Here is a 72,089-nt window from a genome sequence, read left to right as displayed (position 1 = left end):
GGAAGTAACTGGGTTGATCTTGGTTATAGTGTGGGTCTTGTAATATTAATGCTTCTCATGTAACTTTAGATTAATAATTAATGAATCAATAAAGGCATATATGAATAAATATAAAAAACAAACCTATAAATATATAAACAGAATGCAGCAGCCCTTTTTAAAAACGAAATTTGAACACCTATGTTTCTCACTGAAGTATTGACAAAAGCCAAGCTTAACGTCCATCAGTAAATGAGATATAGAATATTATTTAGCCATATGAAGAAAACAACTCTTACCATTTACAGCAACATGCATGGAACTTGTGGGTATTGTTCTCAGTGAAATAAGCCACGAAGAGAAAGTCATATAGCATTTGATGTCACTCAACTGTGGAGAATTATAAAAAAAGAAAAATAGTTAAGGACCAAAACAGTAGCAGCTTCCATGAACTGAAGAGAGGACTAACGGTTACCAAAGGGAAAGTGACACAGGGGAATTGCTTGGAAGGAATGAAAGAGAGGTAAAATGGGGCATTACGTGTAGCACACATGTGTGCTCAGGGTGTGGGCAAGAGGAAGGTGGTAGAACAACAAAGAAGAGTTGTGCTTCTACAGTGCATTACGTGGCTCATGGACAGTGACACTTATGCTGTATATGGTGTGGATTTCATAATGTGGGTAGTCTAATTAAAATAATGTTGCTTAGGTAACTGGTATTGATGCCAAAATAAAAAGAAACACGCAGTATCTTGGAACTCATTTCCATTTCCTCTGATGCTTTCAAGGTGGTCAGCACAAACCTTACCATAATTACACCCCATGTAGGATAGCAGGCTCTGAAGTGGGAAACAAATTATCTGAGCAAACATATTCTGTCTACATGAAAGAAGCCCACTGTGACATCATGGAATCTCCAGACAACAGTGCTGTTCCTGCAAACCCCACTAGCAGATGGTGGGCAGAGCTCAGCCTTGCACAGCTGCACCATCATAGCAAACATAACTATTTCTGGCCTACATGTATAGGTAAAATGACTTCATTCATCATTGCAGTATAAGAACAAAGAAAAAACTGAAGGAGAAAAACAGCAGTGTCTCAGAGGACAAGAACACATTCACAGTTACCAAAGTAAAGAGACAGAGATGGATGGTTATGAATGTAGGGGAAAGGAGGTGGGGAAGAAAGTGTGCATCTCAGTTAGCATGGATAAGGTGGGAATGGGTGCACGTGGTGTGCTGGCCAGCAGAGAAGACAATTAGCGATTCTACGGTACATTGCTATGGTGATGGAATTGACTGCAGGGGGGGATTAGGTGAAACGTAGTAAAGGGCGTCTAGTAAACACGTGACACATGTAATTGTAGATTAATTTTAAATCAACAAATCAATAATAAGCTCATCAATAAATCCATTTCAGAAGCCGAGTTTAAAAAGGCATTTACATCCACGGGTTTATCAGCACTATTCATCGTAGCCCAGGTAACTGTCCATCAGTACATTAATGTGTACATCAATTAATGTGTAAATATGTTGCGGAACATTTCGACAGTTGCATATTAATCAGTCATAAGAAGAAAAGGGAGTCCTAACATTTGCTACAAGTCGGAAGGAACTGGATTGCATTATACTCATGAAATAAGAGGTGAACAAAGACAAGTGTCAATTGATTTGAACCATCTGTAGAGATGTAGAACCACGAAAACCTGAAGGAGCAAAACATCAGCATATTCACAGAACTGAATATTGGATTAAGAGATTCCATAGGGAAAGGTTATGTTTTGGATAGAAGGAAATGGAGGCAGCGGGCGGAGTAAACATAGAGTGCTCTATGATTTCCAAGAAAAGCGTGGGTGGGCATTCCGGGGATTGCTGTACAAAACAGGGAACAGAGGTAGGGATTCTACAGTATCTTACTGTGCTCACGGAGTGTGACTGTAATTGCGAATCCTGGGGTTCTTTGTGATGGGCGGGTTCTAGCACACATAATTTTATTAATGTAATTGTACATTAATGAGATACTATTAAATGAACAAATGCAATAAAATGAATACAGAGTAACAGAATACAGCAGCACAGTTTAAACAAGACATGTGCTCACGTATGTTTATAACCACAGCATTAATAGCAGCAAAGTTCAGTAACCACCAGAAGATGAGGAGAGGGATATTATTCAGCCGTATGAGGAAAACAAGTCCTACGATTTACAACAACATGGATGTAGATAGCAGAGAATTATGATCAGGGAAATAAGAGATGGAGTGTCAGAAACATGGTAAATGATTTCACTCACTAGCAGAGTAATAAAAAATAGAAAAAAGTGAAATAACCAAACTGAACAAGCCACGCTGAAGAGAAGAATTTACTAGTGGTTACAAAAGGAAAGAGACTGGGCCGGTTGTGCTATAGTGGAGTGATAAGAAGGACAGGGTGTTAAAAACGGTGCAATTGAATGAGAGTACATAGTGTTGGGTTGGGTTACGTGGAGGACTGTACGTCACAGAGAAGACTAGTGATTCTACGTTATTTTACTGCACTGGAGGATAGTGAATGCAATGGGATATCTGGGGATATATTGGTGATGGAAGTTCTAGTAAACAGTGTTACTCATGTAATTGTGTAATTATGAGAAATAAGAAATACTCATAGATGGGTTCAGAGATTTCAGTTGAAGATAGATGATAGATGATAGAGATAGATGATGACTATGATAGATGTGAGATAGCAAGAAGATAGATTGTCAGATGATAGATACATAGAGAAAAACAAAGTTGTATAGATAAGTAGATAGAATGCAGTAGACAAATTTTAAAAAGGTATGTGCACCCCCTAGTTTATCGCAGCACAATTCACAGTAGCCGATGCATCTCCATCAGAAGATGAATGGATAAAGAAGAAGTGGTATATATAAACAATTAATTGCATTTCACCCATAAGAAGAAAACAAATCCTCCCATTTGCAACAACATGGATAAAAAATGGGGTTTTATTTTCAAAGAGTTAAGACAGGAGGACAAGTATCAAATGATATGACCAATCTGTGTAATTAGAGAAGCAGGAAAGAACTGAAGGAGCAAAATTGTGGCAGACAAACAGAGGCCAAGTATGAACTACCAGTTACCAAACGGAAAACGACTAATGTGGACATGGGAGAATGGAGGGATAACAGTGGGGAGAGAAAGGATGCATTATGATAAGCACATATATTGTTTATGTGGGTGCACGGTGAGGGCTGAACCAAACAGTGAACACAGGCAGTGAATCGACAGTACATTGCTCTGTTGATGGAAGTGACTGCAGTGGGGCATTGGGAAGAATTTCGAGACAGTTGGAGTCTAGAAAATCTCATGTTATACTTTTACGTATAGATTAATAATAATTAAATAAAGAATAAATTAATTAAAGAATCCAATAAAACCAATGAATCTGCCCAGCTAATAAAGATATATATATCCCTATGTTAATCAGCGTACTATTCAAAGAAACCGAGCTTAATGGACATCAATAGATTAATGGGTATAGAAGATGTTGTACATATACAGAAAGGAATATTACTCAGCCATCACAAGAAAACAAATCCTAGCATTTGCTGCAACATGGATGGCGCTAGAGCATATTATGCTCAGTGAAATAAGTGATGAAGAGAAAATAAGTATCAAATGATTTAACACATGCGTGGAGACGAAGCGCCAAGATAAAACTGAAGGAGCAAAACAGCAGCAGATTCACAGAATACAAGTTTGGAGTAACAGTTACCAAGAGGAAGAGAGTGGCGTTGTTGTATATGAAAGCAAGGAGAAGGTAGCCATAACGATTGGCATTATTAAAGTGGATTGGGGGAGATGGTATATACAGTATCTTTCTAAGCTCATTGAGAGTGACTTCAGGGAAGTAACTGGGTTGATCTTGGTTATAGTGTGGGTCTTGTAATATTAATGCTTCTCATGTAACTTTAGATTAATAATTAATGAATCAATAAAGGCATATATGAATAAATATAAAAAACAAACCTATAAATATATAAACAGAATGCAGCAGCCCTTTTTAAAAACGAAATTTGAACACCTATGTTTCTCACTGAAGTATTGACAAAAGCCAAGCTTAACGTCCATCAGTAAATGAGACATAGAATATTATTTAGCCATATGAAGAAAACAACTCTTACCATTTACAGCAACATGCATGGAACTTGTGGGTATTGTTCTCAGTGAAATAAGCCACGAACAGAAAGTCATATAGCAATTGATGTCACTCAACTGTGGAGAATTATAAAAAAAGAAAAATAGTTAAGGACCAAAACAGTAGCAGCTTCCATGAACTGAAGAGAGGACTAACGGTTACCAAAGGGAAAGTGACACAGGGGAATAGCTTGGAAGGAATGAAAGAGAGGTAAAATGGGGCATTACGTTTAGCACACATGTGTGCTCAGGGTGTGGGCAAGAGGAAGGTGGGAGAACAACAAAGAAGAGTAGTGCTTCTACAGTGCATTACGTGGATCATGGACAGTGACACTTATGCTGTATATGGTGTGGATTTCATAATGTGGGTAGTCTAATTAAAATAATGTTGCTTAGGTAACTGGTATTGATGCCAAAATAAAAAGAAACACGCAGTATCTTGGAACTCATTTCCATTTCCTCTGATGCTTTCAAGGTGGTCAGCACAAACCTTACCATAATTACACCCCATGTAGGATAGCAGGCTCTGAAGTGGGAAACAAATTATCTGAGCAAACATATTCTGTCTACATGAAAGAAGCCCACTGTGACATCATGGAATCTCCAGACAGCAGTGCTGTTTCTGCAAACCCCACTAGCAGATGGTGGGCAGAGCTCAGCCTTGCACAGCAGCACCATCATAGCAAACATAACTATTTCTGGCCTACATGTATAGGTAAAATGACCTCATCCATCATTGGAGTATAAGAACAAAGAAAAAACTGAAGGAGAAAAACAGCAGTGTCTCAGAGGAAAAGAACACATTCACAGTTACCAAAGTAAAGAGACAGAGATGTTTGGTTATGAATGGAGGGGAAAGGAGGTGGGGAAGAAAGTGTGCATCTCAGTTAGCATGGATAAGGAGGCAATGGGTGCACGTGGTGTGCTAGCCAGCAGAGAAGACAATTAGCGATTCTACGGTACATTGCTATGGTGATGGAATTGACTGCAGGGGGGGATTGGGTGAAACGTAGTAAAGGGCGTCTAGTAAACACGTGACACATGTAATTGTAGATTAATGGTAAATCAACAAATCAATAATAAGCTCATCAATAAATCCATTTCAGAAGCCGAGTTTAAAAAGGCATTTACATCCACGGGTTTATCAGCACTATTCATCGTAGCCCAGGTAACTGTCCATCAGTACATTAATGTGTAAACATGTTGTGGTACATTTAGACAGTTGCATATTAATCAGTCATAAGAAGAAAAGGGAGTCCTAACATTTGCTACAAGTCGGAAGGAACTGGATTGCATTATACTCATGAAATAAGAGGTGAACAAAGACAAGTGTCAATTGATTTGAACCATCTGTAGAGATGTAGAACCAAGAAAACCTGAAGGAGCAAAACATCAGCATATTCACAGAACTGAATATTGGATTAAGAGATTCCATAGGGAAAGGTTATGTTTTGGATAGAAGGAAATGGAGGCAGCGGGCGGAGTAAACATAGAGTGCTCTATGATTTCCAAGAAAAGCCTGGGTGGGCATTCCGGGGATTGCTGTACAAAACAGGGAACAGAGGTAGGGATTCTACAGTATCTTACTGTGCTCACGGAGTGTGACTGTAATTGCGAATCCTGGGGTTCTTTGTGATGGGCGGGTTCTAGCACACATAATTTTATTAATGTAATTGTACATTAATGAGATACTATTAAATGAACAAATGCAATAAAATGAATACAGAGTAACAGAATACAGCAGCACAGTTTAAACAAGACATGTGCTCACCTATGTTTATAACCACAGCATTAATAGCAGCAAAGTTCAGTAACCACCAGAAGATGAGGAGAGGGATATTATTCAGACATATGAGGTAAACAAGTCCTACGATTTACAACAACATGGATGTAGATAGCAGAGAATTATGATCAGGGAAATAAGAGACGGAGTGTCAGAAACATGGTAAATGATTTCACTCACTAGCAGAGTAATAAAAAATAGAAAAAAGTGAAATAACCAAACTGAACAAGCCACGCTTAAGAGAAGAATTTACTAGTGGTTACAAAAGGAAAGAGACTGGGCCGGTTGTGCTATAGTGGAGTGATAAGTAGGACAGGGTGTTAAAAACGGTGCAATTGAATGAGAGTACATAGTGTTGGGTTGGGTTACGTGGAGGACTGTACGTCACAGAGAAGACTAGTGATTCTACGTTATTTTACTGCACTGGAGGATAGTGAATGCAATGGGATATCTGGGGATATATTGGTGATGGAAGTTCTAGTAAACAGTGTTACTCATGTAATTGTGTAATTATGAGAAATAAGAAATACTCATAGATGGGTTCAGAGATTTCAGTTGAAGATAGATGATAGATGATAGAGATAGATGATGACTATGATAGATGTGAGATAGCAAGAAGATAGATTGTCAGATGATAGATACATAGAGGAAAACAAAGTTGTATAGATAAGTAGATAGAATGCAGTAGCCAAATTTTAAAAAAGGTATGTGCACCCACTAGTTTATCGCAGCACAATTCACAGTAGCCGATGCATCTCCATCAGAAGATGAATGGATAAAGAAGAAGTGGTATATATAAACAATTAATTGCATTTCACCCATAAGAAGAAAACAAATCCTCCCATTTGCGACTACATGGATAAAAAATGGGGTTTTATTTTCAAAGAGTTAAGACAGGAGGACAGGTATCAAATGATATGACCAATCTGTGGAATTAGAGAAGCAGGAAAGAACTGAAGGAGCAAAATTGTGGCAGACAAACAGAGGCCAAGAATGAACTTCCAGTTACCAAACGGAAAACGACTAATGTGGACATGGGAGAATGGAGGGATAACAGTGGGGAGAGAAAGGATGCATTATGATTAGCACATATATTTTTTATGTGGGTGCACGCTGAGGGCTGAACCAAACAGTGAACACAGGCAGTGAATCGACAGTACATTGCTCTGTTGATGGAAGTGACTGCAGTGGGGCATTGGGAAGAATTTCGAGACAGTTGGAGTCTAGAAAATCTCATGTTATACTTTTACGTATAGATTAATAATAATTAAATAAAGAATAAATTAATTAAAGAATCCAATAAAACCAATGAATCTGCCCAGCTAATAAAGATATATATATCCCTATGTTAATCAGAGTACTATTCAAAGAAACCGAGCTTAATGGACATCAATATATTAATGGGTATAGAAGATGTTGTACATATACAGAAAGGAATATTACTCAGCCATCACAAGAAAACAAATCCTAGCATTTGCTGCAACATGGATGGCGCTAGAGCATATTATGCTCAGTGAAATAAGTGAGGAAGAGAAAATAAGTATCAAATGATTTAACACATGCGTGGAGACGAAGCGCCAAGATAAAACTGAAGGAGCAAAACATCAGCAGATTCACAGAATACAAGTTTGGAGGAACAGTTATAAAGAGAAAGAGAGTGTCGTTGTTATATATGAAAGCAAGGAGAAGGTAGCCATAACGATTGGCATTATTAATGTGGATTGGGGGAGATGGTATATACAGTATCTTACTAAGCTCATGGAGAGTGACTTCAGGGAAGTAACTGGGTTGATCTTGGTTATAGTGTGGGTCTTGTAATATTAATGCTTCTCATGTAACTTTAGATTAATAATTAATGAATCAATAAAGGCATATATGAATAAATATAAAAAACAAATCTATAAATATATAAACAGAATGCAGCAGCCCTTTTTAAAAACGAAATTTGAACACCTATGTTTCTCACTGAAGTATTGACAAAAGCCAAGCTTAACGTCCATCAGTAAATGAGACGTAGAATATTATTTAGCCATATGAAGAAAACAACTCTTACCATTTACAGCAACATGCATGGAACTTGTGGGTATTGTTCTCAGTGAAATAAGCCATGAAGAGAAAGTCATATAGCATTTGATGTCACTCAACTGTGGAGAATTAGAAAAAAAGAAAAATAGTTAAGGACCAAAACAGTAGCAGCTTCCATGAACTGAAGAGAGGACTAACGGTTACCAAAGGGAAAGTGACACAGGGGAATGGCTTGGAAGGGATGAAAGAGAGGTAAAATGGGGCATTACGTGTAGCACACATGTGTGCTCAGGGTGTGGGCAAGAGGAAGGTGGTAGAACAACAAAGAAGAGTAGTGCTTCTACAGTGCATTACGTGGCTCATGGACAGTGACACTTATGCTGTATATGGTGTGGATTTCATAATGTGGGTAGTCTAATTAAAATAATGTTGCTTAGGTAACTGGTATTGATGCCAAAATAAAAAGAAACACGCAGTATCTTGGAACTCATTTCCATTTCCTCTGATGCTTTCAAGGTGGTCAGCACAAACCTTACCATAATTACACCCCATGTAGGATAGCAGGCTCTGAAGTGGGAAACAAATTATCTGAGCAAACATATTCTGTCTAAATGAAAGAAGCCCACTGTGACATCATGGAATCTCCAGACAACAGTGCTGTTCCTGCAAACCCCACTAGCAGATGGTGGGCAGAGCTCAGCCTTGCACAGCTGCACCATCATAGCAAACATAACTATTTCTGGCCTACATGTATAGGTAAAATGACTTCATTCATCATTGGAGTATAAGAACAAAGAAAAAACTGAAGGAGAAAAACAGCAGTGTCTCAGAGGACAAGAACACATTCACAGTTACCAAAGTAAAGAGACAGAGATGGATGGTTATGAATGTAGGGGAAAGGAGGTGGGGAAGAAAGTGTGCATCTCAGTTAGCATGGATAAGGTGGGAATGGGTGCACGTGGTGTGCTGGCCAGCAGAGAAGACAATTAGTAATTCTACGGTACATTGCTATGGTGATGGAATTGACTGCAGGGGGGGATTGGGTGAAACGTAGTAAAGGGCGTCTAGTAAACACGTGACACATGTAATTGTAGATTAATTTTAAATCAACAAATCAATAATAAGCTCATCAATAAATCCATTTCAGAAGCCGAGTTTAAAAAGGCATTTACATCCACGGGTTTATCAGCACTATTCATCGTAGCCCAGGTAACTGTCCATCAGTACATTAATGTGTACATCAATTAATGTGTAAATATGTTGCGGAACATTTCGACAGTTGCATATTAATCAGTCATAAGAAGAAAAGGGAGTCCTAACATTTGCAACAAGTCGGAAGGAACTGGATTGCATTATACTCATGAAATAAGAGGTGAACAAAGACAAGTGTCAATTGATTTGAACCATCTGTAGAGATGTAGAACCAAGAAAACCTGAAGGAGCAAAACATCAGCATATTCACAGAACTGAATATTGGATTAAGAGATTCCATAGGGAAAGGTTATGTTTTCGATAGAAGGAAATGGAGGCAGCGGGCGGAGTAAACATAGAGTGCTCTATGATTTCCAAGAAAAGCGTGGGTGGGCATTCCGTTGATTGCTGTACAAAACAGGGAACAGAGGTAGGGATTCGACAGTATCTTACTGTGCTCACGGAGTGTGACTGTAATTGCGAATCCTGGGGTTCTTTGTGATGGGCGGGTTCTAGCACACATAATTTTATTAATGTAATTGTACATTAATGAGATACTATTAAATGAACAAATGCAATAAAATGAATACAGAGTAACAGAATACAGCAGCACAGTTTAAACAAGACATGTGCTCACCTATGTTTATAACCACAGCATTAATAGCAGCAAAGTTCAGTAACCACCAGAAGATGAGGAGAGGGATATTATTCAGCCGTATGAGGAAAACAAGTCCTACGATTTACAACAACATGGATGTAGATAGCAGAGAATTATGATCAGGGAAATAAGAGATGGAGTGTCAGAAACATGGTAAATGATTTCACTCACTAGCAGAGTAATAAAAAATAGAAAAAAGTGAAATAACCAAACTGAACAAGCCACGCTGAAGAGAAGAATTTACTAGTGGTTACAAAAGGAAAGAGACTGGGCCGGTTGTGCTATAGTGGAGTGATAAGAAGGACAGGGTGTTAAAAACGGTGCAATTGAATGAGAGTACATAGTGTTGGGTTGGGTTACGTGGAGGACTGTACGTCACAGAGAAGACTAGTGATTCTACGTTATTTTACTGCACTGGAGGATAGTGAATGCAATGGGATATCTGGGGATATATTGGTGATGGAAGTTCTAGTAAACAGTGTTACTCATGTAATTGTGTAATTATGAGAAATAAGAAATACTCATAGATGGGTTCAGAGATTTCAGTTGAAGATAGATGATAGATGATAGAGATAGATGATGACTATGATAGATGTGAGATAGCAAGAAGATAGATTGTCAGATGATAGATACATAGAGGAAAACAAAGTTGTATAGATAAGTAGATAGAATGCAGTAGACAAATTTTAAAAAGGTATGTGCACCCCCTAGTTTATCGCAGCACAATTCACAGTAGGCGATGCATCTCCATCAGAAGATGAATGGATAAAGAAGAAGTGGTATATATAAACAATTAATTGCATTTAACCCATAAGAAGAAAACAAATCCTCCCATTTGCAACAACATGGATAAAAAATGGGGTTTTATTTTCAAAGAGTTAAGACAGGAGGACAAGTATCAAATGATATGACCAATCTGTGTAATTAGAGAAGCAGGAAAGAACTGAAGGAGCAAAATTGTGGCAGACAAACAGAGGCCAAGAATGAACTACCAGTTACCAAACGGAAAACGACTAATGTGGACATGGGAGAATGGAGGGATAACAGTGGGGAGAGAAAGGATGCATTATGATTAGCACATATATTGTTTATGTGGGTGCACGGTGAGGGCTGAACCAAACAGTGAACACAGGCAGTGAATCGACAGTACATTGCTCTGTTGATGGAAGTGACTGCAGTGGGGCATTGGGAAGAATTTCGAGACAGTTGGAGTCTAGAAAATCTCATGTTATACTTTTACGTATAGATTAATAATAATTAAATAAAGAATAAATTAATTAAAGAATCCAATAAAACCAATGAATCTGCCCAGCTAATAAAGATATATATATCCCTATGTTAATCAGAGTACTATTCAAAGAAACCGAGCTTAATGGACATCAATAGATTAATGTGTATAGAAGATGTTGTACATATACAGAAAGGAATATTACTCAGCCATCACAAGAAAGCAAATCCTAGCATTTGCTGCAACATGGATGGCGCTAGAGCATATTATGCTCAGTGAAATAAGTGAGGAAGAGAAAATAAGTATCAAATGATTTAACACATGCGTGGAGACGAAGCGCCAAGATAAAACTGAAGGAGCAAAACATCAGCAGATTCACAGAATACAAGTTTGGAGTAACAGTTACCAAGAGGAAGAGAGTGTCGTTGTTATATATGAAAGCAAGGAGAAGGTAGCCATAACGATTGGCATTATTAATGTGGATTGGGGGAGAAGGTATATACAGTATCTTACTAAGCTCATGGAGAGTGACTTCAGGGAAGTAACTGGGTTGATCTTGGTTATAGTGTGGGTCTTGTAATATTAATGCTTCTCATGTAACTTTAGATTAATAATTAATGAATCAATAAAGGCATATATGAATAAATATAAAAAACAAATCCATAAATATATAAACAGAATGCAGCAGCCCTTTTTAAAAACGAAATTTGAACACCTATGTTTCTCACTGAAGTATTGACAAAAGCCAAGCTTAACGTCCATCAGTAAATGAGACGTAGAATATTATTTAGCCATATGAAGAAAACAACTCTTACCATTTACAGCAACATGCATGGAACTTGTGGGTATTGTTCTCAGTGAAATAAGCCACGAAGAGAAAGTCTTATAGCATTTGATGTCACTCAACTGTGGAGAATTAGAAAAAAAGAAAAATAGTTAAGGACCAAAACAGTAGCAGCTTCCATGAACTGAAGAGAGGACTAACGGTTACCAAAGGGAAAGTGACACAGGGGAATGGCTTGGAAGGGATGAAAGAGAGGTAAAATGGGGCATTACGTGTAGCACACGTGTGTGCTCAGGGTGTGGGCAAGAGGAAGGTGGTAGAACAACAAAGAAGAGTAGTGCTTCTACAGTGCATTACGTGGCTCATGGACAGTGACCCTTATGCTGTATATGGTGTGGATTTCATAATGTGGGTAGTCTAATTAAAATAATGTTGCTTAGTTAACTGGTATTGATGCCAAAATAAAAAGAAACACGCAGTATCTTGGAACTCATTTCCATTTCCTCTGATGCTTTCAAGGTGGTCAGCACAAACCTTACCATAATTACACCCCATGTAGGATAGCAGGCTCTGAAGTGGGAAACAAATTATCTGAGCAAACATATTCTGTCTACATGAAAGAAGCCCACTGTGACATCATGGAATCTCCAGACAACAGTGCTGTTCCTGCAAACCCCACTAGCAGACGGTGGGCAGAGCTCAGCCTTGCACAGCTGCACCATCATAGCAAACATAACTATTTCTGGCCTACATGTATAGGTAAAATGACTTCATTCATCATTGGAGTATAAGAACAAAGAAAAAACTGAAGGAGAAAAACAGCAGTGTCTCAGAGGACAAGAACACATTCACAGTTACCAGAGTAAAGAGACAGAGATGGATGGTTATGAATGGAGGGGAAAGGAGGTGGGGATGAAAGTGTGCATCTCAGTTAGCATGGATAAGGTGGGAATGGGTGCACGTGGTGTGCTGGCCAGCAGAGAAGACAATTAGCGATTCTACGGTACATTGCTATGGTGATGGAATTGACTGCAGGGGGGGATTGGGTGAAACGTAGTAAAGGGCGTCTAGTAAACACGTGACACATGTAATTGTAGATTAACGGTAAATCAACAAATCAATAATAAGCTCATCAATAAATCCATTTCAGAAGACGAGTTTAAAAAGGCATTCACATCCACGGGTTTATCAGCACTATTCATCGTAGCCCAGGTAACTGTCCATCAGTACATTAATATGTAAACATGTTGTGGTACATTTCGACAGTTGCATATTAATCAGTCATAAGAAGAAAAGGGAGTCCTAACATTTGCAACAAGTCGGAAGGAACTGGATTGCATTATACTCATGAAATAAGAGGTGAACAAAGACAAGTGTCAATTGATTTGAACCATCTGTAGAGATGTAGAACCAAGAAAACCTGAAGGAGCAAAACATCAGCATATTCACAGAACTGAATATTGGATTAAGAGATTCCATAGGGAAAGGTTATGTTTTGGATAGAAGGAAATGGAGGCAGCGGGCGGAGTAAACATAGAGTGCTCTATGATTTCCAAGAAAAGCCTGGGTGGGCATTCCGGGGATTGCTGTACAAAACAGGGAACAGAGGTAGGGATTCTACAGTATCTTACTGTGCTCACGGAGTGTGACTGTAATTGCGAATCCTGGGTTTCTTTGTGATGGGCGGGTTCTAGCACACATAATTTTATTAATGTAATTGTACATTAATGAGATACTATTAAATGAACAAATGCAATAAAATGAATACAGAGTAACAGAATACAGCAGCACAGTTTAAACAAGACATGTGCTCACCTATGTTTATAACCACAGCATTAATAGCAGCAAAGTTCAGTAACCACCAGAAGATGAGGAGATGGATATTATTCAGCCGTATGAGGAAAACAAGTCCTACGATTTACAACAACATGGATGTAGATAGCAGAGAATTATGATCAGGGAAATAAGAGACGGAGTGTCAGAAACATGGTAAATGATTTCACTCACTAGCAGAGTAATAAAAAATAGAAAAAAGTGAAATAACCAAACAGAACAAGCCACGCTGAAGAGAAGAATTTACTAGTGGTTACCAAAGGAAAGAGACTGGGCCGGTTGTGCTATAGTGGAGTGATAAGTAGGACAGGGTGTTGAAAACGGTGCAATTGAATAAGTGTACAAATTTTTGGGTTGGGTTACGTGGAGGACTGTACGTCACAGAGAAGACTAGTGATTCTACGTTATTTTACTGCACTGGAGGATAGTGAATGCAATGGGATATCTGGGGATATATTGGTGATGGAAGTTCTAGTAAACAGTGTTACTCATGTAATTGTGTAATTATGAGAAATAAGAAATACTCATAGATGGGTTCAGAGATTTCATTTGAAGATAGATGATAGATGATAGAGATAGATGATGACTATGATAGATGTAAGATAGCAAGAAGATAGATTGTCAGATGATAGATACATAGAGGAAAACAAAGTTGTATAGATAAGTAGATAGAATGCAGTAGCCAAATTTTAAAAAAGGTATGTGCACCCCCTAGTTTATCGCAGCACAATTCACAGTAGCCGATGCATCTCCATCAGAAGAAGAATGGATAAAGAAGAAGTGGTATATATAAACAATTAATTGCATTTCACCCATAAGAAGAAAACAAATCCTCCCATTTGCGACAACATGGATAAAAAATGGGGTTTTATTTTCAAAGAGTTAAGACAGGAGGACAAGTATCAAATGATATGACCAATCTGTGCAATTAGAGAAGCAGGAAAGAACTGAAGGAGCAAAATTGTGGCAGACAAACAGAGGCCAAGAATGAACTACCAGTTACCAAACGGAAAACGACTAATGTGGACATGGGAGAATGGAGGGATAAAAGTGGGGAGAGAAAGGATGCATTATGATTAGCACATATATTGTTTATGTGGGTGCACGGTGAGGGCTGAACCAAACAGTGAACACAGGCAGTGAATCGACAGTACATTGCTCTGTTGATGGAAGTGAATGCAGTGGGGCATTGGGAAGAATTTCGAGACAGTTGGAGTCTAGAAAATCTCATGTTATAATTTTACGTATAGATTAATAATAATTAAATAAAGAATAAATTAATTAAAGAATCCAATAAAACCAATGAATCTGCCCAGCTAATAAAGATATATATATCCCTATGTTAATCAGAGTACTATTCAAAGAAACCGAGCTTAATGGACATCAATAGATTAATGGGTATAGAAGATGTGGTACATATACAGAAAAGAATATTACTCAGCCATCACAAGAAAACAAATCCTAGCATTTGCTGCAACATGGATGGCGCTAGAGCATATTATGCTCAGTGAAATAAGTGAGGAAGAGAAAATAAGTATCAAATGATTTAACACATGCGTGGAGACGAAGCGCCAAGATAAAACTGAAGGAGCAAAACATCAGCAGATTCACAGAATACAAGTTTGGAGTAACAGTTACCAAGAGGAAGAGAGTGTCGTTGTTATATATGAAAGCAAGGAGAAGGTAGCCATAACGATTGGCATTATTAATGTGGATTGGGGGAGAAGGTATATACAGTATCTTACTAAGCTCATGGAGAGTGACTTCAGGGAAGTAACTGGGTTGATCTTGGTTATAGTGTGGGTCTTGTAATATTAATGTTTCTCATGTAACTTTAGATTAATAATTAATGAATCAATAAAGGCATATATGAATAAATATAAAAAACAAATCCATAAATATATAAACAGAATGCAGCAGCCCTTTTTAAAAACGAAATTTGAACACCTATGTTTCTCACTGAAGTATTGACAAAAGCCAAGCTTAACGTCCATCAGTAAATGAGACGTAGAATATTATTTAGCCATATGAAGAAAACAACTCTTACCATTTACAGCAACATGCATGGAACTTGTGGGTATTGTTCTCAGTGAAATAAGCCACGAAGAGAAAGTCATATAGCATTTGATGTCACTCAACTGTGGAGAATTAGAAAAAAAGAAAAATAGTTAAGGACCAAAACAGTAGCAGCTTCCATGAACTGAAGAGAGGACTAACGGTTACCAAAGGGAAAGTGACACAGGGGAATGGCTTGGAAGGGATGAAAGAGAGGTAAAATGGGGCATTACGTGTAGCACACGTGTGTGCTCAGGGTGTGGGCAAGAGGAAGGTGGTAGAACAACAAAGAAGAGTAGTGCTTCTACAGTGCATTACGTGGCTCATGGACAGTGACACTTATGCTGTATATGGTGTGGATTTCATAATGTGGGTAGTCTAATTAAAATAATGTTGCTTAGGTAACTTTTATTGATGCCAAAATAAAAAGAAACACGCAGTATCTTGGAACTCATTTCCATTTCCTCTGATGCTTTCAAGGTGGTCAGCACAAACCTTACCATAATTACACCCCATGTAGGATAGCAGGCTCTGAAGTGGGAAACAAATTATCTGAGCAAACATATTCTGTCTACATGAAAGAAGCCCACTGTGACATCATGGAATCTCCAGACAACAGTGCTGTTCCTGCAAACCCCACTAGCAGACGGTGGGCAGAGCTCGGCCTTGCACAGCTGCACCATCATAGCAAACATAACTATTTCTGGCCTACATGTATAGGTAAAATGATTTCATTCATCATTGGAGTATAAGAACAAAGAAAAAACTGAAGGAGAAAAACAGCAGTGTCTCAGAGGACAAGAACACATTCACAGTTACCAGAGTAAAGAGACAGAGATGGATGGTTATGAATGGAGGGGAAAGGAGGTGGGGATGAAAGTGTGCATCTCAGTTAGCATGGATAAGGTGGGAATGGGTGCACGTGGTGTGCTGGCCAGCAGAGAAGACAATTAGCGATTCTACGGTATATTGCTATGGTGATGTAATTGACTGCAGGGGGGGATTGGGTGAAACGTAGTAAAGGGCGTCTAGTAAACACGTGACACATGTAATTGTAGATTAATGGTAAATCAACAAATCAATAATAAGCTCATCAATAAATCCATTTCAGAAGCCGAGTTTAAAAAGGCATTTACATCCACGGGTTTATCAGCACTATTCATCGTAGCCCAGGTAACTGTCCATCAGTACATTAATGTGTACATCAATTAATGTGTAAATATGTTGCGGAACATTTCGACAGTTGCATATTAATCAGTCATAAGTAGAAAAGGGAGTCCTAACATTTGCTACAAGTCGGAAGGAACTGGATTGCATTATACTCATGAAATAAGAGGTGAACAAAGACAAGTGTCAATTGATTTGAACCATCTGTAGAGATGTAGAACCACGAAAACCTGAAGGAGCAAAACATCAGCATATTCACAGAACTGAATATTGGATTAAGAGATTCCATAGGGAAAGGTTATGTTTTGGATAGAAGGAAATGGAGGCAGCGGGCGGAGTAAACATAGAGTGCTCTATGATTTCCAAGAAAAGCGTGGGTGGGCATTCCGGGGATTGCTGTACAAAACAGGGAACAGAGGTAGGGATTCTACAGTATCTTACTGTGCTCACGGAGTGTGACTGTAATTGCGAATCCTGGGGTTCTTTGTGATGGGCGGGTTCTAGCACACATAATTTTATTAATGTAATTGTACATTAATGAGATACTATTAAATGAACAAATGCAATAAAATGAATACAGAGTAACAGAATACAGCAGCACAGTTTAAACAAGACATGTGCTCACGTATGTTTATAACCACAGCATTAATAGCAGCAAAGTTCAGTAACCACCAGAAGATGAGGAGAGGGATATTATTCAGCCGTATGAGGAAAACAAGTCCTACGATTTACAACAACATGGATGTAGATAGCAGAGAATTATGATCAGGGAAATAAGAGATGGAGTGTCAGAAACATGGTAAATGATTTCACTCACTAGCAGAGTAATAAAAAATAGAAAAAAGTGAAATAACCAAACTGAACAAGCCACGCTGAAGAGAAGAATTTACTAGTGGTTACAAAAGGAAAGAGACTGGGCCGGTTGTGCTATAGTGGAGTGATAAGTAGGACAGGGTGTTAAAAACGGTGCAATTGAATGAGAGTACATAGTGTTGGGTTGGGTTACGTGGAGGACTGTACGTCACAGAGAAGACTAGTGATTCTACGTTATTTTACTGCACTGGAGGATAGTGAATGCAATGGGATATCTGGGGACATATTGGTGATGGAAGTTCTAGTAACCAGTGTTATTCATGTAATTGTGTAATTATGAGAAATAAGAAATACTCATAGATGGGTTCAGAGATTTCAGTTGAAGATAGATGATAGATGATAGAGATAGATGATGACTATGATAGATGTGAGATAGCAAGAAGATAGATTGTCAGATGATAGATACATAGAGGAAAACAAAGTTGTATAGATAAGTAGATAGAATTCAGTAGCCAAATTTTTAATAAGGTATGTGCACACCCCAGTTTATCGCAGCACAATTCACAGTAGCCGATGCATCTAAATCAGAAGATGAATGGATAAAGAAGAAGTGGTATATGTAAACAATTAATTGCATTTCACCCATAAGAAGAAAGCAAATCCTCCCATTTGCGACAACATGGATAAAAAATGGGGTTTTATTTTCTAAGAGTTAAGACAGGAGGACAAGTATCAAATGATATGACCAATCTGTGGAATTAGAGAAGCAGGAAAGAACTGAAGAAGCAAAATTGTGGCAGACAAACAGAGATCAAGAATGAACTACCAGTTACCAAACGGAAAACGACTAATGTGGACATGGGAGAATGGAGGGATAACAGTGGGGAGAGAAAGGATGCATTATGATTAGCACATATATTGTTTATGTGGGTGCACGGTGAGGGCTGAACCAAACAGTGAACACAGGCAGTGAATCGACAGTACATTGCTCTGTTGATGGAAGTGACTGCAGTGGGGCATTGGGAAGAATTTCGAGACAGTTGGAGTCTAGAAAATCTCATGTTATAATTTTACGTATAGATTAATAATAATTAAATAAAGAATAAATTCACTAAAGAATCCAATAAAACCAATGAATCTGCCCAGCTAATAAAGATATATATATCCCTATGTTAATCAGAGTACTATTCAAAGAAACCGAGCTTAATGGACATCAATAGATTAATGGGTATAGAAGATGTTGTACATATACAGAAAGGAATATTACTCAGAAATCACAAGAAAACAAATCCTAGCATTTGCTGCAACATGGATGGCGCTAGAGCATATTATGCTCAGTGAAATAAGTGACGAAGAGAAAATAAGTATCATGTGATTTAACACATGCGTGGAGACGAAGCGCCAAGATAAAATTGAAGGAGCAAAACATCAGCAGATTCACAGAATACAAGTTTGGAGTAAAAGTTACCAAGAGGAAGATAGTGGCGTTGTTATATATGAAAGCAAGGAGAAGGTTGCCATAACGATTGGCATTATTAATGTGGATTGGGGGAGATGGTATATACAGTATCTTACTAAGCTCATGGAGAGTGACTTCAGGGAAGTGACTGGGTTGATCTTGGTTATAGTGTGGGTCTTGTAATATTAATGCTCCTCATGTAACTTTAGATTAATAATTAATGAATCAATAAAGGCATATATGAATAAATATAAAAAACAAATCTATAAATATATAAACAGAATGCAGCAGCCCTTTTAAAAACGAAATTTGAACACCTATGTTTCTCACTGAAGTATTGACAAAAGCCAAGCTTAACGTCCATCAGTAAATGAGACGTAGAATATTATTTAGCCATATGAAGAAAACAACTCTTACCATTTACAGCAACATGCATGGAACTTGTGGGTATTGTTCTCAGTGAAATAAGCCACGAAGAGAAAGTCATATAGCAATTGATGTCACTCAACTGTTGAGAATTAGAAAAAAAGAAAAATATTTAAGGACCAAAACAGTAGCAGCTTCCATGAACTGAAGAGAGGACTAACGGTTACCAAAGGGAAAGTGACACAGGGGAATCCCTTGGAAGGGATGAAAGAGAGGTAAAATGGGGCATTACGTGTTGCACACATGTGTGCTCAGGGTGTGGGCAAGAGGAAGGTGGTAGAACAACAAAGAAGAGTAGTGCTTCTACAGTGCATTACGTGGCTCATGGACAGTGACACTTATGCTGAATATGGTGTGGATTTCATAATGTGGGTAGTCTAATTAAAATAATGTTGCTTAGTTAACTGGTATTGATGACAAAATAAAAAGAAACATGCAGTATCTTGGAACTCATTTCCATTTAATCTGATGCTTTCAAGGTGGTCAGCACAAACCTTACCATAATTACACCCCATGTAGGATAGCAGGCTCTGAAGTGGGAAACAAATTATCTGAGCAAACATATTCTGTCTACATGAAAGAAGCCCACTGTGACATCATGGAATCTCCAGACAACAGTGCTGTTCCTGCAAACCACACTAGCAGACGGTGGGCAGAGCTCAGCCTTGCACAGCTGCACCATCATAGCAAACATAACTATTTCTGGCCTACATGTATTGGTAAAATGACGTCATTCATCATTGCAGTATAAGAACAAAGAAAAAACTGACGGAGAAAAACAGCAGTGTCACAGAGGACAAGAACACATTCACAGTTACCAGAGTAAAGAGACAGAGATGGATGGTTATGAATGGAGGGGAAAGGAGGTGGGGATGAAAGTGTGCATCTCAGTTAGCATGGATAAGGTGGGAATGGGTGCACGTGGTGTGCTGGCCAGCAGAGAAGACAATTAGCGATTCTACGGTACATTGCTATGGTGATGGAATTGACTGCAGGGGGGGATTGGGAAGAATTTCGAGACAGTTGGAGTCTAGAATATCTCATGTTATACTTTTACGTATAGATTAATAATAATTAAATAAAGAATAAATTAATTAAAGAATCCAATAAAACCAATGAATCTGCCCAGCTAATAAAGATATATATATCCCTATGTTAATCAGAGTACTATTCAAAGAAACCGAGCTTAATGGACATGAATAGATTAATTTGTATAGAAGATGTGGTACATATACAGAAAGGAATATTACTCAGCCATCACAAGAAAACAAATCCTAGCATTTGCTGCAACATGGACGGCGCTAGAGCATATTATGCTCAGTGAAATAAGTGAGGAAGAGAAAATAAGTATCAAATGATTTAACACATGCGTGGAGACGAAGCGCCAAGATAAAACTGAAGGAGCAAAACATCAGCAGATTCACAGAATACAAGTTTGGAGTAACAGTTACCAAGAGGAAGAGAGTGGCGTTGTTATATATGAAAGCAAGGAGAAGGTAGCCATAACGATTGGCATTATTAATGTGGATTGGGGGAGATGGTATATACAGTATCTTACTAAGCTCATGGAGAGTGACTTCAGGGAAGTAACTGGGTTGATCTTGGTTATAGTGTGGGTCTTGTAATATTAATGTTTCTCATGTAACTTTAGATTAATAATTAATGAATCAGTAAAGGCATATATGAATAAATATAAAAAACAAATCTATAAATATATAAACAGAATGCAGCAGCCCTTTTAAAAACGAAATTTGAACACCTATGTTTCTCACTGAAGTATTGACAAAAGCCAAGCTTAACGTCCATCAGTAAATGAGACGTAGAATATTATTTAGCCATATGAAGAAAACAACTCTTACCATTTACAGCAACATGCATGGAACTTGTGGGTATTGTTCTCAGTGAAATAAGCCACGAAGAGAAAGTCATATAGCAATTGATGTCAATCAACTGTTGAGAATTAGAAAAAAAGAAAAATATTTAAGGACCAAAACAGTAGCAGCTTCCATGAACTGAAGAGAGGACTAACGGTTACCAAAGGGAAAGTGACACAGGGGAATCCCTTGGAAGGGATGAAAGAGAGGTAAAATGGGGCATTACGTGTTGCACACATGTGTGCTCAGGGTGTGGGCAAGAGGAAGGTGGTAGAACAACAAAGAAGAGTAGTGCTTCTACAGTGCATTACGTGGCTCATGGACAGTGACACTTATGCTGTATATGGTGTGGATTTCATAATGTGGGTAGTCTAATTAAAATAATGTTGCTTAGTTAACTGGTATTGATGACAAAATAAAAAGAAACATGCAGTATCTTGGAACTCATTTCCATTTAATCTGATGCTTTCAAGGTGGTCAGCACAAACCTTACCATAATTACACCCCATGTAGGATAGCAGGCTCTGAAGTGGGAAACAAATTATCTGAGCAAACATATTCTGTCTACATGAAAGAAGCCCACTGTGACATCATGGAATCTCCAGACAACAGTGCTGTTCCTGCAAACCACACTAGCAGACGGTGGGCAGAGCTCAGCCTTGCACAGCTGCACCATCATAGCAAACATAACTATTTCTGGCCTACATGTATTGGTAAAATGACGTCATTCATCATTGCAGTATAAGAACAAAGAAAAAACTGACGGAGAAAAACAGCAGTGTCACAGAGGACAAGAACACATTCACAGTTACCAGAGTAAAGAGACAGAGATGGATGGTTATGAATGGAGGGGAAAGGAGGTGGGGATGAAAGTGTGCATCTCAGTTAGCATGGATAAGGTGGGAATGGGTGCACGTGGTGTGCTGGCCAGCAGAGAAGACAATTAGCGATTCTACGGTACATTGCTATGGTGATGGAATTGACTGCAGGGGGGGATTGGGAAGAATTTCGAGACAGTTGGAGTCTAGAATATCTCATGTTATACTTTTACGTATAGATTAATAATAATTAAATAAAGAATAAATTAATTAAAGAATCCAATAAAACCAATGAATCTGCCCAGCTAATAAAGATATATATATCCCTATGTTAATCAGAGTACTATTCAAAGAAACCGAGCTTAATGGACATCAATAGATTAATTTGTATAGAAGATGTGGTACATATACAGAAAGGAATATTACTCAGCCATCACAAGAAAACAAATCCTAGCATTTGCTGCAACATGGACGGCGCTAGAGCATATTATGCTCAGTGAAATAAGTGAGGAAGAGAAAATAAGTATCAAATGATTTAACACATGCGTGGAGACGAAGCGCCAAGATAAAACTGAAGGAGCAAAACATCAGCAGATTCACAGAATACAAGTTTGGAGTAACAGTTACCAAGAGGAAGAGAGTGGCGTTGTTATATATGAAAGCAAGGAGAAGGTAGCCATAACGATTGGCATTATTAATGTGGATTGGGGGAGATGGTATATACAGTATCTTACTAAGCTCATGGAGAGTGACTTCAGGGAAGTAACTGGGTTGATCTTGGTTATAGTGTGGGTCTTGTAATATTAATGTTTCTCATGTAACTTTAGATTAATAATTAATGAATCAGTAAAGGCATATATGAATAAATATAAAAAACAAATCTATAAGTATATAAACAGAATGCAGCAGCCCTTTTTAAAAACGAAATTTGAACACCTATGTTTCTCACTGAAGTATTGACAAAAGCCAAGCTTAACGTCCATCAGTAAATGAGACGTAGAATATTATTTAGCCATATGAAGAAAACAACTCTTACCATTTACAGCAACATGCATGGAACTTGTGGGTATTGTTATCAGTGAAATAAGCCATGAAGAGAAAGTCATATAGCATTTGATGTCACTCAACTGTGGAGAATTAGAAAAAAAGAAAAATAGTTAAGGACCAAAACAGTAGCAGCTTCCATGAACTGAAGAGAGGACTAACGGTTACCAAAGAGAAAGTGACACAGGGGAATGGCTTGGAAGGGATGAAAGAGAGGTAAAATGGGGCATTACGTGTAGCACACATGTGTGCTCAGGGTGTGGGCGAGAGGAAGGTGGTAGAACAACAAAGAAGAGTAGTGCTTCTACAGTGCATTACGTGGCTCATGGACAGTGACACTTATGCTGTATATGGTGTGGATTTCATAATGTGGGTAGTCTAATTAAAATAATGTTGCTTAGGTAACTGGTATTGATGCCAAAATAAAAAGAAACACGCAGTATCTTGGAACTCATTTCCATTTCCTCTGATGCTTTCAAGGTGTTCAGCACAAACCTTACCATAATTACACCCCATGTAGGATAGCAGGCTCTGAAGTGGGAAACAAATTATCTGAGCAAACATATTCTGTCTACATGAAAGAAGCCCACTGTGACATCATGGAATCTCCAGACAACAGTGCTGTTCCTGCAAACCCCACTAGCAGACGGTGGGCAGAGCTCAGCCTTGCACAGCTGCACCATCATAGCAAACATACCTATTTCTGGCCTACATGTATAGGTAAAATGACGTCATTCATCATTGCAGTATAAGAACAAAGAAAAAACTGAAGGAGAAAAACAGCAGTGTCTCAGAGGACAAGAACACATTCACAGATACCAGAGTAAAGAGACAGAGATGGATGGTTATGAATGGAGGGGAAAGGAGGTGGGGATGAAAGTGTGCATCTCAGTTAGCATGGATAAGGTGGGAATGGGTGCACGTGGTGTGCTGGCCAGCAGAGAAGACAATTAGCGATTCTACGGTACATTGCTATGGTGATGGAACTGACTGCAGGGGGGGATTGGGTGAAACGTAGTAAAGGGCGTCTAGTAAACACGTGACACATGTAATTGTAGATTAATGGTAAATCAACAAATCAATAATAAGCTCATCAATAAATCCATTTCAGAAGCCGAGTTTAAAAAGGCATTTACATCCACGGGTTTATCAGCACTATTCATCGTAGCCCAGGTAACTGTCCATCAGTACATTAATGTGTACATCAATTAATGTGTAAATATGTTGCGGAACATTTCGACAGTTGCATATTAATCAGTCATAAGTAGAAAAGGGAGTCCTAACATTTGCTACAAGTCGGAAGGAACTGGATTGCATTATACTCATGAAATAAGAGGTGAACAAAGACAAGTGTCAATTGATTTGAACCATCTGTAGAGATGTAGAACCACGAAAACCTGAAGGAGCAAAACATCAGCATATTCACAGAACTGAATATTGGATTAAGAGATTCCATAGGGAAAGGTTATGTTTTGGATAGAAGGAAATGGAGGCAGCGGGCGGAGTAAACATAGAGTGCTCTATGATTTCCAAGAAAAGCGTGGGTGGGCATTCCGGGGATTGCTGTACAAAACAGGGAACAGAGGTAGGGATTCTACAGTATCTTACTGTGCTCACGGAGTGTGACTGTAATTGCGAATCCTGGGGTTCTTTGTGATGGGCGGGTTCTAGCACACATAATTTTATTAATGTAATTGTACATTAATGAGATACTATTAAATGAACAAATGCAATGAAATGAATACAGAGTAACAGAATACAGCAGCACAGTTTAAACAAGACATGTGCTCACCTATGTTTATAACCACAGCATTAATAGCAGCAAAGTTCAGTAACCACCAGAAGATGAGGAGAGGGATATTATTCAGACATATGAGGAAAATAAGTCCTACGATTTACAACAACATGGATGTAGATAGCAGAGAATTATGATCAGGGAAATAAGAGACGGAGTGTCAGAAACATGGTAAATGATTTCACTCACTAGCAGAGTAATAAAAAATAGAAAAAAAGTGAAATAACCAAACTGAACAAGCCACGCTGAAGAGAAGAATTTACTAGTGGTTACCAAAGGAAAGAGACTGGGCCGGTTGTGCTATAGTGGAGTGATAAGTAGGACAGGGTGTTAAAAACGGTGCAATTGAATGAGAGTACATAGTGTTGGGTTGGGTTACGTGGAGGACTGTACGTCACAGAGAAGACTAGTGATTCTACGTTATTTTACTGCACTGGAGGATAGTGAATGCAATGGGATATCTGGGGACATATTGGTGATGGAAGTTCTAGTAAACAGTGTTACTCATGTAATTGTGTAATTATGAGAAATAAGAAATACTCATAGATGGGTTCAGAGATTTCAGTTGAAGATAGATGATAGATGATAGAGATAGATGATGACTATGATAGATGTGAGATAGCAAGAAGATAGATTGTCAGATGATAGATACATAGAGGAAAACAAAGTTGTATAGATAAGTAGATAGAATGAAGTAGCCAAATTTTTAAAAAGGTATGTGCACCCCCTAGTTTATCGCAGCACAATTCACAGTAGGCGATGCATCTCCATCAGAAGATGAATGGATAAAGAAGAAGTGGTATATATAAACAATTAATTGCATTTCACCCATGAGAAGGAAACAAATCCTCCCATTTGCGACAACATGGATAAAAAATGGGGTTTTATTTTCAAAGAGTTAAGATAGGAGGACAAGTATCAAATGATATGACCAATCTGTGCAATTAGAGAAGCAGGAAAGAACTGAAGGAGCAAAATAGTGGCAGAGAAACAGAGGCCAAGAATGAACTACCAGTTACCAAACGGAAAACGACTAATGTGGACATGGGAGAATGGAGGGATAACAGTGGGGAGAGAAAGGATGCATTATGATTAGCACATATATTGTTTATGTGGGTGCACGGTGAGGGCTGAACCAAACAGTGAACACAGGCAGTGAATCGACAGTGCATTGCTCTGTTGATGGAAGTGACTGCAGTGGGGAATTGGGAAGAATTTCGAGACAGTTGGAGTCTAGAAAATCTCATGTTATACTTTTACGTATAGATTAATAATAATTAAATATAGAATAAATTAATTAAAGAATCCAATAAAACCAATGAATCTGCCCAGCTAATAAAGATATATATATCCCTATGTTAATCAGAGTACTATTCAAAGAAACCGAGCTTAATGGACATCAATAGATTAATGGGTATAGAAGAAGTGGTACATATACAAAAAGGAATATTACTCAGCCATCACAAGAAAACAAATCCTAGCATTTGCTGCAACATGGATGGCGCTAGAGCATATTATGCTCAGTGAAATAAGTGAGGAAGAGAAAATAAGTATCAAATGATTTAACACATGCGTGGAGACGAAGCGCCAAGATAAAACTGAAGGAGCAAAACATCAGCAGATTCACAGAATACAAGTTTGGAGTAACAGTTACCAAGAGGAAGAGAGTGGCGTTGTTATATATGAAAGCAAGGAGAAGGTAGCCATAACGATTGGCATTATTAATGTGGAGTGGGGGAGATGGTATATACAGTATCTTACTAAGCTCATGGAGAGTGACTTCAGGGAAGTAACTGGGTTGATTTTGGTTATAGTGTGGTCTTGTAATATTAATGCTTCTCATGTAACTTTAGATTAATAATTAATGAATCAATAAAGGCATATATGAATAATTATAAAAAACAAATCTATAAATATATAAACAGAATGCAGCAGCCCTTTTTAAAAACGAAATTTGAACACCTATGTTTCTCACTGAAGTATTGACAAAAGCCAAGCTTAACGTCCATCAGTAAATGAGACGTAGAATATTATTTAGCCATATGAAGAAAACAACTCTTACCATTTACAGCAACATGCATGGAACTTGTGGGTATTGTTCTCAGTGAAATAAGCCACGCAGAGAAAGTCATATAGCATTTGATGTCACTCAACTGTGGAGAATTAGAAAAAAAGAAAAATAGTTAAGGACCAAAACAGTAGCAGCTTCCATGAACTGAAGAGAGGACTAACGGTTACCAAAGGGAAAGTGACACAGGGGAATGGCTTGGAAGGGATGAAAGAGAGGTAAAATGGGGCATTACGTGTAGCACACGTGTGTGCTCAGGGTGTGGGCAAGAGGAAGGTGGTAGAACAACAAAGAAGAGTAGTGCTTCTACAGTGCATTACGTGGCTCATGGACAGTGACACTTATGCTGTATATGGTGTGGATTTCATAATGTGGGTAGTCTAATTAAAATAATGTTGCTTAGGTAACTGGTATTGATGTCAAAATAAAAAGAAACACGCAGTATCTTGGAACTCATTTCCATTTACTCTGATGCTTTCAAGGTGGTCAGCACAAACCTTACCATAATTACACCCCATGTAGGATAGCAGGCTCTGAAGTGGGAAACAAATTATCTGAGCAAACATATTCTGTCTACATGAAAGAAGCCCACTGTGACATCATGGAATCTCCAGACAACAGTGCTGTTCCTGCAAACCCCACTAGCAGACGGTGGGCAGAGCTCAGCCTTGCACAGCTGCACCATCATAGCAAACATAATATTTCTGGCCTACATGTATAGGTAAAATGACTTCATTCATCATTGGAGTATAAAAACAAAGAAAAAACTGAAGGAGAAAAACAGCAGTGTCTCAGAGGACAAGAACACATTCACAGTTACCAGAGTAAAGAGACAGAGATGGATGGTTATGAATGGAGGGGAAAGGAGGTGGGGAAGAAAGTGTGCATCTCAGTTAGCATGGATAAGGTGGGAATGGGTGCACGTGGTGTGCTGGCCAGCAGAGAAGACAATTAGCGATTCTACGGTACATTGCTATGGTGATGGAATTGACTGCAGGGGGGGATTGGGAAGAATTTCGAGACAGTTGGAGTCTAGAAAATCTCATGTTATACTTTTACGTATAGATTAATAATAATTAAATAAAGAATAAATTAATTAAAGAATCCAATAAATCCAATGAATCTGCCCAGCTAATAAAGATATATATATCCCTATGTTAATCAGAGTACTATTCAAAGAAACCGAGCTTAATGGACATCAATAGATTAATTTGTATAGAAGATGTGGTACATATACAGAAAGGAATATTACTCAGCCATCACAAGAAAACAAATCCTAGCATTTGCTGCAACATGGACGGCTCTAGAGCATATTATGCTCAGTGAAATAAGTGAGGAAGAGAAAATAAGTATCAAATGATTTAACACATGCGTGGAGACGAAGCGCCAAGATAAAACTGAAGGAGCAAAACATCAGCAGATTCACAGAATACAAGTTTGGAGTAACAGTTACCAAGAGGAAGAGAGTGGCGTTGTTATATATGAAAGCAAGGAGAAGGTAGCCATAACGATTGGCATTATTAATGTGGATTGGGGGAGATGGTATATACAGTATCTTACTAAGCTCATGGAGAGTGACTTCAGGGAAGTAACTGGGTTGATCTTGGTTATAGTGTGGGTCTTGTAATATTAATGTTTCTCATGTAACTTTAGATTAATAATTAATGAATCAGTAAAGGCATATATGAATAAATATAAAAAACAAATCTATAAGTATATAAACAGAATGCAGCAGCCCTTTTTAAAAACGAAATTTGAACACCTATGTTTCTCACTGAAGTATTGACAAAAGCCAAGCTTAACGTCCATCAGTAAATGAGACGTAGAATATTATTTAGCCATATGAAGAAAACAACTCTTACCATTTACAGCAACATGCATGGAACTTGTGGGTATTGTTCTCAGTGAAATAAGCCACGAAGAGAAAGTCATATAGCATTTGATGTCACTCAACTGTGGAGAATTAGAAAAAAAGAAAAATAGTTAAGGACCAAAACAGTAGCAGCTTCCATGAACTGAAGAGAGGACTAACGGTTACCAAAGGGAAAGTGACACAGGGGAATGGCTTGGAAGGGATGAAAGAGAGGTAAAATGGGGCATTACGTGTAGCACACGTGTGTGCTCAGGGTGTGGGCAAGAGGAAGGTGGTAGAACAACAAAGAAGAGTAGTGCTTCTACAGTGCATTACGTGGCTCATGGACAGTGACACTTATGCTGTATATGGTGTGGATTTCATAATGTGGGTAGTCTAATTAAAATAATGTTGCTTAGGTAACTGGTATTGATGCCAAAATAAAAAGAAACACGCAGTATCTTGGAACTCATTTCCATTTCCTCTGATGCTTTCAAGGTGTTCAGCACAAACCTTACCATAATTACACCCCATGTAGGATAGCAGGCTCTGAAGTGGGAAACAAATTATCTGAGCAAACATATTCTGTCTACATGAAAGAAGCCCACTGTGACATCATGGAATCTCCAGACAACAGTGCTGTTCCTGCAAACCCCACTAGCAGACGGTGGGCAGAGCTCAGCCTTGCACAGCTGCACCATCATAGCAAACATACCTATTTCTGGCCTACATGTATAGGTAAAATGACGTCATTCATCATTGCAGTATAAGAACAAAGAAAAAACTGAAGGAGAAAAACAGCAGTGTCTCAGAGGACAAGAACACATTCACAGATACCAGAGTAAAGAGACAGAGATGGATGGTTATGAATGGAGGGGAAAGGAGGTGGGGATGAAAGTGTGCATCTCAGTTAGCATGGATAAGGTGGGAATGGGTGCACGTGGTGTGCTGGCCAGCAGAGAAGACAATTAGCGATTCTACGGTACATTGCTATGGTGATGGAACTGACTGCAGGGGGGGATTGGGTGAAACGTAGTAAAGGGCGTCTAGTAAACACGTGACACATGTAATTGTAGATTAATGGTAAATCAACAAATCAATAATAAGCTCATCAATAAATCCATTTCAGAAGCCGAGTTTAAAAAGGCATTTACATCCACGGGTTTATCAGCACTATTCATGGTAGCCCAGGTAACTGTCCATCAGTTTAATGTGTCCATCAATTAATGTGTAAACATGTTGTGGTACATTTCGACAGTTGCATATTAATCAGTCATAAGAAGAAAAGGGAGTCCTAACATTTGCTACAAGTCGGAAGGAACTGGATTGCATTATACTCATGAAATAAGAGGTGAACAAAGACAAGTGTCAATTGATTTGAACCATCTGTAGAGATGTAGAACCAAGAAAACCTGAAGGAGCAAAACATCAGCATATTCACAGAACTGAATATTGGATTAAGAGATTCCATAGGGAAAGGTTATGTTTTGGATAGAAGGAAATGGAGGCAGCGGGCGGACTAAACAAAGAGTGCTCTATGATTTCCAAGAAAAGCGTGGGTGGGCATTCCGGGGATTGCTGTACAAAACAGGGAACAGAGGTAGGGATTCTACAGTATCTTACTGTGCTCACGGTGTGTGACTGTAATTGCGAATCCTGGGGTTCTTTGTGATGGGCGGGTTCTAGCACACATAATTTTATTAACGTAATTGTACATTAATGAGATATTATTAAATGAACAAATGCAATAAAATGAATACAGAGTAACAGAATAGAGCAGCACAGTTTAAACAAGACATGTGCTCACCTATGTTTATAACCACAGCATTAATAGTAGCAAAGTTCAGTAACCACCAGAAGATGAGGAGAGGGATATTATTCAGCCATATGAGGAAAACAAGTCCTACGATTTACAACAACATGGATGTAGATAGCAGAGAATTATGATCAGGGAAATAAGAGATGGAGTGTCAGAAACATGGTAAATGATTTCACTCACTAGCAGAGTAATAAAAAATAGAAAAAAAGTGAAATAACCAAACTGAACAAGCCACGCTGAAGAGAAGAATTTACTAGTGGTTACCAAAGGAAAGAGACTGGGCCGGTTGTGCTATAGTGGAGTGATAAGTAGGACAGGGTGTTAAAAACGGTGCAATTGAATGAGAGTACATAGTGTTGGGTTGGGTTACGTGGAGGACTGTACGTCACAGAGAAGACTAGTGATTCTACGTTATTTTACTGCACTGGAGGATAGTGAATGCAATGGGATATCTGGGGACATATTGGTGATGGAAGTTCTAGTAAACAGTGTTACTCATGTAATTGTGTAATTATGAGAAATAAGAAATACTCATAGATGGGTTCAGAGATTTCAGTTGAAGATAGATGATAGATGATAGAGATAGATGATGACTATGATAGATGTGAGATAGCAAGAAGATAGATTGTCAGATGATAGATACATAGAGGAAAACAAAGTTGTATAGATAAGTAGATAGAATGAAGTAGCCAAATTTATAAAAAGGTATGTGCACCCCCTAGTTTATTGCAGCACAATTCACAGTAGCCGATGCATCTCCATCAGAAGATGAATGGATAAAGAAGAAGTGGTATATATAAACAATTAATTGCATTTCACCCATAAGAAGGAAACAAATCCTCCCATTTGCGACAACATGGATAAAAAATGGGGTTTTATTTTCAAAGAGTTAAGATAGGAGGACAAGTATCAAATGATATGACCAATCTGTGCAATTAGAGAAGCAGGAAAGAACTGAAGGAGCAAAATAGTGGCAGAGAAACAGAGGCCAAGAATGAACTACCAGTTACCAAACGGAAAACGACTAATGTGGACATGGGAGAATGGAGGGATAACAGTGGGGAGAGAAAGGATGCATTATGATTAGCACATATATTGTTTATGTGGGTGCACGGTGAGGGCTGAACCAAACAGTGAACACAGGCAGTGAATCGACAGTGCATTGCTCTGTTGATGGAAGTGACTGCAGTGGGGAATTGGGAAGAATTTCGAGACAGTTGGAGTCTAGAAAATCTCATGTTTTACTTTTTCGTATAGATTAATAATAATTAAATAAAGAATAAATTAATTAAAGAATCCAATAAAACCAATGAATCTGCCCAGCTAATAAAGATATATATATCCCTATGTTAATCAGAGTACTATTCAAAGAAACCGAGCTTAATGGACATCAATAGATTAATGGGTATAGAAGAAGTGGTACATATACAAAAAGGAATATTACTCAGCCATCACAAGAAAACAAATCCTAGCATTTGCTGCAACATGGATGGCGCTAGAGCATATTATGCTCAGTGAAATAAGTGAGGAAGAGAAAATAAGTATCAAATGATTTAACACATGCGTGGAGACGAAGCGCCAAGATAAAACTGAAGGAGCAAAACATCAGCAGATTCACAGAATACAAGTTTGGAGTAACAGTTACCAAGAGGAAGAGAGTGGCGTTGTTATATATGAAAGCAAGGAGAAGGTAGCCATAACGATTGGCATTATTAATGTGGAGTGGGGGAGATGGTATATACAGTATCTTACTAAGCTCATGGAGAGTGACTTCAGGGAAGTAACTGGGTTGATCTTGGTTATAGTGTGGTCTTGTAATATTAATGCTTCTCATGTAACTTTAGATTAATAATTAATGAATCAATAAAGGCATATATGAATAAATATAAAAAACAAATCTATAAATATATAAACAGAATGCAGCAGCCCTTTTTAAAAACGAAATTTGAACACCTATGTTTCTCACTGAAGTATTGACAAAAGCCAAGCTTAACGTCCATCAGTAAATGAGACGTAGAATATTATTTAGCCATATGAAGAAAACAACTCTTACCATTTACAGCAACATGCATGGAACTTGTGGGTATTGTTCTCAGTGAAATAAGCCACGAAGAGAAAGTCATATAGCATTTGATGTCACTCAACTGTGGAGAATTAGAAAAAAAGAAAAATAGTTAAGGACCAAAACAGTAGCAGCTTCCATGAACTGAAGAGAGGACTAACGGTTACCAAAGGGAAAGTGACACAGGGGAATGGCTTGGAAGGGATGAAAGAGAGGTAAAATGGGGCATTACGTGTAGCACACGTGTGTGCTCAGGGTGTGGGCAAGAGGAAGGTGGTAGAACAACAAAGAAGAGTAGTGCTTCTACAGTGCATTACGTGGCTCATGGACAGTGACACTTATGCTGTATATGGTGTGGATTTCATAATGTGGGTAGTCTAATTAAAATAATGTTGCTTAGGTAACTGGTATTGATGCCAAAATAAAAAGAAACACGCAGTATCTTGGAACTCATTTCCATTTCCTCTGATGCTTTCAAGGTGGTCAGCACAAACCTTACCATAATTACACCCCATGTAGGATAGCAGGCTCTGAAGTGGGAAACAAATTATCTGAGCAAACATATTCTGTCTACATGAAAGAAGCCCACTGTGACATCATGGAATCTCCAGACAACAGTGCTGTTCCTGCAAACCCCACTAGCAGACGGTGGGCAGAGCTCAGCCTTGCACAGCTGCACAATCATAGCAAACATAACTATTTCTGGCCTACATGTATAGGTAAAATGACTTCATTCATCATTGGAGTATAAAAACAAAGAAAAAACTGAAGGAGAAAAACAGCAGTGTCTCAGAGGACAAGAACACATTCACAGTTACCAGAGTAAAGAGACAGAGATGGATGGTTATGAATGGAGGGGAAAGGAGGTGGGGAAGAAAGTGTGCATCTCAGTTAGCATGGATAAGGTGGGAATGGGTGCACGTGGTGTGCTGGCCAGCAGAGAAGACAATTAGCGATTCTACGGTACATTGCTATGGTGATGGAATTGACTGCAGGGGGGGATTGGGAAGAATTTCGAGACAGTTGGAGTCTAGAAAATCTCATGTTATACTTTTACGTATAGATTAATAATAATTAAATAAAGAATAAATTAATTAAAGAATCCAATAAAACCAATGAATCTGCCCAGCTAATAAAGATATATATATCCCTATGTTAATCAGAGTACTATTCAAAGAAACCGAGCTTAATGGACATCAATAGATTAATTTGTATAGAAGATGTGGTACATATACAGAAAGGAATATTACTCAGCCATCACAAGAAAACAAATCCTAGCATTTGCTGCAACATGGACGGCGCTAGAGCATATTATGCTCAGTGAAATAAGTGAGGAAGAGAAAATAAGTATCAAATGATTTAACACATGCGTGGAGACGAAGCGCCAAGATAAAACTGAAGGAGCAAAACATCAGCAGATTCACAGAATACAAGTTTGGAGTAACAGTTACCAAGAGGAAGAGAGTGGCGTTGTTATATATGAAAGCAAGGAGAAGGTAGCCATAAAGATTGGCATTATTAATGTGGATTGGGGGAGATGGTATATACAGTATCTTACTAAGCTCATGGAGAGTGACTTCAGGGAAGTAACTGGGTTGATCTTGGTTATAGTGTGGGTCTTGTAATATTAATGTTTCTCATGTAACTTTAGATTAATAATTAATGAATCAGTAAAGGCATATATGAATAAATATAAAAAACAAATCTATAAGTATATAAACAGAATGCAGCAGCCCTTTTTAAAAACGAAATTTGAACACCTATGTTTCTCACTGAAGTATTGACAAAAGCCAAGCTTAACGTCCATCAGTAAATGAGACGTAGAATATTATTTAGCCATATGAAGAAAACAACTCTTACCATTTACAGCAACATGCATGGAACTTGTGGGTATTGTTCTCAGTGAAATAAGCCACGAAGAGAAAGTCATATAGCATTTGATGTCACTCAACTGTGGAGAATTAGAAAAAAAGAAAAATAGTTAAGGACCAAAACAGTAGCAGCTTCCATGAACTGAAGAGAGGACTAACGGTTACCAAAGGGAAAGTGACACAGGGGAATGGCTTGGAAGGGATGAAAGAGAGGTAAAATGGGGAATTACGTGTAGCACACGTGTGTGCTCAGGGTGTGGGCAAGAGGAAGGTGGTAGAACAACAAAGAGTAGTGCTTCTACAGTGCATTACGTGGCTCATGGACAGTGACACTTATGCTGTATATGGTGTGGATTTCATAATGTGGGTAGTCTAATTAAAATAATGTTGCTTAGGTAACTGGTATTGATGCCAAAATAGAAAGAAACACGCAGTATCTTGGAACTCATTTCCATTTCCTCTGATGCTTTCAAGGTGGTCAGCACAAACCTTACCATAATTACACCCCATGTAGGATAGCAGGCTCTGAAGTGGGAAACAAATTATCTGAGCAAACATATTCTGTCTACATGAAAGAAGCCCACTGTGACATCATGGAATCTCCAGACAACAGTGCTGTTCCTGCAAACCCCACTAGCAGACGGTGGGCAGAGCTCAGCCTTGCACAGCTGCACCATCATAGCAAACATAACTATTTCTGGCCTACATGTATAGGTAAAATGACGTGATTCATCATTGCAGTATAAGAACAAAGAAAAAACTGAAGGAGAAAAACAGCAGTGTCTCAGAGGACAAGAACACATTCACAGTTACCAGAGTAAAGAGACAGAGATGGATGGTTATGAATGGAGGGGAAAGGAGGTGGGGATGAAAGTGTGCATCTCAGTTAGCATGGATAAGGTGGGAATGGGTGCACGTGGTGTGCTGGCCAGCAGAGAAGACAATTAGCGATTCTACGGTACATTGCTATGGTGATGGAATTGACTGCAGGGGGGGATTGGGTGAAACGTAGTAAAGGGCGTCTAGTAAACACGTGACACATGTAATTGTAGATTAATGGTAAATCAACAAATCAATAATAAGCTCATCAATAAATCCATTTCAGAAGCCGAGTTTAAAAAGGCATTTACATCCACGGGTTTATCAGCACTATTCATCGTAGCCCAGGTAACTGTCCATCAGTTTAATGTGTCCATCAATTAATGTGTAAACATGTTGTGGTACATTTCGACAGTTGCATATTAATCAGTCATAAGAAGAAAAGGGAGTCCTAACATTTGCTACAAGTCGGAAGGAACTGGATTGCATTATACTCATGAAATAAGAGGTGAACAAAGACAAGTGTCAATTGATTTGAACCATCTGTAGAGATGTAGAACCAAGAAAACCTGAAGGAGCAAAACATCAGCATATTCACAGAACTGAATATTGGATTAAGAGATTCCATAGGGAAAGGTTATGTTTTGGATAGAAGGAAATGGAGGCAGCGGGCGGACTAAACAAAGAGTGCTCTATGATTTCCAAGAAAAGCGTCGGTGGGCATTCCGGGGATTGCTGTACAAAACAGGGAACAGAGGTAGGGATTCTACAGTATCTTACTGTGCTCACGGTGTGTGACTGTAATTGCGAATCCTGGGGTTCTTTGTGATGGGCGGGTTCTAGCACACATAATTTTATTAACGTATTTGTACATTAATGAGATATTATTAAATGAACAAATGCAATAAAATGAATACAGAGTAACAGAATACAGCAGCACAGTTTAAACAAGACATGTGCTCACCTATGTTTATAACCACAGCATTAATAGTAGCAAAGTTCAGTAACCACCAGAAGATGAGGAGAGGGATATTATTCAGCCATATGAGGAAAACAAGTCCTACGATTTACAACAACATGGATGTAGATAGCAGAGAATTATGATCAGGGAAATAAGAGATGGAGTGTCAGAAACATGGTAAATGATTTCACTCACTAGCAGAGTAATAAAAAATAGAAAAAAAGTGAAATAACCAAACTGAACAAGCCACGCTGAAGAGAAGAATTTACTAGTGGTTACCAAAGGAAAGAGACTGGGCCGGTTGTGCTATAGTGGAGTGATAAGTAGGACAGGGTGTTAAAAACGGTGCAATTGAATGAGAGTACATAGTGTTGGGTTGGGTTACGTGGAGGACTGTACGTCACAGAGAAGACTAGTGATTCTACGTTATTTTACCGCACTGGAGGATAGTGAATGCAATGGGATATCTGGGGACATATTGGTGATGGAAGTTCTAGTAAACAGTGTTACTCATGTAATTGTGTAATTATGAGAAATAAGAAATACTCATAGATGGGTTCAGAGATTTCAGTTGAAGATAGATGATAGATGATAGAGATAGATGATGACTATGATAGATGTGAGATAGCAAGAAGATAGATTGTCAGATGATAGATACATAGAGGAAAACAAAGTTGTATAGATAAGTAGATAGAATGAAGTAGCCAAATTTTTAAAAAGGTATGTGCACCCCCTAGTTTATCGCAGCACAGTTCACAGTAGGCGATGCATCTCCATCAGAAGATGAATGGATAAAGACGAAGTGGTATATATAAACAATTAATTGCATTTCACCCATAAGAAGGAAACAAATCCTCCCATTTGCGACAACATTAATAAAAAATGGGGTTTTATTTTCAAAGAGTTAAGATAGGAGGACAAGTATCAAATGATATGACCAATCTGTGCAATTAGAGAAGCAGGAAAGAACTGAAGGAGCAAAATTGTGGCAGACAAACAGAGGCCAAGAATGAACTACCAGTTACCAAACGGAAAACGACTAATGTGGACATGGGAGAATGGACGGATAACAGTGGGGAGAGAAAGGATGCATTATGATTAGCACATATATTGTTTATGTGGGTGCACGGTGAGGGCTGAACCAAACAGTGAACACAGGCAGTGAATCGACAGTGCATTGCTCTGTTGATGGAAGTGACTGCAGTGGGGAATTGGGAAGAATTTCGAGACAGTTGGAGTCTAGAAAATCTCATGTTATACTTTTACGTATAGATTAATAATAATTAAATAAAGAATAAATTAATTAAAGAATCCAATAAAACCAATGAATCTGCCCAGCTAATAAAGATATATATATCCCTATGTTAATCAGAGTACTATTCAAAGAAACCGAGCTTAATGGACATCAATAGATTAATTTGTATAGAAGATGTGGTACATATACAGAAAGGAATATTACTCAGCCATCACAAGAAAACAAATCCTAGCATTTGCTGCAACATGGACGGCGCTGGAGCATATTATGCTCAGTGAAATAAGTGAGGAAGAGAAAATAAGTATCAAATGATTTAACACATGCGTGGAGACGAAGCGCCAAGATAAAACTGAAGGAGCAAAACATCAGCAGATTCACAGAATACAAGTTTGGAGTAACAGTTACCAAGAGGAAGAGAGTGTCGTTGTTATATATGAAAGCAAGGAGAAGGTAGCCATAACGATTGGCATTATTAATGTGGATTGGGGGAGATGGTATATACAGTATCTTACTAAGCTCATGGAGAGTGACTTCAGGGAAGTAACTGGGATGATCTTGGTTATAGTGCGGGTCTTGTAATATTAATGCTTCTCATGTAACTTTAGATTAATAATTAATGAATCAATAAAGGCATATATGAATAAATATAAAAAACAAATCCATAAACATATAAACAGAATGCAGCAGCCCTTTTTAAAAACGAAATTTGAACACCTATGTTTCTCACTGAAGTATTGACAAAAGCCAAGCTTAACGTCCATCAGTAAATGAGACGTAGAATATTATTTAGCCATATGAAGAAAACAACTCTTACCATTTACAGCAACATGCATGGAACTTGTGGGTATTGTTCTCAGTGAAATAAGCCACGAAGAGAAAGTCATATAGCATTTGATGTCACTCAACTGTGGAGAATTAGAAAAAAAGAAAAATAGTTAAGGACCAAAACAGTAGCAGCTTCCATGAACTGAAGAGAGGACTAACGGTTACCAAAGGGAAAGTGACACAGGGGAATGGCTTGGAAGGGATGAAAGAGAGGTAAAATGGGGCATTACGTGTAGCACACGTGTGTGCTCAGGGTGTGGGCAAGAGGAAGGTGGTAGAACAACAAAGAAGAGTAGTGCTTCTACAGTGCATTACGTGGCTCATGGACAGTGACACTTATGCTGTATATGGTGTGGATTTCATAATGTGGGTAGTCTAATTAAAATAATGTTGCTTAGGTAACTGGTATTGATGCCAAAATAAAAAGAAACACGCAGTATCTTGGAACTCATTTCCATTTCCTCTGATGCTTTCAAGGTGGTCAGCACAAACCTTACCATAATTACACCCCATGTAGGATAGCAGGCTCTGAAGTGGGAAACAAATTATCTGAGCAAACATATTCTGTCTAAATGAAAGAAGCCCACTGTGACATCATGGAATCTCCAGACAACAGTGCTGTTCCTGCAAACCCCACTAGCAGACGGTGGGCAGAGCTCAGCATTGCACAGCTGCACCATCATAGCAAACATAACTATTTCTGGCCTACATGTATAGTTAAAATGACTTCATTCATCATTGGAGTATAAGAACAAAGAAAAAACTGAAGGAGAAAAACAGCAGTGTCTCAGAGGACAAGAACACATTCACAGTTACCAGAGTAAAGAGACAGAGATGGATGGTTATGAATGGAGGGGAAAGGAGGTGGGGAAGAAAGTGTGCATCTCAGTTAGCATGGATAAGGTGGGAATGGGTGCACGTGGTGTGCTGGCCAGCAGAGAAGACAATTAGCGATTCTACGGTACATTGCTATGGTGATGGAATTGACTGCAGGGGGGATTGGGAAGAATTTCGAGACAGTTGGAGTCTAGAAAATCTCATGTTATACTTTTACGTATAGATTAATAATAATTAAATAAAGAATAAATTAATTAAAGAATCCAATAAAACCAATGAATCTGCCCAGCTAATAAAGATATATATATCCCTATGTTAATCAGAGTACTATTCAAAGAAACCGAGCTTAATGGACATCAATAGATTAATTTGTATAGAAGATGTGGTACATATACAGAAAGGAATATTACTCAGACATCACAAGAAAACAAATCCTAGCATTTGCTGCAACATGGACGGCGCTAGAGCATATTATGCTCAGTGAAATAAGTGAGGAAGAGAAAATAAGTATCAAATGATTTAACACATGCGTGGAGACGAAGCACCAAGATAAAACTGAAGGAGCAAAACATCAGCAGATTCACAGAATACAAGTTTGGAGTAACTGTTACCAAGAGGAAGAGAGTGTCGTTGTTATATATGAAAGCAAGGAGAAGGTAGCCATAATGATTGGCATTATTAATGTGGATTGGGGGAGATGGTATATACAGTATCTTACTAAGCTCATGGAGAGTGACTTCAGGGAAGTAACTGGGTTGATCTTGGTTATAGTGTGGGTCTTGTAATATTAATGTTTCTCATGTAACTTTAGATTAATAATTAATGAATCAGTAAAGGCATATATGAATAAATATAAAAAACAAATCTATAAGTATATAAACAGAATGCAGCAGCCCTTTTTAAAAACGAAATTTGAACACCTATGTTTCTCACTGAAGTATTGACAAAAGCCAAGCTTAACGTCCATCAGTAAATGAGACGTAGAATATTATTTAGCCATGTGAAGAAAACAACTCTTACCATTTACAGCAACATGCATGGAACTTTTGGGTATTGTTCTCAGTGAAATAAGCCACGAAGAGAAAGTCATATAGCATTTGATGTCACTCAACTGTGGAGAATTAGAAAAAAAGAAAAATAGTTAAGGACCAAAACAGTAGCAGCTTCCATGAACTGAAGAGAGGACTAACGGTTACCAAAGGGAAAGTGACACAGGGGAATGGCTTGGAAGGGATGAAAGAGAGGTAAAATGGGGAATTACGTGTAGCACACATGTGTGCTCAGGGTGTGGGCAAGAGGAAGGTGGTAGAACAACAAAGAAGAGTAGTGCTTCTACAGTGCATTACGTGGCTCATGGACAGTGACACTTATGCTGTATATGGTGTGGATTTCATAATGTGGGTAGTCTAATTAAAATAATGTTGCTTAGGTAACTGGTATTGATGCCAAAATAAAAAGAAACACGCAGTATCTTGGAACTCATTTCCATTTCCTCTGATGCTTTCAAGGTGGTCAGCACAAACCTTACCATAATTACACCCCATGTAGGATAGCAGGCTCTGAAGTGGGAAACAAATTATCTGAGCAAACATATTCTGTCTACATGAAAGAAGCCCACTGTGACATCATGGAATCTCCAGACAACAGTGCTGTTCCTGCAAACCCCACTAGCAGACGGTGGGCAGAGCTCAGCCTTGCACAGCTGCACCATCATAGCAAACATAACTATTTCTGGCCTACATGTATATGTAAAATGACGTCATCCATCATTGCAGTATAAGAACAAAGAAAAAACTGAAGGAGAAAAACAGCAGTGTATCAGAGGACAAGAACACATTCACAGTTACCAGAGTAAAGAGACAGAGATGGATGGTTATGAATGGAGGGGAAAGGAGGTGGGGATGAAAGTGTGCATCTCAGTTAGCATGGATAAGGTGGGAATGGGTGCACGTGGTGTGCTGGCCAGCAGAGAAGACAATTAGCGATTCTACGGTACATTGCTATGGTGATGGAATTGACTGCAGGGGGGGATTGGGTGAAACGTAGTAAAGGGCGTCTAGTAAACACGTGACACATGTAATTGTAGATTAATGGTAAATCAACAAATCAATAATAAGCTCATCAATAAATCCATTTCAGAAGCCGAGTTTAAAAAGGCATTTACATCCACGGGTTTATCAGCACTATTCATGGTAGCCCAGGTAACTGTCCATCAGTTTAATGTGTCCATCAATTAATGTGTAAACATGTTGTGGTACATTTCGACAGTTGCATATTAATCAGTCATAAGAAGAAAAGGGAGTCCTAACATTTGCTACAAGTCGGAAGGAACTGGATTGCATTATACTCATGAAATAAGAGGTGAACAAAGACAAGTGTCAATTGATTTGAACCATCTGTAGAGATGTAGAACCAAGAAAACCTGAAGGAGCAAAACATCAGCATATTCACAGAACTGAATATTGGATTAAGAGATTCCATAGGGAAAGGTTATGTTTTGGATAGAAGGAAATGGAGGCAGCGGGCGGACTAAACAAAGAGTGCTCTATGATTTCCAAGAAAAGCGTGGGTGGGCATTCCGGGGATTGCTGTACAAAACAGGGAACAGAGGTAGGGATTCTACAGTATCTTACTGTGCTCACGGTGTGTGACTGTAATTGCGAATCCTGGGGTTCTTTGTGATGGGCGGGTTCTAGCACACATAATTTTATTAACGTAATTGTACATTAATGAGATATTATTAAATGAACAAATGCAATAAAATGAATACAGAGTAACAGAATAGAGCAGCACAGTTTAAACAAGACATGTGCTCACCTATGTTTATAACCACAGCATTAATAGTAGCAAAGTTCAGTAACCACCAGAAGATGAGGAGAGGGATATTATTCAGCCATATGAGGAAAACAAGTCCTACGATTTACAACAACATGGATGTAGATAGCAGAGAATTATGATCAGGGAAATAAGAGATGGAGTGTCAGAAACATGGTAAATGATTTCACTCACTAGCAGAGTAATAAAAAATAGAAAAAAAGTGAAATAACCAAACTGAACAAGCCACGCTGAAGAGAAGAATTTACTAGTGGTTACCAAAGGAAAGAGACTGGGCCGGTTGTGCTATAGTGGAGTGATAAGTAGGACAGGGTGTTAAAAACGGTGCAATTGAATGAGAGTACATAGTGTTGGGTTGGGTTACGTGGAGGACTGTACGTCACAGAGAAGACTAGTGATTCTACGTTATTTTACCGCACTGGAGGATAGTGAATGCAATGGGATATCTGGGGACATATTGGTGATGGAAGTTCTAGTAAACAGTGTTACTCATGTAATTTTGTAATTATGAGAAATAAGAAATACTCATAGATGGGTTCAGAGATTTCAGTTGAAGATAGATGATAGATGATAGAGATAGATGATGACTATGATAGATGTGAGATAGCAAGAAGATAGATTGTCAGATGATAGATACATAGAGGAAAACAAAGTTGTATAGATAAGTAGATAGAATGCAGTAGCCAAATTTTAAAAAAGGTATGTGCACCCCCTAGTTTATCGCAGCACAATTCACAGTAGGCGATGCATCTCCATCAGAAGATGAATGGATAAAGAAGAAGTGGTATATATAAACAATTAATTGCATTTCACCCATAAGAAGGAAACAAATCCTCCCATTTGCGACAACATGGATAAAAAATGGGGTTTTATTTTCAAAGAGTTAAGATAGGAGGACAAGTATCAAATGATATGACCAATCTGTGCAATTAGAGAAGCAGGAAAGAACTGAAGGAGCAAAATTGTGGCAGACAAACAGAGGCCAAGAATGAACTACCAGTTACCAAACGGAAAACGACTAATGTGGACATGGGAGAATGGAGGAATAACAGTGGGGAGAGAAAGGATGCATTATGATTAGCACATATATTGTTTATGTGGGTGCACGGTGAGGGCTGAACCAAACAGTGAACACAGGCAGTGAATCGACTGTGCATTGCTCTGTTGATGGAAGTGACTGCAGTGGGGAATAGGGAAGAATTTCGAGACAGATGGAGTCTAGAAAATCTCATGTTATACTTTTACGTATAGATTAATAATAATTAAATAAAGAATAAATTAATTAAAGAATCCAATAAAACCAATGAATCTGCCCAGCTAATAAAGATATATATATCCCTATGTTAATCAGAGTACTATTCAAAGAAACCGAGCTTAATGGACATCAATAGATTAATTTGTATAGAAGATGTGGTACATATACAGAAAGGAATATTACTCAGCCATCACAAGAAAACAAATCCTAGCATTTGCTGCAACATGGACGGCGCTAGAGCATATTATGCTCAGTGAAATAAGTGAGGAAGAGAAAATAAGTATCAAATGATTTAACACATGCGTGGAGACGAAGCGCCAAGATAAAACTGAAGGAGCAAAACATCAGCAGATTCACAGAATACAAGTTTGGAGTAACAGTTACCAAGAGGAAGAGAGTGTCGTTGTTATATATGAAAGCAAGGAGAAGGTAGCCATAACGATTGGCATTATTAATGTGGATTGGGGGAGATGGTATATACAGTATCTTACTAAGCTCATGGAGAGTGACTTCAGGGAAGTAACTGGGTTGATCTTGGTTATAGTGCGGGTCTTGTAATATTAATGCTTCTCATGTAACTTTAGATTAATAATTAATGAATCAATAAAGGCATATATGAATAAATATAAAAAACAAATCCATAAACATATAAACAGAATGCAGCAGCCCTTTTTAAAAACGAAATTTGAACACCTATGTTTCTCACTGAAGTATTGACAAAAGCCAAGCTTAACGTCCATCAGTAAATGAGACGTAGAATATTATTTAGCCATATGAAGAAAACAACTCTTACCATTTACAGCAACATGCATGGAACTTGTGGGTATTGTTCTCAGTGAAATAAGCCACGAAGAGAAAGTCATATAGCAATTGATGTCACTCAACTGTGGAGAATTAGAAAAAAAGAAAAATAGTTAAGGACCAAAACAGTAGCAGCTTCCATGAACTGAAGAGAGGACTAACGGTTACCAAAGGGAAAGTGACACAGGGGAATGGCTTGGAAGGGATGAAAGAGAGGTAAAATGGGGCATTACGTGTAGCACACGTGTGTGCTCAGGGTGTGGGCAAGAGGAAGGTGGTAGAACAACAAAGAAGAGTAGTGCTTCTACAGTGCATTACGTGGCTCATGGACAGTGACACTTATGCTGTATATGGTGTGGATTTCATAATGTGGGTAGTCTAATTAAAATAATGTTGCTTAGGTAACTGGTATTGATGCCAAAATAAAAAGAAACACGCAGTATCTTGGAACTCATTTCCATTTCCTCTGATGCTTTCAAGGTGGTCAGCACAAACCTTACCATAATTACACCCCATGTAGGATAGCAGGCTCTGAAGTGGGAAACAAATTATCTGAGCAAACATATTCTGTCTACATGAAAGAAGCCCACTGTGACATCATGGAATCTCCAGACAACAGTGCTGTTCCTGCAAACCCCACTAGCAGACGGTGGGCAGAGCTCAGCCTTGCACAGCTGCACCATCATAGCAAACATAACTATTTCTGGCCTACATGTATAGGTAAAATGACTTCATTCATCATTGGAGTATAAGAACAAAGAAAAAACTGAAGGAGAAAAACAGCAGTGTCTCAGAGGACAAGAACACATTCACAGTTACCAGAGTAAAGAGACAGAGATGGATGGTTATGAATGGAGGGGAAAGGAGGTGGGGAAGAAAGTGTGCATCTAAGTTAGCATGGATAAGGTGGGAATGGGTGCACGTGGTGTGCTGGCCAGCAGAGAAGACAATTAGCGATTCTACGGTACATTGCTATGGTGATGGAATTGACTGCAGGGGGGGATTGGGTGAAACGTAGTAAAGGGCGTCTAGTAAACACGTGACACATGTAATTGTAGATTAATGGTAAATCAACAAATCAATAATAAGCTCATCAATAAATCCATTTCAGAAGCCGAGTTTAAAAAGGCATTTACATCCACGGGTTTATCAGCACTATTCATCGTAGCCCAGGTAACTGTCCATCAGTTTAATGTGTCCATCAATTAATGTGTAAACATGTTGTGGTACATTTCGACAGTTGCATATTAATCAGTCATAAGAAGAAAAGGGTGTCCTAACATTTGCTACAAGTCGGAAGGAACTGGATTGCATTATACTCATGAAATAAGAGGTGAACAAAGACAAGTGTCAATTGATTTGAACCATCTGTAGAGATGTAGAACCAAGAAAACCTGAAGGAGCAAAACATCAGCATATTCACAGAACTGAATATTGGATTAAGAGATTCCATAGGGAAAGGTTATGTTTTGGATAGAAGGAAATGGAGGCAGCGGGCGGACTAAACAAAGAGTGCTCTATGATTTCCAAGAAAAGCGTGGGTGAGCATTCCGGGGATTGCTGTACAAAACAGGGAACAGAGGTAGGGATTAGACAGTATCTTACTGTGCTCACGGTGTGTGACTGTAATTGCGAATCCTGGGGTTCTTTGTGATGGGCGGGTTCTAGCACACATAATTTTATTAACGTAATTGTACATTAATGAGATATTATTAAATGAACAAATGCAATAAAATGAATACAGAGTAACAGAATAGAGCAGCACAGTTTAAACAAGACATGTGCTCACCTATGTTTATAACCACAGCATTAATAGTAGCAAAGTTCAGTAACCACCAGAAGATGAGGAGAGGGATATTATTCAGCCATATGAGGAAAACAAGTCCTACGATTTACAACAACATGGATGTAGATAGCAGAGAATTATGATCAGGGAAATAAGAGATGGAGTGTCAGAAACATGGTAAATGATTTCACTCACTAGCAGAGTAATAAAAAATAGAAAAAAAGTGAAATAACCAAACTGAACAAGCCACGCTGAAGAGAAGAATTTACTAGTGGTTACCAAAGGAAAGAGACTGGGCCGGTTGTGCTATAGTGGAGTGATAAGTAGGACAGGGTGTTAAAAACGGTGCAATTGAATGAGAGTACATAGTGTTGGGTTGGGTTACGTGGAGGACTGTACGTCACAGAGAAGACTAGTGATTCTACGTTATTTTACTGCACTGGAGGATAGTGAATGCAATGGGATATCTGGGGATATATTGGTGATGGAAGTTCTAGTAAACAGTGTTACTCATGTAATTGTGTAATTATGAGAAATAAGAAATACTCATAGATGGGTTCAGAGATTTCAGTTGAAGATAGATGATAGATGATAGAGATAGATGATGACTATGATAGATGTGAGATAGCAAGAAGATAGATTGTCAGATGATAGATACATAGAGGAAAACAAAGTTGTATAGATAAGTAGATAGAATGAAGTAGCCAAATTTTTAAAAAGGTATGTGCACCCCCTAGTTTATCGCAGCACAATTCACAGTAGGCGATGCATCTCCATCAGAAGATGAATGGATAAAGAAGAAGTGGTATATATAAACAATTAATTGCATTTCACCCATGAGAAGGAAACAAATCCTCCCATTTGCGACAACATGGTAAAAAATGGGGTTTTATTTTCAAAGGGTTAAGATAGGAGGACAAGTATCAAATGATATGACCAATCTGTGCAATTAGAGAAGCAGGAAAGAACTGAAGGAGCAAAATTGTGGCAGACAAACAAAGGCCAAGAATGAACTACCAGTTACCAAACGGAAAACGTCTAATGTGGACATGGGAGAATGGAGGGATAACAGTGGGGAGAGAAAGGATGCATTATGATTAGCACATATATTGTTTATGTGGGTGCAAGGTGAGGGCTGAACCAAACAGTGAACACAGGCAGTGAATCGACAGTGCATTTCTCTGTTGATGGAAGTGACTGCAGTGGGTAATTGGGAAGAATTTCGAGACAGTTGGAGTCTAGAAAATCTCATGTTATACTTTTACGTATAGATTAATAATAATTAAATAAAGAATAAATTAATTAAAGAATCCAATAAAACCAATGAATCTGCCCAGCTAATAAAGATATATATATCCCTATGTTAATCAGAGTACTATTCAAAGAAACCGAGCTTAATGGACATCAATAGATTAATGGGTATAGAAGATGTGGTACATATACAGAAAGGAATATTACTCAGCCATCACAAGAAAACAAATCCTAGCATTTGCTGCAACATGGATGGCGCTAGAGCATATTATGCTCAGTGAAATAAGTGAGGAAGAGAAAATAAGTATCAAATGATTTAACACATGCGTGGAGACGAAGCGCCAAGATAAAACTGAAGGAGCAAAACATCAGCAGATTCACAGAATACAAGTTTGGAGTAACAGTTACCAAGAGGAAGAGAGTGTCGTTGTTATATATGAAAGCAAGGAGAAGGTAGCCATAACGATTGGCATTATTAATGTGGATTGGGGGAGATGGTATATACAGTATCTTACTAAGCTCATGGAGAGTGACTTCAGGGAAGTAACTGGGTTGATCTTGGTTATAGTGTGGGTCTTGTAATATTAATGCTTCTCATGTAACTTTAGATTAATAATTAATGAATCAATAAAGGCATATATGAATAAATATAAAAAACAAATCCATAAACATATAAACAGACTGCAGCAGAGCTTTTTAAAAACGAAATTTGAACACCTATGTTTCTCACTGAAGTATTGACAAAAGCCAAGCTTAACGTCCATCAGTAAATGAGACGTAGAATATTATTTAGCCATATGAAGAAAACAACTCTTACCATTTACAGCAACATGCATGGAACTTGTGGGTATTGTTCTCAGTGAAATAAGCCACGAAGAGAAAGTCATATAGCAATTGATGTCACTCAACTGTGGAGAATTAGAAAAAAAGAAAAATAGTTAAGGACCACAACAGTAGCAGCTTCCATGAACTGAAGAGAGGACTAACGGTTACCAAAGGGAAAGTGACACAGGGGAATGGCTTGGAAGGGATGAAAGAGAGGTAAAATGGGGCATTACGTGTAGCACACGTGTGTGCTCAGGGTGTGGGCAAGAGGAAGGTGGTAGAACAACAAAGAAGAGTAGTGCTTCTACAGTGCATTACGTGGCTCATGGACAGTGACACTTATGCTGTATATGGTGTGGATTTCATAATGTGGGTAGTCTAATTAAAATAATGTTGCTTAGGTAACTGGTATTGATGCCAAAATAAAAAGAAACACGCAGTATCTTGGAACTCATTTCCATTTCCTCTGATGCTTTCAAGGTGGTCAGCACAAACCTTACCATAATTACACCCCATGTAGGATAGCAGGCTCTGAAGTGGGAAACAAATTATCTGAGCAAACATATTCTGTCTACATGAAAGAAGGCCACTGTGACATCATGGAATCTCCAGACAACAGTGCTGTTCCTGCAAACCCCACTAGCAGACGGTGGGCAGAGCTCAGCCTTGCACAGCTGCACCATCATAGCAAACATAACTATTTCTGGCCTACATGTATAGGTAAAATGACTTCATTCATCATTGGAGTATAAGAAAAAAGAAAAAACTGAAGGAGAAAAACAGCAGTGTCTCAGAGGACAAGAACACATTCACAGTTACCAGAGTAAAGAGACAGAGATGGATGGTTATGAATGGAGGGGAAAGGAGGTGGGGAAGAAAGTGTGCATCTCAGTTAGCATGGATAAGGTGGGAATGGGTGCACGTGGTGTGCTGGCCAGCAGAGAAGACAATTAGCGATTCTACGGTACATTGCTATGGTGATGGAATTGACTGCAGGGGGGGATTGGGTGTAACGTAGTAAAGGGCGTCTAGTAAACACGTGACATATGTAATTGTAGATTAATGGTAAATCAACAAATCAATCATAAGCTCATCAATAAATCCATTTCAGAAGCCGAGTTTAAAAAGGCATTTACATCCACGGGTTTATCAGCACTATTCATCGTAGCCCAGGTAACTGTCCATCAGTTTAATGTGTCCATCAATTAATGTGTAAACATGTTGTGGTACATTTCGACAGTTGCATATTAATCAGTCATAAGAAGTAAAGGGAGTCCTAACATTTGCTACAAGTCGGAAGGAACTGGATTGCATTATACTCATGAAATAAGAGGTGAACAAAGACAAGTGTCAATTGATTTGAACCATCTGTAGAGATGTAGAACCAAGAAAACCTGAAGGAGCAAAACATCAGCATATTCACAGAACTGAATATTGGATTAAGAGATTCCATAGGGAAAGGTTATGTTTTGGATAGAAGGAAATGGAGGCAGCGGGCGGACTAAACAAAGAGTGCTCTATGATTTCCAAGAAAAGCGTGGGTGGGCATTCCGGGGATTGCTGTACAAAACAGGGAACAGAGGTAGGGATTCGACAGTATCTTACTGTGCTCACGGTGTGTGACTGTAATTGCGAATCCTGGGGTTCTTTGTGATGGGCGGGTTCTAGCACACATAATTTTATTAACGTAATTGTACATTAATGAGATATTATTAAATGAACAAATGCAATAAAATGAATACAGAGTAACAGAATACAGCAGCACAGTTTAAACAAGACATGTGCTCACCTATGTTTATAAACACAGCATTAATAGTAGCAAAGTTCAGTAACCACCAGAAGATGAGGAGAGGGATATTATTCAGCCGTATGAGGAAAACAAGTCCTACGATTTACAACAACATGGATGTAGATAGCAGAGAATTATGATCAGGGAAATAAGAGATGGAGTGTCAGAAACATGGTAAATGATTTCACTCACTAGCAGAGTAATAAAAAATAGAAAAAAGTGAAATAACCAAACTGAACAAGCCACGCTGAAGAGAAGAATTTACTAGTGGTTACAAAAGGAAAGAGACTGGGCCGGTTGTGCTATAGTGGAGTGATAAGTAGGACAGGGTGTTAAAAACGGTGCAATTGAATGAGAGTACATAGTGTTGGGTTGGGTTACGTGGAGGACTGTACGTCACAGAGAAGACTAATGATTCTACGTTATTTTCCTGCACTGGAGGATAGTGAATGCAATGGGATATCTGGGGATATATTGGTGATGGAAGTTCTAGTAAACAGTGTTACTCATGTAATTGTGTAATTATGAGAAATAAGAAATACTCATAGATGGGTTCAGAGATTTCAGTTGAAGATAGATGATAGATGATAGAGATAGATGATGACTATGATAGATGTGAGATAGCAAGAAGATAGATTGTCAGATGATAGATACATAGAGGAAAACAAAGTTGTATAGATAAGTAGATAGAATGCAGTAGCCAAATTTTAATAAGGTATGTGCACCCCCTAGTTTATCGCAGCACAATTCACAGTAGCCGATGCATCTCCATCAGAAGATGAGTGGATAAAGAAGAAGTATATATAAACAATTAATTGCATTTCACCCATAAGAAGAAAACAAATCCTCCCATTTGCGACAACATGGATAAAATTGGGGTTTTATTTTCAAAGAGTTAAGACAGGAGGACAAGTATCAAATGATATGACCAATCTGTGCAATTAGAGAAGCAGGAAAGAACTGAAGGAGCAAAATTGTGGCAGACAAACAGAGGCCAAGAATGAACTACCAGTTACCAAACGGAAAACGACTAATGTGGACATGGGAGAATGGAGGGATAACAGTGGGAGAGAAAGGATGCATTATGATTTGCACATATATTGTTTATGTGGGTGCACGGTGAGGGCTGAACCAAACAGTGAACACAGGCAGTGAATCGACAGTACATTGCTCTGTTGATGGAAGTGACTGCAGTGGGGCATTGGGAAGAATTTCGAGACAGTTGGAGTCTAGAAAATCTCATGTTATACTTTTACGTATAGATTAATAATAATTAAATGAAGAATAAATTAATTAAAGAATCCAATAAAACCAATGAATCTGCCCAGCTAATAAAGATATATATATCCCTATGTTAATCAGAGTACTATTCAAAGAAACCGAGCTTAATGGACATCAATAGATTAATGGGTATAGAAGATGTGGTACATATACAGAAAGGAATATTACTCAGCCATCACAAGAAAACAAATCCTAGCATTTGCTGCAACATGGATGGCGCTAGAGCATATTATGCTCAGTGAAATAAGTGATGAAGAGAAAATAAGTATCAAATGATTTAACACATGCGTGGAGACGAAGCGCCAAGATAAAACTGAAGGAGCAAAACATCAGCAGATTCACAGAATACAAGTTTGGAGTAACAGTTACCAAGAGGAAGAGAGTGTCGTTGTTATATATGAAAGCAAGGAGAAGGTAGCCATAACGATTGGCATTATTAATGTGGATTGGGGGAGATGGTATATACAGTATCTTACTAAGCTCATGGAGAGTGACTTCAGGGATGTAACTGGGTTGATCTTGGTTATAGTGTGGGTCTTGTAATATTAATGCTTCTCATGTAACTTTAGATTAATAATTAATGAATCAATAAAGGCATATATGAATAAATATAAAAAACAAACCTATAAATATATAAACAGAATGCAGCAAGCTTTTTTAAAAACGAAATTTGAACACCTATGTTTCTCACTGAAGTATTGACAAAAGCCAAGCTTAACGTCCATCAGTAAATGAGACGTAGAATATTATTTAGCCATATGAAGAAAACAACTCTTACCATTTACAGCAACATGCATGGAACTTGTGGGTATTGTTCTCAGTGAAATAAGCCACGAAGAGAAAGTCATATAGCAATTGATGTCACTCAACTGTGGAGAATTAGAAAAAAAGAAAAATAGTTAAGGACCAAAACAGTAGCAGCTTCCATGAACTGAAGAGAGGACTAACGGTTACCAAAGGGAAAGTGACACAGGGGAATGGCTTGGAAGGGATGAAAGAGAGGTAAAATGGGGCATTACGTGTAGCACACGTGTGTGCTCAGGGTGTGGGCAAGAGGAAGGTGGTAGAACAACAAAGAAGAGTAGTGCTTCTACAGTGCATTACGTGGCTCATGGACAGTGACACTTATGCTGTATATGGTGTGGATTTCATAATGTGGGTAGTCTAATTAAAATAATGTTGCTTAGGTAACTGGTATTGATGCCAAAATAAAAAGAAACACGCAGTATCTTGGAACTCATTTCCATTTCCTCTGATGCTTTCAAGGTGGTCAGCACAAACCTTACCATAATTACACCCCATGTAGGATAGCAGGCTCTGAAGTGGGAAACAAATTATCTGAGCAAACATATTCTGTCTACATGAAAGAAGCCCACTGTGACATCATGGAATCTCCAGACAACAGTGCTGTTCCTGCAAACCCCACTAGCAGACGGTGGGCAGAGCTCAGCCTTGCACAGCTGCACCATCATAGCAAACATAACTATTTCTGGCCTACATGTATAGGTAAAATGACTTCATTCATCATTGGAGTGTAAGAAAAAAGAAAAAACTGAAGGAGAAAAACAGCAGTGTTCTCAGAGGACAAGAACACATTCACAGTTACCAGAGTAAAGAGACAGAGATGGATGGTTATGAATGGAGGGGAAAGGAGGTGGGGAAGAAAGTGTGCATCTCAGTTAGCATGGATAAGGTGGGAATGGGTGCACGTGGTGTGCTGGCCAGCAGAGAAGACAATTAGCGATTCTACGGTACATTGCTATGGTGATGGAATTGACTGCAGGGGGGGATTGGGTGTAACGTAGTAAAGGGCGTCTAGTAAACACGTGACATATGTAATTGTAGATTAATGGTAAATCAACAAATCAATCATAAGCTCATCAATAAATCCATTTCAGAAGCCGAGTTTAAAAAGGCATTTACATCCACGGGTTTATCAGCACTATTCATCGTAGCCCAGGTAACTGTCCATCAGTTTAATGTGTCCATCAATTAATGTGTAAACATGTTGTGGTACATTTCGACAGTTGCATATTAATCAGTCATAAGAAGTAAAGGGAGTCCTAACATTTGCTACAAGTCGGAAGGAACTGGATTGCATTATACTCATGAAATAAGAGGTGAACAAAGACAAGTGTCAATTGATTTGAACCATCTGTAGAGATGTAGAACCAAGAAAACCTGAAGGAGCAAAACATCAGCATATTCACAGAACTGAATATTGGATTAAGAGATTCCATAGGGAAAGGTTATGTTTTGGATAGAAGGAAATGGAGGCAGCGGGCGGACTAAACAAAGAGTGCTCTATGATTTCCAAGAAAAGCGTGGGTGGGCATTCCGGGGATTGCTGTACAAAACAGGGAACAGAGGTAGGGATTCGACAGTATCTTACTGTGCTCACGGTGTGTGACTGTAATTGCGAATCCTGGGGTTCTTTGGGATGGGCGGGTTCTAGCACACATAATTTTATTAACGTAATTGTACATTAATGAGATATTATTAAATGAACAAATGCAATAAAATGAATACAGAGTAACAGAATACAGCAGCACAGTTTAAACAAGACATGTGCTCACCTATGTTTATAAACACAGCATTAATAGTAGCAAAGTTCAGTAACCACCAGAAGATGAGGAGAGGGATATTATTCAGCCGTATGAGGAAAACAAGTCCTACGATTTACAACAACATGGATGTAGATAGCAGAGAATTATGATCAGGGAAATAAGAGATGGAGTGTCAGAAACATGGTAAATGATTTCACTCACTAGCAGAGTAATAAAAAATAGAAAAAAGTGAAATAACCAAACTGAACAAGCCACGCTGAAGAGAAGAATTTACTAGTGGTTACAAAAGGAAAGAGACTGGGCCGGTTGTGCTATAGTGGAGTGATAAGTAGGACAGGGTGTTAAAAACGGTGCAATTGAATGAGAGTACATAGTGTTGGGTTGGGTTACGTGGAGGACTGTACGTCACAGAGAAGACTAATGATTCTACGTTATTTTCCTGCACTGGAGGATAGTGAATGCAATGGGATATCTGGGGATATATTGGTGATGGAAGTTCTAGTAAACAGTGTTACTCATGTAATTGTGTAATTATGAGAAATAAGAAATACTCATAGATGGGTTCAGAGATTTCAGTTGAAGATAGATGATAGATGATAGAGATAGATGATGACTATGATAGATGTGAGATAGCAAGAAGATAGATTGTCAGATGATAGATACATAGAGGAAAACAAAGTTGTATAGATAAGTAGATAGAATGCAGTAGCCAAATTTTAATAAGGTATGTGCACCCCCTAGTTTATCGCAGCACAATTCACAGTAGCCGATGCATCTCCATCAGAAGATGAATGGATAAAGAAGAAGTATATATAAACAATTAATTGCATTTCACCCATAAGAAGAAAACAAATCCTCCCATTTGCGACAACATGGATAAAATTGGGGTTTTATTTTCAAAGAGTTAAGACAGGAGGACAAGTATCAAATGATATGACCAATCTGTGCAATTAGAGAAGCAGGAAAGAACTGAAGGAGCAAAATTGTGGCAGACAAACAGAGGCCAAGAATGAACTACCAGTTACCAAACGGAAAACGACTAATGTGGACATGGGAGAATGGAGGGATAACAGTGGGAGAGAAAGGATGCATTATGATTAGCACATATATTGTTTATGTGGGTGCACGGTGAGGGCTGAACCAAACAGTGAACACAGGCAGTGAATCGACAGTACATTGCTCTGTTGATGGAAGTGACTGCAGTGGGGCATTGGGAAGAATTTCGAGACAGTTGGAGTCTAGAAAATCTCATGTTATACTTTTACGTATAGATTAATAATAATTAAATGAAGAATAAATTAATTAAAGAATCCAATAAAACCAATGAATCTGCCCAGCTAATAAAGATATATATATCCCTATGTTAATCAGAGTACTATTCAAAGAAACCGAGCTTAATGGACATAAATAGATTAATGGGTATAGAAGATGTGGTACATATACAGAAAGGAATATTACTCAGCCATCACAAGAAAACAAATCCTAGCATTTGCTGCAACATGGATGGCGCTAGAGCATATTATGCTCAGTGAAATAAGTGATGAAGAGAAAATAAGTATCAAATGATTTAACACATGCATGGAGACGAAGCGCCAAGATAAAACTGAAGGAGCAAAACATCAGCAGATTCACAGAATACAAGTTTGGAGTAACAGTTACCAAGAGGAAGAGAGTGTCGTTGTTATATATGAAAGCAAGGAGAAGGTAGCCATAACGATTGGCATTATTAATGTGGATTGGGGGAGATGGTATATACAGTATCTTACTAAGCTCATGGAGAGTGACTTCAGGGAAGTAACTGGGTTGATCTTGGTTATAGTGTGGGTCTTGTAATATTAATGCTTCTCATGTAACTTTAGATTAATAATTAATGAATCAATAAAGGCATATATGAATAAATATAAAAAACAAACCTATAAATATATAAACAGAATGCAGCAGGCCTTTTTAAAAACGAAATTTGAACACCTATGTTTCTCACTGAAGTATTGACAAAAGCCAAGCTTAACGTCCATCAGTAAATGAGACGTAGAATATTATTTAGCCATATGAAGAAAACAACTCTTACCATTTACAGCAACATGCATGGAACTTGTGGGTATTGTTCTCAGTGAAATAAGCCACGAAGAGAAAGTCATATAGCATTTGATGTCACTCAACTGTGGAGAATTAGAAAAAAAGAAAAATAGTTAAGGACCAAAACAGTAGCAGCTTCCATGAACTGAAGAGAGGACTAACGGTTACCAAAGGGAAAGTGACACAGGGGAATGGCTTGGAAGGGATGAAAGAGAGGTAAAATGGGGCATTACGTGTAGCACACGTGTGTGCTCAGGGTGTGGGCAAGAGGAAGGTGGTAGAACAACAAAGAAGAGTAGTGCTTCTACAGTGCATTACGTGGCTCATGGACAGTGACACTTATGCTGTATATGGTGTGGATTTCATAATGTGGGTAGTCTAATTAAAATAATGTTGCTTAGGTAACTGGTATTGATGCCAAAATAAAAAGAAACACGCAGTATCTTGGAACTCATTTCCATTTCCTCTGATGCTTTCAAGGTGGTTAGCACAAACCTTACCATAATTACACACCATGTAGGATAGCAGGCTCTGAAGTGGGAAACAAATTATCTGAGCAAACATATTCTGTCTACATGAAAGAAGCCCACTGTGACATCATGGAATCTCCAGACAACAGTGCTGTTCCTGCAAACACCACTAGCAGACGGTGGGCAGAGCTCAGCCTTGCACAGCTGCACCATCATAGCAAACATAATATTTCTGGCCTACATGTATAGGTAAAATGACGTCATTCATCATTGGAGTATAAGAACAAACAAAAAACTGAAGAAGAAAAACAGCAGTGTCTCAGAGGACAAGAACACATTCACAGTTACCAAAGTAAAGAGACAGAGATGGATGGTTATGAATGGAGGGGAAAGGAGGTGGGGAAGAAAGTGTGCATCTCAGTTAGCATGGATAAGGAGACAATGGGTGCACGTGGTGTGCTAGCCAGCAGAGAAGACAATTAGCGATTCTACGGTACATTGCTTTGGTGATGGAATTGACTGCAGGGGGGGATTGGGTGAAACGTAGTAAAGGGCGTCTAGTAAACACGTGACACATGTAATTGTAGATTAATGGTAAATCAACAAATCAATAATAAGCTCATCAATAAATCCATTTCAGAAGCCGAGTTTAAAAAGGCATTTACATCCACGGGTTTATCAGCACTATTCATCGTAGCCCAGGTAACTGTCCATCAGTACATTAATGTGTAAACATGTTGTGGTACATTTCGACAGTTGCATATTAATCAGTCATAAGAAGAAAAGGGAGTCCTAACATTTGCTACAAGTCGGAAGGAACTGGATTGCATTATACTCATGAAATAAGAGGTGAACAAAGACAAGTGTCAATTGATTTGAACCATCTGTAGAGATGTAGAACCAAGAAAACCTGAAGGAGCAAAACATCAGCATATTCACAGAACTGAATATTGGATTAAGAGATTCCATAGGGAAAGGTTATGTTTTGGATATAAGGAAATGGAGGCAGCGGGCGGACTAAACAAAGAGTGCTCTATGATTTCCAAGAAAAGCGTGGGTGGACATTCCGGGGATTGCTGTACAAAACAGGAAACAGAGGTAGGGATTCTACAGTATCTTACTGTGCTCACGGTGTGTGACTGTAATTGCGAATCCTGGGGTTCTTTGTGATGGGCGGGTTCTAGCACACATAATTTTATTAACGTAATTGTACATTAATGAGATATTATTAAATGAACAAATGCAATAAAATGAATACAGAGTAACAGAATAGAGAAGCACAGTTTAAACAAGACATGTGCTCACCTATGTTTATAACCACAGCATTAATAGTAGCAAAGTTCAGTAACCACCAGAAGATGAGGAGAGGGATATTATTCAGCCGTATGAGGAAAACAAGTCCTACGATTTACAACAACATGGATGTAGATAGCAGAGAATTATGATCAGGGAAATAAGAGATGGAGTGTCAGAAACATGGTAAATGATTTCACTCACTAGCAGAGTAATAAAAAATAGAAAAAAGTGAAATAACCAAACTGAACAAGCCACGCTGAAGAGAAGAATTTACTAGCGGTTACAAAAGGAAAGAGACTGGGCCGGTTGTGCTATAGTGGAGTGATAAGTAGGACAGGGTGTTAAAAACGGTGCAATTGAATGAGAGTACATAGTGTTGGGTTGGGTTACGTGGAGGACTGTACGTCACAGAGAAGACTAGTGATTCTACGTTATTTTACTGCACTGGAGGATAGTGAATGCAATGGGATATCTGGGGATATATTGGTGATGGAAGTTCTAGTAAACAGTGTTACTCATGTAATTGTGTAATTATGAGAAATAAGAAATACTCATAGATGGGTTCAGAGATTTCAGTTGAAGATAGATGATAGATGATAGAGATAGATGATGACTATGATAGATGTGAGATAGCAAGAAGATAGATTGTCAGATGATAGATACATAGAGGAAAACAAAGTTGTATAGATAAGTAGATAGAATGAAGTAGCCAAATTTTTAAAAAGGTATGTGCACCCCCTAGTTTATCGCAGCACAATTCACAGTAGGCGATGCATCTCCATCAGAAGATGAATGGATAAAGAAGAAGTGGTATATATAAACAATTCATTGCATTTCACCCATGAGAAGGAAACAAATCCTCCCATTTGCGACAACATGGATAAAAAATGGGGTTTTATTTTCAAAGAGTTAAGACAGGAGGACAAGTATCAAATGATATGACCAATCTGTGCAATTAGAGAAGCAGGAAAGAACTGAAGGAGCAAAATTGTGGCAGACAAACAGAGGCCAAGAATGAACTACCAGTTACCAAACGGAAAACGACTAATGTGGACATGGGAGAATGGAGGGATAACAGTGGGGAGAGAAAGGATGCATTATGATTAGCACATATATTGTTTATGTGGGTGCACGGTGAGGGCTGAACCAAACAGTGAACACAGGCAGTGAATCGACAGTGCATTGCTCTGTTGATGGAAGTGACTGCAGTGGGGAATTGGGAAGAATTTCGAGACAGTTGGAGTCTAGAAAATCTCATGTTATACTTTTACGTAGAGATTAATAATAATTAAATAAAGAATAAATTAATTAAAGAATCCAATAAAACCAATGAATCTGCCCAGCTAATAAAGATATATATATCCCTATGTTAATCAGAGTACTATTCAAAGAAACCGAGCTTAATGGACATCAATAGATTAATGGGTATAGAAGATGTGGTACATATACAGAAAGGAATATTACTCAGCCATCACAAGAAAACAAATCCTAGCATTTGCTGCAACATGGATGGCGCTAGAGCATATTATGCTCAGTGAAATAAGTGAGGAAGAGAAAATAAGTATCAAATGATTTAACACATGCGTGGAGACGAAGCGCCAAGATAAAACTGAAGGAGCAAAACATCAGCAGATTCACAGAATACAAGTTTGGAGTAACAGTTACCAAGAGGAAGAGAGTGTCGTTGTTATATATGAAAGCAAGGAGAAGGTAGCCATAACGATTGGCATTATTAATGTGGATTGGGGGAGATGGTATATACAGTATCTTACTAAGCTCATGGAGAGTGACTTCAGGGAAGTAACTGGGTTGATCTTGGTTATAGTGCGGGTCTTGTAATATTAATGCTTCTCATGTAACTTTAGATTAATATTTAATGAATCAATAAAGGCATATATGAATAAATATAAAAAACAAATCTATAAATATATAAACAGAATGCAGCAGCCCTTTTTAAAAACGAAATTTGAACACCTATGTTTCTCACTGAAGTATTGACAAAATCCAAGCTTAACGTCCATCAGTAAATGAGACGTAGAATATTATTTAGCCATATGAAGAAAACAACTCTTACCATTTACAGCAACATGCAAGGAACTTGTGGGTATTGTTCTCAGTGAAATAAGCCACGAAGAGAAAGTCATATAGCAATTGATGTCACTCAACTGTGGAGAATTAGAAAAAAAGAAAAATAGTTAAGGACCAAAACAGTAGCAGCTTCCATGAACTGAAGAGAGGACTAACGGTTACCAAAGGGAAAGTGACACAGGGGAATGGCTTGGAAGGGATGAAAGAGAGGTAAAATGGGGCATTACGTGTAGCACACGTGTGTGCTCAGGGTGTGGGCAAGAGGAAGGTGGTAGAACAACAAAGAAGAGTAGTGCTTCTACAGTGCATTACGTGGCTCATGGACAGTGACACTTATGCTGTATATGGTGTGGATTTCATAATGTGGGTAGTCTAATTAAAATAATGTTGCTTAGGTAACTGGTATTGATGCCAAAATAAAAAGAAACACGCAGTATCTTGGAACTCATTTCCATTTCCTCTGAAGCTTTCAAGGTGGTCAGCACAAACCTTACCATAATTACACCCCATGTAGGATAGCAGGCTCTGAAGTGGGAAACAAATTATCTGAGCAAACATATTCTGTCTACATGAAAGAAGCCCACTGTGACATCATGGAATCTCCAGACAACAGTGCTGTTCCTGCAAACCCCACTAGCAGACGGTGGGCAGAGCTCAGCCTTGCACAGCTGCACCATCATAGCAAACATAATATTTCTGGCCTACATGTATAGGTAAAATGACTTCATTCATCATTGGAGTATAAGAACAAAGAAAAAACTGAAGGAGAAAAACAGCAGTGTCTCAGAAGACAAGAACACATTCACAGTTACCAGAGTAAAGAGACAGAGATGGATGGTTATGAATGGAGGGGAAAGGAGGTGGGGAAGAAAGTGTGCATCTCAGTTAGCATGGATAAGGTGGGAATGGGTGCACGTGGTGTGCTGGCCAACAGAGAAGACAATTAGCGATTCTATGGTACATTGCTATGGTGATGGAATTGACTGCAGAGGGTGATTGGGTGAAACGTAGTAAAGGGCGTCTAGTAAACACGTTACACATGTAATTGTAGATTAATGGTAAATCAACAAATCAATAATAAGCTCATCAATAAATAAATTTCAGAAGCCGAGTTTAAAAAGGCATTTACATCCACGGGTTTATCAGCACTATTCATCGTAGCCCAGGTAACTGTCCATCAGTTTAATGTGTCCATCAATTAATGTGTAAACATGTTGTGGTACATTTCGACAGTTGCATATTAATCAGTCATAAGAAGAAAAGGGAGTCCTAACATTTGCTACAAGTCGGAAGGAACTGGATTGCATTATACTCATGAAATAAGAGGTGAACAAAGACAAGTGTCAATTGATTTGAACCATCTGTAGAGATGTAGAACCAAGAAAACCTGAAGGAGCAAAACATCAGCATATTCACAGAACTGAATATTGGATTAAGAGATTCCATAGGGAAAGGTTATGTTTTGGATAGAAGGAAATGGAGGCAGCGGGCGGACTAAACAAAGAGTGCTCTATGATTTCCAAGAAAAGCGTGGGTGGGCATTCCGGGGATTGCTGTACAAAACAGGGAACAGAGGTAGGGATTCGACAGTATCTTACTGTGCTCACGGTGTGTGACTGTAATTGCGAATCCTGGGGTTCTTTGTGATGGGCGGGTTCTAGCACACATAATTTTATTAACGTAATTGTACATTAATGAGATATTATTAAATGAACAAATGCAATAAAATGAATACAGAGTAACAGAATAGAGCAGCACAGTTTAAACTAGACATGTGCTCACCTATGTTTATAACCACAGCATTAATAGTAGCAAAGTTCAGTAACCACCAGAAGATGAGGAGAGGGATATTATTCAGCCATATGAGGAAAACAAGTCCTACGATTTACAACAACATGGATGTAGATAGCAGAGAATTATGATCAGGGAAATAAGAGATGGAGTGTCAGAAACATGGTAAATGATTTCACTCACTAGCAGAGTAATAAAAAATAGAAAAAAAGTGAAATAACCAAACTGAACAAGCCACGCTGAAGAGAAGAATTTACTAGTGGTTACCAAAGGAAAGAGACTGGGCCGGTTGTGCTATAGTGGAGTGATAAGTAGGACAGGGTGTTAAAAACGGTGCAATTGAATGAGAGTACATAGTGTTGGGTTGGGTTACGTGGAGGACTGTACGTCACAGAGAAGACTAGTGATTCTACGTTATTTTACTGCACTGGAGGATAGTGAATGCAATGGGATATCTGGGGATATATTGGTGATGGAAGTTCTAGTAAACAGTGTTACTCATGTAATTGTGTAATTATGAGAAATAAGAAATACTCATAGATGGGTTCAGAGATTTCAGTTGAAGATAGATGATAGATGATAGAGATAGATGATGACTATGATAGATGTGAGATAGCAAGAAGATAGATTGTCAGATGATAGATACATAGAGGAAAACAAAGTTGTATAGATAAGTAGATAGAATGAAGTAGCCAAATTTTTAAAAAGGTATGTGCACCCCCTAGTTTATCGCAGCACAATTCACAGTAGCCGATGCATCTCCATCAGAAGATGAATGGATAAAGAAGAAGTGGTATATATAAACAATTCATTGCATTTCACCCATGAGAAGGAAACAAATCCTCCCATTTGCGACAACATGGATAAAAAATGGGGTTTTATTTTCAAAGAGTTAAGACAGGAGGACAAGTATCAAATGATATGACCAATCTGTGCAATTAGAGAAGCAGGAAAGAACTGAAGGAGCAAAATTGTGGCAGACAAACAGAGGCCAAGAATGAACTACCAGTTACCAAACGGAAAACGACTAATGTGGACATGGGAGAATGGAGGGATAACAGTGGGGAGAGAAAGGATGCATTATGATTAGCACATATATTGTTTATGTGGGTGCACGGTGAGGGCTGAACCAAACAGTGAACACAGGCAGTGAATCGACAGTGCATTGCTCTGTTGATGGAAGTGACTGCAGTGGGGAATTGGGAAGAATTTCGAGACAGTTGGAGTCTAGAAAATCTCATGTTATACTTTTACGTAGAGATTAATAATAATTAAATAAAGAATAAATTAATTAAAGAATCCAATAAAACCAATGAATCTGCCCAGCTAATAAAGATATATATATCCCTATGTTAATCAGAGTACTATTCAAAGAAACCGAGCTTAATGGACATCAATAGATTAATGGGTATAGAAGATGTGGTACATATACAGAAAGGAATATTACTCAGCCATCACAAGAAAACAAATCCTAGCATTTGCTGCAACATGGATGGCGCTAGAGCATATTATGCTCAGTGAAATAAGTGAGGAAGAGAAAATAAGTATCAAATGATTTAACACATGCGTGGAGACGAAGCGCCAAGATAAAACTGAAGGAGCAAAACATCAGCAGATTCACAGAATACAAGTTTGGAGTAACAGTTACCAAGAGGAAGAGAGTGTCGTTGTTATATATGAAAGCAAGGAGAAGGTAGCCATAACGATTGGCATTATTAATGTGGATTGGGGGAGATGGTATATACAGTATCTTACTAAGCTCATGGAGAGTGACTTCAGGGAAGTAACTGGGTTGATCTTGGTTATAGTGCGGGTCTTGTAATATTAATGCTTCTCATGTAACTTTAGATTAATAATTAATGAATCAATAAAGGCATATATGAATAAATATAAAAAACAAATCCATAAACATATAAACAGAATGCAGCAGCCCTTTTTAAAAACGAAATTTGAACACCTATGTTTCTCACTGAAGTATTGACAAAAGCCAAGCTTAACGTCCATCAGTAAATGAGACGTAGAATATTATTTAGCCATATGAAGAAAACAACTCTTACCATTTACAGCAACATGCAAGGAACTTGTGGGTATTGTTCTCAGTGAAATAAGCCACGAAGAGAAAGTCATATAGCAATTGATGTCACTCAACTGTGGAGAATTAGAAAAAAAGAAAAATAGTTAAGGACCAAAACAGTAGCAGCTTCCATGAACTGAAGAGAGGACTAACGGTTACCAAAGGGAAAGTGACACAGGGGAATGGCTTGGAAGGGATGAAAGAGAGGTAAAATGGGGCATTACGTGTAGCACACGTGTGTGCTCAGGGTGTGGGCAAGAGGAAGGTGGTAGAACAACAAAGAAGAGTAGTGCTTCTACAGTGCATTACGTGGCTCATGGACAGTGACACTTATGCTGTATATGGTGTGGATTTCATAATGTGGGTAGTCTAATTAAAATAATGTTGCTTAGGTAACTGGTATTGATGCCAAAATAAAAAGAAACACGCAGTATCTTGGAACTCATTTCCATTTCCTCTGAAGCTTTCAAGGTGGTCAGCACAAACCTTACCATAATTACACCCCATGTAGGATAGCAGGCTCTGAAGTGGGAAACAAATTATCTGAGCAAACATATTCTGTCTACATGAAAGAAGCCCACTGTGACATCATGGAATCTCCAGACAACAGTGCTGTTCCTGCAAACCCCACTAGCAGACGGTGGGCAGAGCTCAGCCTTGCACAGCTGCACCATCATAGCAAACATAATATTTCTGGCCTACATGTATAGGTAAAATGACTTCATTCATCATTGGAGTATAAGAACAAAGAAAAAACTGGAGGAGAAAAACAGCAGTGTCTCAGAAGACAAGAACACATTCACAGTTACCAGAGTAAAGAGACAGAGATGGATGGTTATGAATGGAGGGGAAAGGAGGTGGGGAAGAAAGTGTGCATCTCAGTTAGCATGGATAAGGTGGGAATGGGTGCACGTGGTGTGCTGGCCATCAGAGAAGACAATTAGCGATTCTATGGTACATTGCTATGGTGATGGAATTGACTGCAGGGGGTGATTGGGTGAAACGTAGTAAAGGGCGTCTAGTAAACACGTTACACATGTAATTGTAGATTAATGGTAAATCAACAAATCAATAATAAGCTCATCAATAAATCCATTTCAGAAGCCGAGTTTAAAAAGGCATTTACATCCACGGGTTTATCAGCACTATTCATCGTAGCCCAGGTAACTGTCCATCAGTTTAATGTGTCCATCAATTAATGTGTAAACATGTTGTGGTACATTTCGACAGTTGCATATTAATCAGTCATAAGAAGAAAAGGGAGTCCTAACATTTGCTACAAGTCGGAAGGAACTGGATTGCATTATACTCATGAAATAAGAGGTGAACAAAGACAAGTGTCAATTGATTTGAACCATCTGTAGAGATGTAGAACCAAGAAAACCTGAAGGAGCAAAACATCAGCATATTCACAGAACTGAATATTGGATTAAGAGATTCCATAGGGAAAGGTTATGTTTTGGATAGAAGGAAATGGAGGCAGCGGGCGGACTAAACAAAGAGTGCTCTATGATTTCCAAGAAAAGCGTGGGTGGGCATTCCGGGGATTGCTGTACAAAACAGGGAACAGAGGTAGGGATTCGACAGTATCTTACTGTGCTCACGGTGTGTGACTGTAATTGCGAATCCTGGGGTTCTTTGTGATGGGCGGGTTCTAGCACACATAATTTTATTAACGTAATTGTACATTAATGAGATATTATTAAATGAACAAATGCAATAAAATGAATACAGAGTAACAGAATAGAGCAGCACAGTTTAAACTAGACATGTGCTCACCTATGTTTATAACCACAGCATTAATAGTAGCAAAGTTCAGTAACCACCAGAAGATGAGGAGAGGGATATTATTCAGCCATATGAGGAAAACAAGTCCTACGATTTACAACAACATGGATGTAGATAGCAGAGAATTATGATCAGGGAAATAAGAGATGGAGTGTCAGAAACATGGTAAATGATTTCACTCACTAGCAGAGTAATAAAAAATAGAAAAAAAGTGAAATAACCAAACTGAACAAGCCACGCTGAAGAGAAGAATTTAATAGTGGTTACAAAAGGAAAGAGACTGGGCCGGTTGTGCTATAGTGGAGTGATAAGTAGGACAGGGTGTTAAAAACGGTGCAATTGAATGAGAGTACATAGTGTTGGGTTGGGTTACGTAGAGGAGTGTACGTCACAGAGAAGACTAGGGATTCTACGTTATTTTACTGCACTGGAGGATAGTGAATGCAATGGGATATCTGGGGATATATTGGTGATGGAAGTTCTAGTAAACAGTGTTACTCATGTAATTGTGTAATTATGAGAAATAAGAAATACTCATAGATGGGTTCAGAGATTTCAGTTGAAGATAGATGATAGATGATAGAGATAGATGATGACTATGATAGATGTGAGATAGCAAGAAGATAGATTGTCAGATGATAGATACATAGAGGAAAACAAAGTTGTATAGATAAGTAGATAGAATGAAGTAGCCAAATTTTTAAAAAGGTATGTGCACCCCCTAGTTTATCGCAGCACAATTCACAGTAGGCGATGCATCTCCATCAGAAGATGAATGGATAAAGAAGAAGTGGTATATATAAACAATTCATTGCATTTCACCCATGAGAAGGAAACAAATCCTCCCATTTGCGACAACATGGATAAAAAATGGGGTTTTATTTTCAAAGAGTTAAGACAGGAGGACAAGTATCAAATGATATGACCAATCTGTGCAATTAGAGAAGCAGGAAAGAACTGAAGGAGCAAAATTGTGGCAGACAAACAGAGGCCAAGAATGAACTACCAGTTACCAAACGGAAAACGACTAATGTGGACATGGGAGAATGGAGGGATAACAGTGGGGAGAGAAAGGATGCATTATGATTAGCACATATATTGTTTATGTGGGTGCACGGTGAGGGCTGAACCAAACAGTGAACACAGGCAGTGAATCGACAGTGCATTGCTCTGTTGATGGAAGTGACTGCAGTGGGGAATTGGGAAGAATTTCGAGACAGTTGGAGTCTAGAAAATCTCATGTTATACTTTTACGTAGAGATTAATAATAATTAAATAAAGAATAAATTAATTAAAGAATCCAATAAAACCAATGAATCTGCCCAGCTAATAAAGATATATATATCCCTATGTTAATCAGAGTACTATTCAAAGAAACCGAGCTTAATGGACATCAATAGATTAATGGGTATAGAAGATGTGGTACATATACAGAAAGGAATATTACTCAGCCATCACAAGAAAACAAATCCTAGCATTTGCTGCAACATGGATGGCGCTAGAGCATATTATGCTCAGTGAAATAAGTGAGGAAGAGAAAATAAGTATCAAATGATTTAACACATGCGTGGAGACGAAGCGCCAAGATAAAACTGAAGGAGCAAAACATCAGCAGATTCACAGAATACAAGTTTGGAGTAACAGTTACCAAGAGGAAGAGAGTGTCGTTGTTATATATGAAAGCAAGGAGAAGGTAGCCATAACGATTGGCATTATTAATGTGGATTGGGGGAGATGGTATATACAGTATCTTACTAAGCTCATGGAGAGTGACTTCAGGGAAGTAACTGGGTTGATCTTGGTTATAGTGCGGGTCTTGTAATATTAATGCTTCTCATGTAACTTTAGATTAATAATTAATGAATCAATAAAGGCATATATGAATAAATATAAAAAACAAATCCATAAACATATAAACAGAATGCAGCAGCCCTTTTTAAAAACGAAATTTGAACACCTATGTTTCTCACTGAAGTATTGACAAAAGCCAAGCTTAACGTCCATCAGTAAATGAGACGTAGAATATTATTTAGCCATATGAAGAAAACAACTCTTACCATTTACAGCAACATGCAAGGAACTTGTGGGTATTGTTCTCAGTGAAATAAGCCACGAAGAGAAAGTCATATAGCAATTGATGTCACTCAACTGTGGAGAATTAGAAAAAAAGAAAAATAGTTAAGGACCAAAACAGTAGCAGCTTCCATGAACTGAAGAGAGGACTAACGGTTACCAAAGGGAAAGTGACACAGGGGAATGGCTTGGAAGGGATGAAAGAGAGGTAAAATGGGGCATTACGTGTAGCACACGTGTGTGCTCAGGGTGTCGCAAGAGGAAGGTGGTAGAACAACAAAGAAGAGTAGTGCTTCTACAGTGCATTACGTGGCTCATGGACAGTGACACTTATGCTGTATATGGTGTGGATTTCATAATGTGGGTAGTCTAATTAAAATAATGTTGCTTAGGTAACTGGTATTGATGCCAAAATAAAAAGAAACACGCAGTATCTTGGAACTCATTTCCATTTCCTCTGAAGCTTTCAAGGTGGTCAGCACAAACCTTACCATAATTACACCCCATGTAGGATAGCAGGCTCTGAAGTGGGAAACAAATTATCTGAGCAAACATATTCTGTCTACATGAAAGAAGCCCACTGTGACATCATGGAATCTCCAGACAACAGTGCTGTTCCTGCAAACCCCACTAGCAGACGGTGGGCAGAGCTCAGCCTTGCACAGCTGCACCATCATAGCAAACATAATATTTCTGGCCTACATGTATAGGTAAAATGACTTCATTCATCATTGGAGTATAAGAACAAAGAAAAAACTGAAGGAGAAAAACAGCAGTGTCTCAGAAGACAAGAACACATTCACAGTTACCAGAGTAAAGAGACAGAGATGGATGGTTATGAATGGAGGGGAAAGGAGGTGGGGAAGAAAGTGTGCATCTCAGTTAGCATGGATAAGGTGGGAATGGGTGCACGTGGTGTGCTGGCCATCAGAGAAGACAATTAGCGATTCTATGGTACATTGCTATGGTGATGGAATTGACTGCAGGGGGTGATTGGGTGAAACGTAGTAAAGGGCGTCTAGTAAACACGTTACACATGTAATTGTAGATTAATGGTAAATCAACAAATCAATAATAAGCTCATCAATAAATCCATTTCAGAAGCCGAGTTTAAAAAGGCATTTACATCCACGGGTTTATCAGCACTATTCATCTTAGCCCAGGTAACTGTCCATCAGTTTAATGTGTCCATCAATTAATGTGTAAACATGTTGTGGTACATTTCGACAGTTGCATATTAATCAGTCATAAGAAGAAAAGGGAGTCCTAACATTTGCTACAAGTCGGAAGGAACTGGATTGCATTATACTCATGAAATAAGAGGTGAACAAAGACAAGTGTCAATTGATTTGAACCATCTGTAGAGATGTAGAACCAAGAAAACCTGAAGGAGCAAAACATCAGCATATTCACAGAACTGAATATTGGATTAAGAGATTCCATAGGGAAAGGTTATGTTTTGGATAGAAGGAAATGGAGGCAGCGGGCGGACTAAACAAAGAGTGCTCTATGATTTCCAAGAAAAGCATGGGTGGGCATTCCGGGGATTGCTGTACAAAACAGGGAACAGAGGTAGGGATTCGACAGTATCTTAGTGCTCACGGTGTGTGACTGTAATTGCGAATTCTGGGGTTCTTTGTGATGGGCGGGTTCTAGCACACATAATTTTATTAACGTAATTGTACATTAATGAGATATTATTAAATGAACAAATGCAATAAAATGAATACAGAGTAACAGAATAGAGCAGCACAGTTTAAACTAGACATGTGCTCACTTATGTTTATAACCACAGCATTAATAGTAGCAAAGTTCAGTAACCACCAGAAGATGAGGAGAGGGATATTATTCAGCCATATGAGGAAAACAAGTCCTACGATTTACAACAACATGGATGTAGATAGCAGAGAATTATGATCAGGGAAATAAGAGATGGAGTGTCAGAAACATGGTAAATGATTTCACTCACTAGCAGAGTAATAAAAAATAGAAAAAAAGTGAAATAACCAAACTGAACAAGCCACGCTGAAGAGAAGAATTTACTAGTGGTTACCAAAGGAAAGAGACTGGGCCGGTTGTGCTATAGTGGAGGGATAAGTAGGACAGGGTGTTAAAAACGGTGCAATTGAATGAGAGTACATAGTGTTGGGTTGGGTTACGTGGAGGACTGTACGTCACAGAGAAGACTAGTGATTCTACGTTATTTTACTGCACTGGAGGATAGTGAATGCAATGGGATATCTGGGGATATATTGGTGATGGAAGTTCTAGTAAACAGTGTTACTCATGTAATTGTGTAATTATGAGAAATAAGAAATACTCATAGATGGGTTCAGAGATTTCAGTTGAAGATAGATGATAGATGATAGAGATAGATGATGACTATGATAGATGTGAGATAGCAAGAAGATAGATTGTCAGATGATAGATACATAGAGGAAAACAAAGTTGTATAGATAAGTAGATAGAATGAAGTAGCCAAATTTTTAAAAAGGTATGTGCACCCCCTAGTTTATCGCAGCACAATTCACAGTAGGCGATGCATCTCCATCAGAAGATGAATGGATAAAGAAGAAGTGGTATATATAAACAATTCATTGCATTTCACCCATGAGAAGGAAACAAATCCTCCCATTTGCGACAACATGGATAAAAAATGGGGTTTTATTTTCAAAGAGTTAAGACAGGAGGACAAGTATCAAATGATATGACCAATCTGTGCAATTAGAGAAGCAGGAAAGAACTGAAGGAGCAAAATTGTGGCAGACAAACAGAGGCCAAGAATGAACTACCAGTTACCAAACGGAAAACGACTAATGTGGACATGGGAGAATGGAGGGATAACAGTGGGGAGAGAAAGGATGCATTATGATTAGCACATATATTGTTTATGTGGGTGCACGGTGAGGGCTGAACCAAACAGTGAACACAGGCAGTGAATCGACAGTGCATTGCTCTGTTGATGGAAGTGACTGCAGTGGGGAATTGGGAAGAATTTCGAGACAGTTGGAGTCTAGAAAATCTCATGTTATACTTTTACGTAGAGATTAATAATAATTAAATAAAGAATAAATTAATTAAAGAATCCAATAAAACCAATGAATCTGCCCAGCTAATAAAGATATATATATCCCTATGTTAATCAGAGTACTATTCAAAGAAACCGAGCTTAATGGACATCAATAGATTAATGGGTATAGAAGATGTGGTACATATACAGAAAGGAATATTACTCAGCCATCACAAGAAAACAAATCCTAGCATTTGCTGCAACATGGATGGCGCTAGAGCATATTATGCTCAGTGAAATAAATGAGGAAGAGAAAATAAGTATCAAATGATTTAACACATGCGTGGAGACGAAGCGCCAAGATAAAACTGAAGGAGCAAAACATCAGCAGATTCACAGAATACAAGTTTGGAGTAACAGTTACCAAGAGGAAGAGAGTGTCGTTGTTATATATGAAAGCAAGGAGAAGGTAGCCATAACGATTGGCATTATTAATGTGGATTGGGGGAGATGGTATATACAGTATCTTACTAAGCTCATGGAGAGTGACTTCAGGGAAGTAACTGGGTTGATCTTGGTTATAGTGCGGGTCTTGTAATATTAATGCTTCTCATGTAACTTTAGATTAATAATTAATGAATCAATAAAGGCATATATGAATAAATATAAAAAACAAATCCATAAACATATAAACAGAATGCAGCAGCCCTTTTTAAAAACGAAATTTGAACACCTATGTTTCTCACTGAAGTATTGACAAAAGCCAAGCTTAACGTCCATCAGTAAATGAGACGTAGAATATTATTTAGCCATATGAAGAAAACAACTCTTACCATTTACAGCAACATGCAAGGAACTTGTGGGTATTGTTCTCAGTGAAATAAGCCACGAAGAGAAAGTCATATAGCAATTGATGTCACTCAACTGTGGAGAATTAGAAAAAAAGAAAAATAGTTAAGGACCAAAACAGTAGCAGCTTCCATGAACTGAAGAGAGGACTAACGGTTACCAAAGGGAAAGTGACACAGGGGAATGGCTTGGAAGGGATGAAAGAGAGGTAAAATGGGGCATTACGTGTAGCACACGTGTGTGCTCAGGGTGTGGGCAAGAGGAAGGTGGTAGAACAACAAAGAAGAGTAGTGCTTCTACAGTGCATTACGTGGCTCATGGACAGTGACACTTATGCTGTATATGGTGTGGATTTCATAATGTGGGTAGTCTAATTAAAATAATGTTGCTTAGGTAACTGGTATTGATGCCAAAATAAAAAGAAACACGCAGTATCTTGGAACTCATTTCCATTTCCTCTGAAGCTTTCAAGGTGGTCAGCACAAACCTTACCATAATTACACCCCATGTAGGATAGCAGGCTCTGAAGTGGGAAACAAATTATCTGAGCAAACATATTCTGTCTACATGAAAGAAGCCCACTGTGACATCATGGAATCTCCAGACAACAGTGCTGTTCCTGCAAACCCCACTAGCAGACGGTGGGCAGAGCTCAGCCTTGCACAGCTGCACCATCATAGCAAACATAATATTTCTGGCCTACATGT

This window comes from Manis pentadactyla, chromosome Y (assembly GCF_030020395.1).
Source record: "Manis pentadactyla isolate mManPen7 chromosome Y, mManPen7.hap1, whole genome shotgun sequence".
Taxonomy (NCBI): Eukaryota; Metazoa; Chordata; class Mammalia; order Pholidota; family Manidae; genus Manis; species Manis pentadactyla.
Note: the sequence above shows the minus strand (reverse complement) of the source record.